We start from the raw sequence: 72089 nt of genomic DNA on the forward strand, positions 1-72089 counted from the left end.
AGACTGAAAGATATTTCCAGAACTAACATTGTGCCTATCAAAACTGAATCTAGGAAAACAAACAGTGTGTATTTCAGTAACATTTTAGCAATAATGAGTGCAGTTTTAAAAAGGAATAAGCCTTGGGGCATAGTGGAGTATATTTGTTTTAGTGAACAAAGCAAAGCTTTAAATAGTAACAAATAGCAGAAAAATGAAAGGCAACAAAGCTCGTGCCAAAGCTCTGGTGGTAATGTTTCCACTCGTACCAACTCTGGGATGTTATCACTAACAGATGGGCCTTTCCAAGGTTTTTAGTACAGACTGTAAAATGATACCATGTGCCTGTTACTTTCCTTACTGAAAATGACAATAAGCCTTTCTCTCTTTTCTGTTGCCTGATCATTCTTTGTCTTTTCACTTGTAAGGTCTTCTCTAGATGAATAGCACTTCCAGTGCAAACAGACCCACTGCTGCTTCATTATTTGAGCACAAGGAGGGCTATCAACCTCATTAGCACTGCTGTATGCAGTGTATGTGGTCCCAGGGTAGGATTTGATCACAGCTCAGTAGCTGTTATTTTCTGCTCCACCCTCTTGACAGGGAGACTGTGGACCCCTCTGTTACTGGGTCACAAACCAGTTCCTGTGGTCCCCCAGCTTCTGGCTTCTCAGTCGAGTGTGTAAGTCACGCTAAGAGCTGGAAGGGGGCATGTGGGACCCCACTCAGTCCAGCAGCTCATGCTAGAGAGCCCTGAGCCGCTAGGCTGTCCCTAGGCGAGGCTCTTTCTGCAAGGGGCAGGGGGAGAAGGAGAATTATTAACTATTTAGGACCTGACTGTGAGCTAGGTCAGTCCTATTATGATTCTCGACTGCGATTAAAAGTTGGGTGGAAAAGGTGGTATGGCAGCTGACTAATTACTGTAATAATGCAGCCATTACTGCATGTATTTTCTGTTTCGCTAGTCACCAAGATTTTTAACGTATCTATCTAGAATATATACCCAGCAAGTTTTTTTTATACAAGTGTAATCTATCGCAGATCTCCTGGGGGGGGGGGGTGGAAACAGTGTCAAGATTATGCATTTAAAATGAATCATGTCGCATGCAGTATTGTAGTCTATTTCTACAGTGGATGTGAGGGAAAGGTAGTATTTTTTTATATAATTATATTTCAGGGTGCCGATCGACCTATTTCTAAATTTATAGAAGATTTTTTAAATATACAGATTGAATTATTAGCCCCAAGAGTTAGTGAAACAGCAGATGTTTGCTTTGCTTCAGGAGAGTCTGACTAGACTTGACATTGAAGCATGTTCTTCTTTGATGTCTTTCTTGGGCTGTATTCTACTGGATTGTTTCTGGCGTTTTGTTTTGGTTTTTTGCTTTCCGTACACTGGAACATACAGGATTTTCTTTCATCAGGTGATGAACACTATACATGAAAAGTAATCTGATGTTAAATGCGGTATGTTTGTTGTTTGTCTAGCTTTTTCCCTGTCCCACTCTGTCTGTGTCTCTCTTGGTTAGACAATTAGGAGAGTTTTGTTTGAACTAAATTTTCCTCTTTTGGGTCACTGAAATAGCATGATTTAATTACTACAATAGCCTCCTTAAGGAGGTGGGCTAGATGGAACTAACTGTTTCTTTGCATCACGGACTACTTCAGAGAGTAATGTGTGTCCATGGCTAATGAAAGCACCTGCTGAACAGAGGTTGTGATTTGGATGATGTCTAGAGACAATACCTATCTGATGGAAGGCACTTCTGAAATACTTTGTGGTATTGTTAATCTCCCTAAGCTGTTTGAACTTTTGCTTTCAAAGATATTTTTAATAACTTAGTTATTTTAAACTATTTTATGTGTGTTTCTGCAAGTTTTCTTCTGTAAAGAGAATAGCTAGCAACAGGACAGTATTTGTGTGCTTTGTCCTTCAATAGTATGAATCTTATGGTAATTCAGGAACAGCAAATACCTGCCTTGAAAAGACATCTCCAATAGTTGTACATGGTGTATCTGTAGTCTATAAATAATTATTTCCTTTTCTGAGCCAGATGAGACACTGGGATAGATTAAAGCTGACAATTTGAAGTATAACAGAGAAAGCCATGAAAGCAATACTTGGAAAAGACTATTGCTTTGTTTATCCAGGTGGACGTGAGTGAGTGTAATTTAATAATTTAATAATAGCTACAGAGCAAAGGTTTCAGCATGGATTCTTTTTTAATTCTGTGAAAGTCACTCAATGTTGTTTGCAACTCTGATTTGCATTGCTCAGTCCTGTGCTTGCTGTGTCCACGTGACTCTCATCAGGCTTTCTGTTGTTCCTATTCTTCTGTCCACAAAACCTTAATTGACTACCATTATAGAATGAGATGTATGCTTCCAGTTTTGCTGCTCAGAATCTCTCTACAGTGTTCTTTCACTGCTGAATCCACTCTGAAGCAGCTGTTAAGGCTTTATTTTTCTTCCAGACCTGTAACAAAAATAATTGCATAATGTTGATTTTTTACTGCAGTTTTCAATTTTTTTCTGAATTTCTGCCTTTCTTCTTTTGTGAGATGTGGAAAAACTTGGATTTTGCTGTAAGCTTATTGCTTTGAGAGTTGCAAGAGTTGAATTGTGATACTGAGAGGCTGCTTTGAACCTGTGCAATTTTAAAGGTTTGAGGACAACTCGGGATGGTACTTTTTTAAAAAAATAGGTCTTCCTGTTGTACATATTATCACAAGTTTACATTAGCTTTAATTGATGTAGAATGCTAAGGCTCTTAGTAACACATGATAAGTAGAGATAAGTGCTGTTTATGGGTTTAGGATGTAGTAGCTATAAATAATATTTGATACTCATGTATTCTTAATTCTTTAAAATGCACCTGGCGAGGTCATTAGCAAAAGTACTCTTGGCCTACTTTTGCTGCTGTTGACTTGATAGCGAAGAATTAGGCCAATACTTAGCACTTGCGCTAAAATGCTAATGTACCTACACCTTAACTTCATTTAGACTCCACACCAAAAACATGACGATAGAAATACTCTTCTGATTATATGGCTTCTTTTTGTGTTAAAGTCCATGAGACCTCTGTTTTTTTCAGTTACTTGACAATTCCAGGACATCACAAACATTGTGCTGTGTGTTCAAGCAGGCAAACGGCATTATATAACTTAAATCTAGTGTGTCCTGGAGATATACTCACAAGGTACTGACGACAGCAACTTTCAGTGCATTTTGCTGCAAATTAGGGCCTGTTTCTTGCCATGAACTCTGCCAGTCTTTGCCAAAATGCCAGATAGTCACCAATGAAAGCCAAGTGATAAAGTGCTCATTTTGAACATGGACCGGTGAAGAGGACAGCCGGTTGTCTGAGTGAACAGTGTACCAAAAAAGTAAAGCACTTGCTGCGTGGTACTTTCAAGGGGGTATCTGAATGATGAGTTTGCAGGAAGTGTGTTTCCATTCCTGTTGTGAATATTTGACCTCTGCTTGTTAATAGACATGTTATCATTAAAGTCTTTTACTAAATACAGCTTGAAACTAAGCAGGAAAGTTATACTTTATACTTACTCCATTAAACCCTGCATGAAGTGAGATAAATCTAAACCTGTTAAAAGTGCTAGTCCTTAATGAAATGCCACACAAATTTATCTTCCGGATGGGAAGCAACTATACGTTCTCCAAAATGCACTATTTCTAATCTCAGTAGTAATTTCAGTCTAAAACCCATGCACTAGGCCCAATTCAAACCTTGCTATCACATTGCTGTGCTGTTCTGGTTTTCTTCGGCTCTTGCATTGTGCTCGCTGGCTTTGTACCTGTCTAATGCTTCCTGGAAATAATTGCCAAGCTGACTCACCAGTGAAAGAGCACCAGCAGAGCTCGCTTTCTCACCTGACTTTTGGAGACTGGGGCTGTTTCATTACCGTTGCTGAGCATAGATTTGCTCTGGGGGTAATTGAGTATTTCTAACTAGGTAAGGTAAATGCCATGAAGAGAGACCTTGTTTCAGGTGAAAAGAGGGCATGTTGGTTGAAATGTTACAGCAAACTGTATTGCCAAAGAGGCACTGTAGATTGGAAAAGGTCTCTGTTCAGAAGTTGGATGCTTCAGACTGCAGCAGTAGGGACAGAGGTTTTCTGCAGCATAGTGTTGTCTTCATTTTAAATATAGCACCTGGTTTTATTTGTGGTTTTGGTTTGGGTTTTTTTTTATTTGTCTGTGGGTTTTGGTTTGGAGTTTTTTTTAAAGGGAAATGAATTCTTAAAATACACAAAGTGTTTTACTAGGGATCTGAAAATGCTGCTTCTCTCTGAATAGGTTTTTAAGCCTCTTCAAGAAGAAATGAATGGCAAACTTCAATAACCAGTGATCCCAGTTCAGGACTGTTCTGACAGCGCAAGCAAGGGGATTGTGAAGTAGTGCCTCCCTGTTTCGGCAACGAAATTTCTCTTCTCTTTGTGGCAACTTCCTTACCTTCCTCAGTTGTGGTTCTTGCACTCTTCCTAATGTGCTAATTCCTTGCCCGAGACAATAAAATCTGAAGTGATACACAATTTATAAAGCTTGTCCACCACCCCAAGTTTTGGAAAGCATCACCCTTTTGTTATGTCCTCTGTTTGTTTTTTTTTTTTAAAAATGCAGTTACCATGACAACTCTTGCCCACACTGGAAATCCGTTATTGGGAGTTTCTGGCATGGCTTTTATTTGCATATGTTGCAAACAGCACTGTTATTAAACAGACTGTTAATTATTCTTCCAGTCGCTGACTGAGACAACTGATGTGACAATAGTTACAACTTTCTGATTGCAGGTAAGAGTGGTCATGCACGGCTCTATGCAGCTGAATTTGCATGGTCACTGCTTTTATGTATTGGTCTTTTATATAGAAAGGTTTGTTGTTGGTTTTTTTTCTGACAACCTGAAGCCATGCTTACTTGTTTAAATTATGAAGGAACTGGGAGAAAGAGGTATTTTTTTGATTACTCACCATCCTTTTTGTGAGACATTTTATTAAATGCTTTCATCTCATTTTGAGGTTGTTTTGGTCCATTTTATATAGCTATTTGTTATACTCTATGTGTGTATTAATCTTTTTTTTTATTAATTTAAATCTTTAAAAAGGTGCTTGATACTGTACTTTGTCCTCTGAATAAATAGTGCCAATTAAAGCATGCGTTTAGGATCCAAAATTCACATTGGTCCTGTTTGAGACTTGAAAATTTATCTTAAAGTGATTGTTGAATTAATTTCTAATAATGTACAGTAATGCAGTCAGCTTGTATTACCAAAGGCTTTATTATAATTCATGCTACAGGATGGCAGTAAGAGACAGCATCTGATAACTTGGCTTTTTGTTTTTCTTTTCCCTTTTAGGAATTTCCATGGGATGCAGATCATGCCACTGGACTGCATTTGGGTAAAGGATGAGTTCCGCATTTCTCTTAGGAGTCTTCCAACACATTTTCTAAATTACCTTTTAATGGTGTTCTAAGTGAGCTTATGTGAAACAAAGGGTATTGGATCATGAGTGAAGAAAAAAGCTTTGGTGTATCCCAGAAAATGTTGTCTCCTTCAAGAAGTACTAGCAGCTGCTCCTCCAAGCAGGGAAGTCGACAGGTAATGCAAACTTTTTTAACCAAACTGAAAGCATTACTAAGATTGGCTGTTACTTTTGCTCTTGAATATCGGTGAATCTCTTAAACTCAGTTTTCCAGTTGTTTGCTTGTTTTATTCATCACTTCTTTGTTTTCCTTATTCTCTCTTCTTTTTTTGTTGGTAGCAGCATCTTGTTTTGAGTCAAATGCAGTAAACACACATTACTGAATAGCAGGCCCTTGTAAAACTGGAATGCTAACAGTGAATTTGAATTTCTGTCGTGTTGTATGTATGACATACATACATATGTATGTGTCTTTATAGTGAAATATTGCTGCTCTAGCAGCTTGGTCTCAGTGGTTTGATCCTGAAATCCCAGATCTTCCCTGTGAGATACCACTTCTGTTTTAGAATATTGTGTAACTGCTCTGCTTATTTCAAGTTCCCAGGGAAAGGTGTGCATGCATGTGTGAAAGAGAACGCATTTTTCTGAAACTTGACTGTCCTGGTTTCGGCTGGGATAGAGTTAATTTTCTTCTTGGTAGCTGTGTACAGTGCTGTGTTTTGGATTTAGTGTGAAAATAATGTTGATAACACACTGATGTTTTAGTTGTTGCTAAGTAGCGCTTATCTTAAGCCAAGGACTTTTCAGTTTCCCATGCTCTGCCAGCAAGCAGGTGTGCAAGAAGCTGGGAGGGAGCAGAGCCAGGACAGCTGACCTGAACTAGCCAAAGGGATAGTCCATACCATGGAATGTCATGCTCGGTATATAAACTGGGGGGGGAGTTGGCCGGGAGGGGTGGATCGCTGCTCAGGCATCAGTCAGCAGGTGGTGAGCAATTGCATTGTGCATCACTGGTTTTTTTTGTCCCCCTCCCTTCTTTTTTTTGTTATTCCTTTTCATTACTACTACTACTATCATTATTATTATTATTATAATATTTCATTATTGTTATTGTTAGTGTTATATTTTACTTTAGTTATTAAACCGTTGTTATCTCAACCCATGAGTTTTACCTTTCCCAATCCTCCTCCCCATCCCACTGGGAGCGGCGGGGGAGTGAGGGAGCGGTTGTGTGGTGCTTAGCTGCTGGGTGGGGTTAAACCACAAGATTGACATAGGGCCTCTTTGACAATGAAAATGTGCCTGTGAATGCCTGTGTGTGCTGGTTGTTGCTGTAGAACTGTAGTTATGAAAATGAATATTTGTGTAACGTGATGCATCTGGGTGCCTAATGCAAGGGATGCTTTGTTTTCTGCAGACATGATGCTATTCTTTAAACCTTACAGTTTTAAAAGACATGTCTACGAGTGTTTGCACCTGACAAGTGAGACTGCTGAAGACAGCTTTTGTTTGTGGGCAAGAAACATTGACCTGCAGCCACACTGAGAATTAAGCTTAAACACGCTCAATCCATGCTTGCAAAATCATGAGCAATATGCTCAACATAAACTTTTATTTGTACAAATGCTGGCTTAGTGGAGCTCTTGAAGCTGCTTCAGGTTGAAATTTTAATTGGAATTGAGCATCCTAATCCCCCAAAAGCTTTGGAGACCTCAGCTGTGTTTTGAAATAGCACCTGCTTTTCTGGGACTTCTGGCCCTGTACATACAATTGGTGAGGCAGACAAATCTCTGAACAATTTATGCCTTTTAAAGTGCTGTGCTTGTAAGAAATGCTGTGCATTTCTAGTATACCAAGCAAAGAAATCCTTGCTTTCAGGATGCCTTTTTTGGTTTTCTGCAACATTATTTTTTATATTCTTGGTATGAGATTACCTTTAAAAAGTGTAATTTAAAACATTTGGTATTGTCCATTTCAACAGTTCATCTCTATCAAGTGTTAGCATGTAGTATTTAAATAATAAGATTTACATGAGCATGACTAAATCCATTGTTGTGTTACACAGCCAGTATAAACAACCATACTTATGCAGAAGCAATTTCTGCAAGAACCTCGCTTACTGCCATTTAACGTGATCAAATCTGTTGGCTAGCTCAGGCTTTTGATACTATTATTAGTGGGTCCCATTTCTTACCCATTTTGTTCTCACCTGCTCTCTTTGGAGAAAAGGAATAATTCAGTAAGGTTTAATGTGATCTTGTCAATCCCCAATTTTTTAGTCTTTGATCCTTGTACAAAAATGCAAGGTGTACCTGACCAAGGTGAGAGATGCAACTTGGTGTTTTGTTTGTATTCCTGGTACATCTGTGCTCATTCGTTATAGTCAAGCAGATAGTAAATTGCCTCATACACCTATCAGGTCAAGCTAAATGGAGGTATAAAGTAGGTTGTTTCCCAATGTATATTGAAGGGTGATATTTCTTCGTGATAATATGGGGCATTGTGATTAGTATCTCCACTTTGATCAGTGTTTCAGTATTAATCTTTTCATGGTCAGTCATTGCAACACCAAATAAGTAACAGTATACTTTCGCATCTGGGGAACCTACATGGGTTGACTGATTGTCCATGTTTTCATGGGGTGGTAATGATGGAGGCAAGCCCACAGAAGTTGGGGAGTTTGTGCGACTTGTTATATGCTGGGAAATGATCACTAAGCAGGGCTACAAGCTCTGCTTGCTTGCTTTTTCTATATAGTCTGAAAACTTACAAACATGTTTTTCAGAAATTACATGTGCTTTTTAAGGTTCCCCTGGTCTTTCTGATATTTTTATTTTTAAATAGGGACTTCTAATATTTGTAAGGAATACTTCAATACTTTCTCTATTTCCTTCTTTACCAAGTGCAATAACTTTCTGCCTTATCCTATAACGTTGCTTGCATCTGCTGAAGTGAGCTAGAGGTCTTCCTTCAAAGTAGTGAAATTTAGAAAGAAAAAAAAGCAATTACTTCTAAATTACAGTTTCTTTCAGCATTGTCAGTGTTTATGTACATGGCTGAGTATTGCTGTTCCTTCCTTAATTCCCTGATGTTTTTGGTGTTTTTCACATGGCTGTGTTTTCACACTGAAGTCGTCTTGCAGTTTACAGAACAAACTGTTTTGCTGGGGAAAACAAAGATTTAAATATCCTGTGCAGTACGCACTCTGGATATTTACGTGAAAATAACTTGTGGGTCATTTTCCCTTACGTTTTTTTAATTTATTTATTAATTATAGTTTGTGATGGTAGCATGTTTCGGTGAATGTTTTGTTAGATATACTCTTCTGTGCTGCATGTGGAAAGACGGACCTTCAGGTCCTTTAGTGGTGTAAACCGTATAGTATAGCATGTATTATAAAATCTAAATTGTTGGTCTGGGCAGTGAGGATGTTGAGATCTTTCTTGTGTCCTGTCCCTTTGCTCCCCCCTTCCCACAGAGGATTTCTTGTCACACCTGATCAGGTAGTTTTGTTTATATCATTAATTGCTTCTTTTCTCACTCGGCCTCTTGTAATGGTAAATTGGAGCTTCGCAGTCCGTCCTTACTAATATCCACCTACTCAGGGCTGACAAGACTGGGGATGAGCGATGCCACCGTCTGAGAGTTATTTAATTTGCCCTTTTTATCTGCATATTAGTTTAAATGACAGCACTTTAGGTGTTCTATTAAGAAAACAGCAACAATCTAAAGTTGTACAAATCTGTTAAAAATCCCCTAATCTAAAAAGTACCACAGGTTTTTGTTTGGTTTTTTTTTTTTTTTTGCAAAGCCCTGGTAGAAGAGTACAATGTAATGCCATTACTGATACTTTTTTATTAATAGTATCATGAAAGTTTAAATAATTTTGCCATATGCTGTGCAGATTGGGGAGTGAAGTGCTATGATTTTGATATTCTTTCCTTCGTCTTCCAGCTCTGTGGAGGGCTTCTTATTCCTCCTTCAAACAGTTGTGCCTCTCTTGGGGACCTTCAGAGCTAGGCTCGTTGCTTGCAGGTTAACAACAGATCTGCCTGACAGGTGCTTTTCTCTGTGCTGCTGATCTGACACAGCAGTTCTTGTAATCTGATTAAGTAGAAAGAAATTCTGAAACGCACAGGGGAAGGGACCCGGACAGTTCATTTGTTTTTTTCCCCCAAAACAGTGGCATCTGAGTTTTGAGTCTCTCTAATTTCCTAGGCACAGACTCTGTTGCACGTACACACTAGCACCAAATAATAAGAAGCTACCTAAGATTGGGATATGGAACCCCGTAGTACAAGGCTGCTATGCCTGCTAAAATTTAGTTACTGCTCCATGCAGAGCAACATGTTTCAGTTGTGTAAAGCATAAGTAGAGTCCTGTGATGCAGAAGATGGGCCACTGTGCCAAAAAAGAGTTGACTTAAGCAGGGCTGCAGGACTTGGAGAGTCCTACTCCTTCCTTTGCTAAACTTGGTGCCCTTTTTCTGCCAGATGCAACACATTTGCAGTGTGAACTGAAGATGCTAGCAGTTAATCCCGTTCCACTAAGTTCACCTTCACCTTGAAGCCCCATAGCAGGTTGGGGGCTACTGCCACATCCCACCTCTCTGCTTTTCTCTGCTTTTCTCTGCTTTTCTCTGCTTTTCTCTGCTTTTCTCTGCTTTTCTCTGCTTTTCTCTGCTTTTCTCTGCTTTTCTCTGCTTTTCTCTGCTTTTCTCCTTCAGTCATGGAAAGGGATCTCTTCCACAAAGCCACAACTCAAACTGTGTTTTGTGAGGAAGGAAAACTGGTGTTGATCTTCTTTAAATTTAAATTGACCTATGATCAAAAGAGGATATATTGTGGTAGTTGTTTTTAAGTCTAATATGTTAACTAACTTTTAAAATAAATTCAGTAGGGAAAAGCTTTATGTCAGAAGAGCTGCTTAAAAAAACTCATGTTCTATAAAAGAAAATGAAATCATTTCTGCCAATTTTATGAACCGTAACAAATGCTGTAGTTGCAGCTGATGCCAACCCTTATCCTCCACAAAGCGGGTTTCTATTTTTGGCACTTTAAAATATTCGGTACAACTGACTGCATTTTACACTGGAAGAAAGTCTGGCACTGTCATTTGTTTCGTTCAGGGAGCTGCAAGTGCAAGCATTGGTCTGAGAGCCGTTCAAACTAATTACTTCATTCTTTCTCCTGAAATAATTCGCCTTGAGGAGCTGTATGGCACAGAATATTGCAGAAAATGAGGAGGCTTTTATTTTATTACATAAAGAAAATGACTACAGTTACCTAATGACGGACTTAGAAGACCAAAGTTTATGGGTTTTTTTCTCAGCCGCAGAGCAGGTATAAGCCAAGTAACAACTACAGGGTGAATTTCCAGTGCTGATCTGAAATGAGCACCTCTGGACCTGAGAAAAGTAAAGAGTATGTTCCTCCCTCAGCCTTGAGTGAAATTTCTGCCTGGGCAGCAAATGCAGTGTTGATCATTTTGTGCAGATATTGGCCCATAATGATACCAAATCTTTTGTAGTGTCATAACCTTAAGACACTACCAATTGTTAATGCCATTCAGCTGGGAGTTTTTGGGGGGGTTTTTGGGGGTGTGGTGGTTGGGTTTTTTTAATTTAGCACTGTGGTTTGGGGTATCTCTTTCAGTTCCCTGTTGTGGGATAAGAATCAGCAAAATGGAGCATAATCTGAATGCTTCCAGTAGCTTTCAGGAAATCCTGTATCTCCAATTTGCTCCTGTGCTGTTTCAGACAGATGAGAACAGTTGATAACCGACCAGCCTGATTCATTTGCCTTCATTTTAGAGAGTAAGCAGTTTTCTTTCGCTTCTGCAGCTGCTCCCAGCAATAGCCAACTGACGCTTTTTCCTCATCAAATGAGGTGTCAGATCTCTTGCAGAACAAAATACCAATCAAGATGCCGTAGGGTCTAGGTCAAGAGCGAACGGATCCAAAACCAGTCACAGCAGCAGTGTTTTGAAAAATGTAGGAGTTTGGCGGTTCAGGTGGGAAAGGTTGAACTCTTCTGGACAGAGGTATGTAGAAGAGGACCAGATGCTGTTACTGCAGCGTTGCACCTTGCATGTATCCAGCAGTTCCCCAAACTGTTAGTTCTCTGAGCTATTCCTTGCCTTTCCTTGGGTACCTTAGTTGATTAAATAGTCTTGTGCTTTTAAAAGGATCCATTTCTAATTCAACTAAGCTACCTTTACGTGAAGTTTGCAATTGAAGTGTGGGGTTTCCAGGGCAGAAATGTGAGTAGGAGACTTGCCTTCACCACCTGAGATTTGGCAGGCCATCGGGCCTGCTTGATGAGAAGAAGTGCTCCCACTTCAGCTTTTCTTCCCATTTTCACACTTTTAAATTGTGAAGGCGCATTCTTGGCCACCTCACTGACCTGAAGAACAGTGAGAAATGTGGCTCTCCTGCAGGAACATGGGAGACACCTTGTGTCTGGACTGCAGGAGAGGCCCAGACAAGATTGGAGTTGTAATGCAGGCCAGGATGTGCTCTGTATTTAAAAGTTTGACAAAAACTATTGACACTGTGTATATTCCAGGTGGGTATAATTGGCTGAGCTATTTCTCAACTGCTTCCTTTCTCTTCACCTCCTATGCCCAATGTAGCATGGGTCTGCCTCGCTTCAGGGGTCCCTTTCTTTCTAAGCTTATCCTTATAGAAAGATGAATCTGGATTCCTGTGTTTTTCTTGATTGTGCTCAAATTTCTTCTTTTCTCCTGCAAGCAGACTACTCTATCAACCATATACTGTATTTAAGCTTAACCAAAGTCCGTAAGAACTTGATCCAAAGTACAAGAAAGTTGTTTCATTAGGTATAACACTAGAATATTGAAAAGGATCTACTGTTCACTAGTCTTGACTGCTATCAGATTAATTCTCAGTGGAAGAGTTATGTGTTTGGGTACTGCAGTTTAATATGTTTTGGTGAAGGCAAGGGAAATAGCTTGCTTGGTAATCAGACAAAACAGCTTTTAAGCTTTTCTGGTTAATTTCAAGAAGAAAGAAACAAAAACATAAACACAACATTTTTCTTAATCTTGCAGATGCTCCTGTTAGTTCATAATTAGAATTATCTCTCACTAGTTCCATCAGGTTTCTCACTTTTTAAGATGTTTACCTTTATCCAAGTCCCCACTTTGAAATTGGCTAATGTCAAGATTATTTTTTATATTGGCTCATTTAGTAGATTATATTTTCTGAGGAGATGAGATTTTATCCACAAGTGGATGTTTAAGCAGCAGTAAGTTCAGCTGTTACTTAGTTAATGTAAATTGTAACATTACACTATATCTGATATTTAAAGAGGCTGCTCTCTGTCATCGTAACAGTCCCAATCCTTGTGATTATATAAAGGTTAATAAATAATTTTTAACAGGAAAAAGAAATCCAAGACCACTACAGAAAGCATTTAGTGGCCTAACATTTACATTTATGGCAAAAGAGGTGATGGAACATAATTTCTCTTTGGCTTTCAAGGTTGTAGACTGGAATGTTTTGTCAAAAGAAAAAAGGCGGGGGGGGGAGTTCTTAATTGTGGAGGCTTAGAGCTGCCTTTGTACTTGAATAGCTGTCAAACTACAGCTAGCAAGCTCTAGCTAACTGTCTGTGCTTGGGCACAGGCTGGCTCTCTGCTTCATTCTCTGCCAGCTTCACCCTGTGGAAGACCAGTGCTGTTGGTCTCTAGCAGCAGAGCATGCACTGCTGCACCTGGTGTTAGGCTGATGTGCTGGAGACAGCCCAGGAGGCCTTCAGCCCGCTAACTCATGATATCCATGAGTAACTTCTCCATTCCCTGATCTGATATCATAGTAATTTACCCTATGTAAATAGTAAGCAGGAAAGGGTTCATGATTATTGAGAATTTTAAGTGAGTCCCAAAGTAGTAAAAATAAAAAATAAAGAATATGGAGTGTAACTTCTGGTTTCCAATAGGAAAAATATGATTTCATGATCGTTGGTTAGAAATAATGGTATCTAAGTAGCTGTCAAAATCTCTCTCAAACTAGGGGGAATAAGAAGCTATCTGTTACAAAACTGACAAGGATAAACCCCAGACATGTAGGGGCACAAAATGTGTGCCATGATAACAATTTCGGTTAGGACAACTGCAGTTTTGACTTACCTTCAGGTAGCAGAACATCATTGGGTGGTCTGTAGGATGTTGAATGACGGGAGCTGCTCAGCCCCACGTTTCTACTGCTTGCAGCCAGTTGTGTGGTGAGTGCTGGCAGAGTGAACTGAAGCCAGGGAAGCAGAGCAGCTTTCCAGTTTGTTCCATAAAGGGCAGTGCAAGAAAAATAATAACGAAATAGTGGAGTGCCGCCAGTGACGTGGTGGAATAGGAGATCACATTCCTTAAGCTGTTTAATGAATGTCTTTTCGAAGATGGTTTGCTGTTATGCCTTGTTACTCAAGTAATGAGCATATTACCCGATGTAATTTTTTTTCTAGGTTTCTAGGGGTGAATTTTGAGGATTCTGGAGATGGATAAATGAGCACAACTAGCACTCTTGCTGATTTTTGTTTCATTTTTGTTTTAAAGTTGTTTTTGAGTCAGTCAAGTTCTTTGTGGGAATACTTCCCTACGTATCTTACAGGGAGGACCACAAGTACTTACCTACCTGGTATAGTTCTGTTTTCCCTGAGGTGTTTCATACTAGTCCTTTTTTGTCATTAAATTCTATACATTAAAGTATTCTTTGTCTTTTTCAAATATATGGGGATGGTACTGGCACATGCCATTTCCTGTCAGCTGTTCATAATTCTAGATCTGTCAAATCCTATAGTAGCTGGCAATAAATAATTCATGAGATCTCTGATCAGAAATCTTGTAACTTATGTTACATTGTCATTAGCAGTCATTCCATAAATAAGAACTATAAGAATACTATGAGATTTATTCTCTTCTCTGTTATATTGCTGCAGGGTCTTTCATTTAAGAGTTCCTGATGGCAAAAAAGAGAGATCCTCTTTTAATTAGAGGTGTATCTGATGAAGGGTGGTTTTTATTTTTCTTGTACTGTCCCTTTATGTCATGTTCCTCATAGTACTTGAGTTACTTCCCTGGCTTTTTCATTTGTTTTTGTTTTATTTTATTATTTTTACTTTAGGGAGGGTGCAATTCACACCAAACACAGAACCTTGAGTTACTGAATATGGGCAAAAAAGTTTTTTTGAAAAGGTCTTCATTTTCAGTGTCTTTTATTTCTGCTTCATAACCTACAAAACATATCCTTTTAGCATAGGCTGTTTCTGCCTGTGATGGCAGAAGGTTTTTTACACTAAATTGTGACTAGGCTGTGGCTATACCCTGTGTGTATGTATGTACAGAAAAATACATACATAAAATTTTGGTAAGCACATACATTCAATGAGGGATGATGTCATAAAAATAGTGTTTTGTTTTTAGTGTTTCTATCAAAATAAAAAAGAATCTTGTCTCTTGGAAGATACGTATCAAAGTGTAAAGACAGATCTAAGGTTAGATTTCAACATCAGTTGGTTTTTTTTTACTTATAGCCTTCTTCCTCTTGAATGTCTCTTAACAATTCTGTTCTTTGGAAGAAATAAGATCTACATTTTTATTTTCTGTTTAAGCAGGACAGCTGGGAAATTGTAGAAGGACTCCGGGGAGCAATGAATTGTACCCAGGAGCCACAGAAGCAGGAGGGCTACTTGCTGAAAAAGAGGAAATGGCCTTTGAAGGGCTGGCACAAGGTAGGAAAGGAATGTGTATCTGAAAGCCTGATGCCATGTGAGTGGGACTTGCTTGGTGTGGTTTTGTGGCAAAAAGGTTACTTAAGAGCAGAGAAAGTGTTCTCCAAAGAAATATGGCGGTGGGGGGGTTTTGGGGGGTGTTTTGTTTGTTTGTTTGTTTGTTTTGTTTTTAATTCTCTGCATTTCTGGTTACAGAGATACTTCTTTTTGGACAGAGGGATTTTGAAGTATTCTAAATGCCAAGCTGATGTAAGTGATCTGAAACTCTTTAAGGCCGTTATAAGGTAGCAACAGTATTTCATCCAAAATAACAATAATTCCATATTGTTGGCAATGGGAAATAGAGTTTCAGCAGTTCTAAACAGTAGGTTGAAGGGAGGAAGATGATGGTTTCAGCAGGTAATATCTATCTTTTTGCTTTATTCTGGAGTGATTGTATTCTTTTTACTTTTTTGCAGATAGAGAGAGGGAAGCTTCATGGCTGTATTGATGTTGGACTTTCTGTCATGTCTGTAAAGAAATCAACAAAATGTATAGATTTGGATACAGAAGAGCAGATATACCATCTGAAGGTAGGTCTTCAAGATTGTTATAATCTTGCTCCCAAAATAACAACATTAGCTGTGTATGGTGGAGACTTTTTTTTTTAAATAGTAGGAGGTCTGTTAGTTACACTAATAACTTACTTTTTAGTCTCAGCAGACTAGTTTATATTTTATAACTTGAGAGGCCTTATTGTACTGTTCCAGAGTCAGTAACCCTGACTGTTCTGGATAGAAACTTCAGAGATGCCTCATGTTTAGCAGCACTCTTTTCACCCAGCACTTTTTTTAGCAAAGGGTATGCACTTGTTGCACAAGTGCTTTTATTTTCAGTAGTTGTATCTTGCTCTTTGTCCTATCTATAGGAAGTATTTTCCACAGTCAAATGTGTAGATTTATCTATCCTTGTGGAATAAATTGTTTTAAAATACATCACCAAAATTGAATTTCTGTTTGTGGTTAGTTAAACCTTGACTAAACCTTAAAAATGGCTATTAAGAAATTACAAATTAAATGTTTTTTTAATTTATATTGGGGTTTTTTTCCATCTAGAAGTTGCTAAGTATTGTGTTCTGCATTGGAAGTCATAACTACTAATTGAAGTTTCTCTTTTTCTTGACTTTATCCTGTGATTAATTTTCTGTCATGCTTAAGCTCATGCAGTATGCATTTTAGTAGGAGCATCATTAGAAAAACTTTCCTGATATTTTGCCAATAAAGGTCAGCCAGGCTAGCTGTCTAATGAGCACAAAATACCTTAGTTTCTTTGTTAGTGATTTTGAATGTGAATTTTACAAAACCTGAAATTTTGTGTAGGTGAAATCTCAGGAGCTGTTTGATGAATGGGTAGGAAAACTTCGTCACCACAGAATGTACCGTCAGAACGAAATCTCCATGTTTCCTCATGATGTCAATAGTCTTTTCTTCCCTGTGTCTACTACTGTGGACTCTGTCCCTGGTTTCTGTGATTCTACTCCGGGTAGAAAGGTAATAGTTATAATTTATAAATAATGAGCTTTCATCAGGAATTAAATTAGTCTGATTTGTGTTTATTAAGTAAAGAGCATAATGGAAGTTTGTGGTGGGGTTTAAGTTATGATCTAAAATGTCAAGAGGAAAATTATATTATTTATTGATTTACCGCCAAGCAGTTTTCTCTATGATGCTGTTAAATTTTATAATATTGTCTCATTGTTTTAATGCAGTAAATTATATTTTCATGATGACTTTTAAAACTGCATATTGAGTTAGAATCCTCATAATTTTTGAGACATACATCAGTATTTGTCTGATATGTGCAGGTGAATGTTAGTCTGGGTCACAGAAGAGCACTCAGCTAGATTTTTTTTTTCCCTTTAGCATTTTTTCATTTATCCTTTAGCTAATAAAACCTCTCCCCTTTTACATTAATGAATCTGACTGTGCTTACCTGAGGATTATATAGGAATTATCCAAGAGCCATCACCTGTGGGCACTATTTATATTTTTAACTGAGGTAGAAGCATTATTCAAACCAATCCAAGGACCGTGCTGTAGGTGGGTATGGGGTCTGGATGGGTCCAGTCGGCAGTGTACTTCCCTTTAGGTAGAGTCTGTGACTGTTGGTTTCACAAATGACCTGACAAATGCTCAGTCCAACACCATAACTGACCTCTTTGATGCAGTCTCACGGAGGAGTGATTGTGTTCTGTGCCTTCAGCAATCTGCACTTGACTGGCTGATGTTCACCCAAAGAAGCTCTTCTGCTCCAGTTTAGAACCAGTGATCTCTTTTGAGAATAATGTCTTTTCTAGCAAAACTGTGTTACTTACTATAACTGAAACAGCTCTCTGTTTCTGTCAACTCCAGAGTGTCTCCTAAGCAGCAATCACCTCTTTGTTATCCTCTTATCTAAGCTTTTCTTTTCCCTGGCTATATTGCTGTATGATCTGAATGGGCTTGTTCCCCAACACCTGCAGTTCATCACTTTGGTAGGACTATCCTGTAACTGAGTATGAGTTTTACCAAACACAAACATGTGCCTGAACAGCTTTTTGCTAGTGGTTGAGAGGGAGGGGATCTGTGCGAGCGGGCAGCTGAAAGAACAGTAACTCACCCTGCAGTAACGGGGCTGTTCTGCAAAGAGCTGTCTGCATGCTTTCCATGGTGCCAGCACCTCTGTGGCTCTTGACAGCCTGCTTTTCTGAGGCCGTGTCTGCAAGGAAATGGCAAACCTCCTGTGGCTGTTCAGTTCTTTTCTCCCAAAAGACAGCAGGGATAGAAGGGGAGAAGAATATTGAGGGCAAAAGTGGAACATTGCAAAGCCCATGATATAGCTATGCCTGTGCTCTCAAAAAAAGAAAAAAAAAAAAAAAGAATCCATGTGACCAGCATATCTAAAATGTATGCTCACTGTCAGGAAACTAACCATTTCTTCTTTGGCATGAAAGACTTTAATTCACTTCTAATTTATTAATCCAGATTTGCACTGCAAAGAAGCCCTACTTATTTTCATGTGAAAAATAGAAGGGGATAGTTCTTAAGCTGCAGTTAATCACCTTAGCTCTGCTGAAGCTAAATGGAAGTTTGCCAATTTACACCAGCCCTAGCTTGATGTTAGTTGATATCAATCCAGCTGTTAGGTTATTTTGAGAAAAATATATGGAGTGAACTTTGCATTGCATTTGATTTGCTTTTAGAAACACCTGATCAGTTTTCACATCTGTTTTTTTGTTGTTGTTGGGAGGTAGGTGTATGTATCTACATATGTTTATGTTGAATGCTTGGATTCTAAAGCTTAGCCATGCTGATTAAAAGCAAAACTGTGCTAACTGGAGCTACACAAACTCTCTCTTGCCTGTTTCTTGGCAATGCCTACTTCCTTCTTCCCTCCTGCTCATGCCCCTCATGTATATGAGTTCTGGAAAAGTTGGTTATATGAGATAGATTTCTGAAGAGATAAATGTGGGATTTGTTCACAAAATGCCAGTACAATTGCTTATCTTTAAATTCAGTTTACTTGTGCTTTTAAAGATGCTGGGATTATTATTTGGGTATACATATATAGATGACTAAAGCTCATACAGGAGCTTTATGTAGGAATAAAACAGCTAAACTACATAGATTAATTTAAAAATAAGTGTGCTTATTGATGCTTAGTACTGTTGCATACTGACTATATAAATTGATACTGAATGACATCACGTGGATAGTGCATTTTATTCTATTCTGCAACTCAAGTTGGAGCTTATATTGTAAATTTAAAAAGACCAACTAAGAAAACAGCAACTGACTGAGATGTAGATGATGTTTCCTATGAATAGATTTAAAACTAGTACTACCTAAGTTCTGATATAAGGTGAGCAGGAGATAACAAAGTTTGTAAAGTGTATGCTTCAGAGAAGAGCCAAACAACTTAGCTTTTCTCATAACCAGTAAAGTGGTCATGTAATGGCACTTAAGATGAAACATTTTAAAACATTTTAAATAAGATGTTGACAAAGCATGTAATTTGTGCAATTTCCTGACACAGATATTATTAAAGATGAAAGGTTTAGTAAGGTTTAAAAATAATTAGGCATTTGAATGGCTATTATTTGTAGTTACATTAGAGGAGAAAACAGCATTATAGGCCACAGTCAACTGGTAATAGTATTGGGTAGAAATTTCTTCCCATTGGAAACTACTTAATTGTACTGCTCAATTAGCTCTTACAAAGAATTTCCAGCATCCCCTGAAGCATCTGATAGTGGGCACTGCTGAAAATGAGATAAGTTTGAAAATGGTTACTGAGACGTTGTAAAAGGGTAGTATTTACACAGATGAGGTGTATGGTCACACATGTATTAAGGCCTGTCACGCCAAATCCATGCTAAAGTCATACAACCTTGAGTAAAATTTTTAAATAACATTTAGTAGATCTTGCTTTCTTCACTGAAAAATAGCTTTAACGAATATGTGCATGTTACATTTCAGTTACTTTTGGGGCTTCTTTGGGGAACATGGAGAAGGAATAGAATGTCTGACTTTGGTCCTGTTCAGATATGGTGCTTTAATTGTATTAAGTTGACTTAATTTATGCAGAACTTTGCCTTTTCTCAAAATTCAGTTTTCAGCAAATTTTTATGGTTCTTGTAGTATTTCTGCTGCTTGTAGACAGCAGTTATGTTAGATATCCTGACATTATGCTCAATGACTGTACACCTAGTCTAGTTCATACACTTTTTTTCCTCCATGTTACTGATGACTTCAGTCCTTGTCCCTGATCATGGACCTCAACTGTTGGTTGTCAAAATCTGTGCATACAACATTAAAATATTGTTTGTTAATAATTCACTTGTTCTTCTTTGGAACAGACAGGCAGCTTGACCAAACAGAATTCATTGTCAGCTGGAGGTAACTTGTCATTTTCCTTTTCGAGTAATGAGTCCAGGATTTCATCTTGGCTACAGTCTTCTGAAGACATGGAAAAGTGCTCAAGAGGTAATGATATTTGAAGGAAGTTGAAAGTAGCCTAATATTTCAGCTTGTTTTTCTTGACAACAAGAGTACTACGTTGTAAGTAGTCATTACAGTTAGAGTTGTCCCTGAAAGTGGAGGGAGGAAAGGGGTGGTTGTTGATTAACTGGCTACTCACTTGTTTTCAAAAGGACTAGTGATTTTGGATATTGGGGTATCAATTGTAGGCACCTTTTCAAGGAACCTGTATATTTCAGTACATTTTCTTGTATATACGAACATCACCTTCAGTAGTAAGATTTGAACTTTCTTAAGCTGGGTATTCAGAAAAGGGAAGCATCCAAAATCTAGTCATTTAAAAAGCACTAAATCTTTAGTGTTTTTTGAACAAGTAAGTGAATCTTACTTCAAATTCACCTTCTGCTTTCATTCTTTCCTAAGAGCATGAAGATCTTTCTCATGTTGGTAGTGTCTGTGTGATACTTATTTGGTAAAGTTCTACCTACCAGTGAGCTTCACCTCTAATATAGAGGACCCTCATCTCTAGCTCTGAATGTACAATTCAGTCTTTCTGCCTATGACATTGTTACCCTCACCATGAGGAGCTCTAACTAGTCCCAAACTGCAGTAATTATCACATTATTCTCATTTTTCTGCAACCAACTAGGATAAAATATCATGATCATTATACACAGCATATAGATGCATTTCAATATTTTGAATTTAAACTTGAAGACAGAAGGATACAAGCTTTTTATCCAGTCGTCTAATAATGTGCTTTTAGTCAATGAATAACTTAAGCTAGCTACAATCAAAATAAGACTAACCTACAAAGAAAAAAACTTTCAGTGTGTATGTTACTTTAGGGCAACTGAAAATATTCTCTTGTTCAAAACAGACCTCTCCAACTGTCACACATATTTACTGGAAATGAACCAGCTGTTACAGAGCATGGATGTTCTTCACAGGACGTATTCAGCACCTGCTATAAATGCCATGCAGGTTTGTTGTTTAAAAAACAAAACCAAAAAAAGTTTTCCCTTGCAATTCCAAAAAACAACCCCAAATCCTAAAGGAACAAGGTATTTCTTCTTAGCTCGGCTAGTTTTATGGCAATCTGTATTATTTTTGTCCTGTGTGTTGTTAAAAGGTTGGACCTTTTGAAAGCCCAAAGAAGGAAAAGAGAACACACAGGAGGTGGCGATCCAGAGTTGTTGGGAAAGAGGCTAAAGGAACGTTACAGGTAACTTCAGTTCTTTCAGTGCCCATCTTTCTCCAAATCTTAGTTATTGATCACTTCTTGGTGTGACCAGTTTAGGAAATATGAATCCTTTCTGAGTAGTGTCCTGTGCTAGCTCATTTTAAGTGGTAATATATCAGACAAAACACAAATATGTTGTCATTGGTATCTGCAATAGGATCTGTGCTGTTACCTTCAGGAGACTGGCCATGTGTTTTACCCATGTTTTCAATCTGCCTCCAGTTTGGGGGGTTGTGGTGTTGGGTTTTTTTATCAGTACAGATTTTTGCAAATTCTCCAGATAGTTAGTACATATTTGCATCCAGAGGCCATGTGATTAGATACTTATAAGTGGGGAAAAATAGTATAGCATATGCTACAGCTCTCAATGGGCTTGTTTCCTGGACTTTTGCCAACTCTCCAAGTATGATATCTTGGGCAAAGTTATATCTATGGTTTCATTTGCCAGGTGTCATCCATTCCAAGCCTATTGGTAATTGGCAGTAGTTTTTCCATTTTTGGTGTCTCCAACATGTAACCCAGGTGGGTACAGTAAAGCAAAGTTTTCTTTACAGTTTGTAAAAACATCACAAATGGCTGTACTCCTTACAGGTGCCTTCAGTATTTTCTGCCCCTATGAGACTGCATGCTTCCAATCCGAACTTATCTACAATAGATTTTGTAGAGGAGAAAAATTACTCCGATGGCTCTGAAACATCATCAGAATTTACTAAAATGCAAGAGGACCTATTTCACATTGCACATAAAGGTAAATGAAATTGTGTTTTGTATGTGGTTTTATATCTGAGACTTCTGAGAATGCTTCCTGTTTAATGTTTAGAAAAAGCAGGAAACGCCCTCCCTTCCTTTAATTCCCTTGAGGAATTGCAAATGTTGAGATCTTGAGTCATTTGAAAAAAGTGGCTTAATCATCACATTTTTAAATTTTTTATTTAATAAAGGACAGCCCTTTGTTTTATGTGCTAAAAACCTAGATTGTATTTTTTTGCCTAAAGGTAAAAATCATAAAATCAGTTGCTATAAACACAACAGCAGATTATACTCTTTTGTGTTTGCACATGTATGTGTGTATATGAGCACATGTATGTTTGTATATTCGGTGTGTTTCACTGTATCTCAGAGTCAACATTTGTTGGTGATGCAAGGGTTGCTATGGTAGTAACCTATTTTTAGTGAATACAGAAGAGTAAAATCATGTAAAGCAGCCAGAGGGGCAGCTTGACTAGAAATGTTTCTTCTCTCAAAATAATTTTTCACTAGCAGTGCTTTGCTCCATCACCCTCGCACCAGAAACATTTTTACTGTTTGAGTGATCTTGGTGAGGAAGGCACTTAAGCATTTATATCTGAAAGACTTTTGGAAGTATTGGCACAAGATAATAGTTGATGTTATCAATAAGCATTCTTTGCTTGTTTTTCCCGTCTGGTGCTGATGTATCTCGATTCCGTTACGTAAGGAATGTATCTAAGTAGTAAACTTTATAAAGTCAGTTAAAGTCAAAACTGATGTATGTTTTCCAAAAAGAGAAAAGAAGTGGGGGTAGGGCACAGTTGGAAAAGCTGCTATTAAGCAGAGCAAAGAAATCACCTACTCAAGATCATCTTACCTGAAATGTCCATGTCGGAAATTTTGGTTAGATTGACCCATGCATTTGAGGTGATAATTGACTTAGTACTATTTAATACAGTATTGTTTTATTAAGAGTACAAAGAATTTTTTTCCAAAGTTGCTTTATACCACACCCCTTCCAAAAGAGGGTAGTGAAGAAAACTTTTACTTTAGCTTTTGATACAAATTAAATAAAATGTAACATTAGTACTTTAGTATGTAATAATTCCTGAAAATTTAAGTTAGTATACAACTTACTAAATGACATTTAAGGTCACTGAAGATTCTGGTCATGTCATCCACATATGAAAGTCTAACAAAATAGATCATAGTGGATCCATCTTCCTCCCAGCCCCCTGTGATACTGTTAAAGATTTCTTCAAATAGGTTAAAGTATGAGAATTAGATTTGGTAAGGTTTGCAGTGTTGAAATATACCTTAAGAATATTTTCTTAGAAGAGTAAATTAGGTTACATCAAATACTCAGTGAAGTGATGATGATCCAGGTTAACTCGGAGTGGATGATTAGAAGAGAGTGGTATCAGAGATTTCTTGTTCTTTGCCCTTTTCATGCATCCATGCTCAGATTTTATATCTCCATTTCCCTGTAAATTGATACATTTTTGCATTGGCAGTTCTCATGACTGTATTACAAGGCTTGATTAGGCTCTTAGAAGTCCTCTCATTCTCCAGTTAGATGAACGTTGAAATCCTACATAAACAAATATTACTCGAATAAATTTTTATTCCTTTTGGTTAAAGAAAACAATAAATGTCTTAAAAGTAAAAAAATAAGGAAAGTGCATTTCCCCTTTAAAAATCCAGTAGTTTTAAAATTGCGTGATCTGTTGTCTGATTTAAATGTTTCAGGCTGGTGATACTGGCTCAGGAAGGAGTAGAAGTAGCAGCATAACGCGCACAACATTCAGGATCACTTTGAGTCACTAAATCATCTAACAAGCTGAAATTTCTTTATGCCAAAAAAAGATAACAAAACTCAACACCACAGTTGACTTGCTTGTAGGGAAACTAGTAACCCTATAGCTGTGGCACAGTATGTGTTATAGCTGCTTTTTTGATTATTTTTTTTCTATTTCGTTTTTTTTCTGCCCTCTCTTCTTCTCCCCCACTGGAATACTTAAAGGAATGTGGAATAGAGTCATGACCATCTGAAGATTCAAGCTAATTGGGGAACAAAAGCAAGTGAAGAGCAGATGTGGTTAGTTAGCTTTGTTGCCATCTGTCACAAATAATCAGAGTAATTTTGACTGTGGCTAATATAGTCAACACGGTAGTATTCATCATAAACATTTCTCCTACTAAAAAATCTACCCTATAACCTTGATTAATATTACTTGTTTTTAGTAACCCACCCTGGATCTCTCAACCTAAATTCTTGTTTCTGTCACCATAAATGATGTTTCATTGAAGTTTTACATAACTGATATGTGTACAATTGGTAGCTGTTTTTAACTGTCACTTTTTACGAAATGGTTCTAGTTTACTTCACCTTGAGGTCAGCTTTCAGCACCATATCTACAGAGAGAGAAAAGCTGAAGCAGATGCTGGAGCACGATGCATCCTCATCTCCATCTGCACAAATAGTTGGCTTGAAGAATGCATTAACATCCGTAAGTGACATGCTGAAGTTCAGCAAGCTTCATTGTCATCAGATACTTTTAAATTTTATAGTAGTTAATTTCTGTTTATTTAGTGTCTGTTCTGTGCTAGAATTTGCAGTATTGACTCATAGTAAGTTATTATACTTGATGTTTTTCAAAGACTCTTTCCTAAGTGTTAAAGGTATTGTGAAATCACTGAAGTTTGATAGATTGGTTTAGGTATATAGTATAATCTGTATCATTTGATGTTAAGAATCAGAGGGCTGCTCTGTGACGATAAGTCTACTTTCTCTGGAAGCATACACTGTTTAATTACTCAGTTCTGGTAGGTTGCGGGTTTCCTTTTCCTTTTCTTTTCCTAAACAGCACTCAAGTATTCACTGTATGACTTGGCATAAAATAAAGGTGAGAGTCGCTGAAAGCACTCAGCTGTCCCTTCTAGAGCTTCACTGCGCTGCACCAAGACACTGCAAAGCAAATTCAAGTACAACTGTTTTATATTGATTTCCAACCTTAATTATCTGTTAGTCATCTAAAAGCAGCAATGGAGCTGTTAGGCCAGAGTTCTAAATGACAAAAGATTGTGCTCTTTAAAAAAGTGGGGGTTTTTGGTTGCTGTGCTTTTTGTAATTGGTTGAGACCAGAACTTTCGGGTTGGTCGTGTTTGAATGTGTCAACCAAACAGTGATCTGATTTCAGAGCAATGAGGGCCATCATTACCATGGTCTTAAAATTTCAGTGTTTGTTGCAAATTCCTAATCAGAGGCAGGGGACGCTCTCTGGCATTGATAAATGTGATATAGATCATCTTAGAATTCTTTCAGTATGAAAACTTCCCTTTGCTTTACAAAAGCTGCATATGGTTATAGTTTTTTAAGCATATAACATGCCTCTTTGCCTAGACCTTTAGAGGCCGTGATGTCTTCATAGTGTTTAGAGAAAGCTGAAACCTGTTGCATAATAACTATACTCACTCACTTGCACTTCTTTGTTTTTGACTTTCAGATGTTCCACTTCTGATATTTGAATAGGTGACTTTTATTTTTCCAGTGTTATTTGCCTACCATTTTAATAAAAAAATCCGTTTTAAGATTTCTGAACTCGATGAACACTCAGCTTAGCAGGAAATTTTTTTTCTGAGCAATGAAATTCTGTTATCCATCTTCATCCTCTAAATGTCTTTTAAAAGTCATGCTTTTAGGTCTTATCTGATACTTAATAAGCCTTTTGTAGCCCATCCAGAAGTCATCTGTGAACCTTGGCAGTTTCAGCAGAGGTTAACACCTGTGAGAGCTATTCTTAGCCTGCAGATCTGTAAAGCCATGATGCCAACAGAAATTTTCTCACCCTGTACAGCAGAGATCCTGTAGGAGAAAGGAATAAGCTTCCTTTGAAGACGTATGGAAGCACAGATATGATAAACTTGACATATTTCTAAGACTTCCTTGCAAGAGAGTCCTGTGTTGATGACTTTGACTTAGTGTTTGTTGTTCTTCATTTCAGTTTGTTTTCTGTACATGAGGAACAAAAAATCAGCCTCACAGGTTGAAAGCTATCAAACATAAGTCTGTTTTGCTCTCATCAGCCTGGCAGGGGAAGAAAAGTGAACAGATTTAAAGTGGATAAAACACCACAAAATTAGCATCTCTGCCTCTGCTTCTCCCTCATTAAGATAGTATCTTTGACCTACACACAGTCTAAGAACAGCAAATACAGAATGGGGAAAAGCACAATATTTTTATTTTTGGGAGAGGAAGAAGACAACAGAAGGAAGAAAACACTTTGTAGCAAACAATGAAAATTGGAAGATGCTATTACAGGAAAGCTGTGTAAATTCTTTTTTGCACTTATTTGATGTTGTGGGTATAACACAATGCCGTCCACTTGAACACTTGATACAGAAGTGATATATGCCTGTATGGCAAATTCAGACCACACATATGTAAAGCCAGAAATTACTTTCTCCCCTCCATCATCACTTTGAGCTTACTGTCTTTCCTGCCCTCAAGACTATTTCCAACAAAAATTACTGTCGAAATCAGATGCGTTTTGGGACAAAGCGGATGTGTAAACAGCAAGGTTCTCCACATCCTAGTATTGATTCAGATCACTAAAATGGGCAGTAAGTCTTCAGTATTGTTCCAAAATTAGTAACCCAGTCTTTTTTTATCAGAGATATTTTCATTGCAGGCAGGGTTGCATTCTCTTCCTACAAGTCTACTCTGACATCTGTCCAGCAGATGCACCCAGCATGAGTAAATAACATGTAACAAACATGAGTTTGCAGTAGAGGCTTTTTATTCTGATCATTCCCATTATAAGCTGATAGGACGCAAATTGTACCTGTACCGGTCTGAATTTAACTCTTATTTCTCTGTCAGTGGAAGGCAAAGGGAGCTGTCAGTATACCAGGCTGATGGGAAAATCAAATGGTTTTGGATGTGGCAAGAGCAAGAATTAATGTTGAGAGAGGCTAGGTTGGAGATAGGGGTGAAGGAAGGGAGCTTGAAAAGAAAAAAGATGCACAAAATTAATTTATAACTTACTAAATCAGCTTGCAAAACCTGGTAACTTGAAATCTGCCATCTTTGGCTTTTTTTCTCCATTTATGTGTCTTTTCCCTCACACTGAACAAAAATAGTTTTAATTTGAGCGATAATGAACAAGGTTTGAAGCATTTATAATAAATGATTTGCTGAACCAGTAAAAAATCATGTGGTGGTGGTGTTTTATACTGCACTTTAAATACTCTTCGCCCCTTTTTACACAATAAAGCCACATTCAAGTTAGTTGAGAGAACTTTATATCCCCAATATTTTTGTTAAATATTCCAGGCAATAGCGCAAAACACAGATCTTAAAGACCGGTTACGCAGAATACATGCCGAATCTATGATCCTTGATTCAGCATCTAATGCAAAATCAAGTCCAGATTTGGTGAAGGTGGGTATGGATTTCCTCTTTCAGTGATGTCTGTTCCTCAAGCCCCTACATCTAGACAGTGCTGCATAGCTGCATCTTGTCCTGTTCTTCATGTCTTCCCTATGGTGTATTGTGTTAGTAAAATGAGTCCGCTTTCATGGCTATGAGTCATTTCTGATGATGCATTGTGTAATATTTGATTTCAGAGACTTTCCTTGTGAGCAGTTTTCCTGAGCATACTTCCATTGCTTTTTGCTACTGGTTCCTGGTGTTCTCCCCCGCCTCCTGCCCGCTTCCCATTCAGCATGAACAGAGCTGCCGCCTTGTAACCCTCATGCTACTGTTTCTCTCCCCCTTATTCCCTTGTTAACTTTCAAGTTCTGTAGTTCTTTCTGTTGCCTGTCTAAATATTGTTAGCCCAGAACGCTGGCTACCAGTGTGGCTTGTGTAAGGTTTAGAACAAATATCAGACATTTCCATGAAAGGATCAAAGAAATGAGATGTACAAGAGCCCTTTCAGCCATTTAGTTTTCTTTGTGTGAAGGCAGGCAGTCTCCTACATATCCGATTAGCCAGTTTGAGACGTACTGATGTTCAGACAGTTTTTTGGCTTGCTGCAGAATGTATGTGAATATGGTGTATTTATAGGTCATATGATCTAGGTGTTAATGGTGCTAGTGAGGGAAGCAAGAACTGTGTTATTTCTGATGGATTTTCCTAAATGTTAACACATACAGAAACTTCTGCTGTGCTTGTAGTATAAATCTTTCATTAGAACTTGAGTGGATGTAACACTGGGGGTTTTATACAACTTATTATTTCCTTTCTTTTTTAAAGACAGTTTAGTCATTCCGTCTGTTCACTTCTGGTTTAGTTCTGTTTTAGTAGAGCTATGTTTTGGTCATATTTAGCTGTTTGGGGTTTTTTTTTTCTTTTCTTTAAGGTAGTTGATCATTCTAATGCCTTTTGCTTTTAATCCCATGAGAATTTGAACAGCACTTAAACTGCTATCCAGACAAGCATTAATGCATTGTTTTTTTAATTTCAGGAGTTCTTTCTTTTCTTATTTAGTGGAGGTCCTTGCAATGACAATGGATTATTTCTGAAACTTGTTCTATGCACTATATACACACACACACATGCATCAAAAATAGCTTTCAAAAGGTCCTTTAGAGGTTTCATTCACAAATTCCCTCTGGCATGGTTTGGGATGGAACTTAAGGGTGAAATCACTTACACTGGAGAAGTTTTATTTTAGATTTGTCTGAGGACTATGATACAGCAGTGTTGCTGTGAGGAAGGCAGGGCCACTGCACAAAACTTTGCTCTAAATGATACATCAGGTGCTATGATGGACCTGTGAAAACTGGAGCAGTATAAACTAGTATCTCAAGCCTTTGCATAAGGTAGAAGTTTGGTTTGTCTATTGGGCAGTTTATGTTGCAGTTTATCATGCCAGAGTGGGAACATGAAAGAAGACAACCTGAAACTCTCATGTGATAGATATTTATGAGCCTTTCCCGCTCGCTTTTTTTCTCAGATTCAAAATAATGTTGGAAACAATCCCAGTAGCAATGCTCACATGTTTAAGATCCTTTTTTTACTTGTAGGCTAGTGTAACTGCTTCCCACAGAAGAGACAATGTTGAGGTTTCCTCTTTTCTTGCTGCTGTATCAGAAGTTTTTTGGTTTGTTGTTTTTTTTTTTTTAAAGTCTTTTGTATGATAACAATTTGGTTCGTTACCATGTCACCATTATCAGTGCATACTGTATAACGTTCCATACTACAGTAAAATCTACCAGCAGAAAAGCTTTGAAAGATGATTTGTCAGTTTGATTATAGACTTGTCAGATTGTTCATTATGTTGTTCTGAAAGTAAAGCACTACAATTCCTGCAAAATTCTGATAGGACAGTCATGGTTACAAGTTAGTAAAGCATCTCATGCAGAAAAGCTTGAGAGCAGCTAATACACTCCTTTGGGCCAGCGAGCCCTTTTCCTTAGCATTGGTGGAGTTATCAGGGAAAACAGTAGTGCACAATGTTCTACAGCTTTTTTACTGCATCCACAGAATGAACCAAGTCTCACTGGTCACCCTACCTTTGCTAGGCCACGTTTTGGAACTCTGCTTACGCCAACGATCTGTAGAGCTTCTGTGGGAGGAGTTACCAAGATCTCCGAGGCAGTCAAACGTGCCTGCAGCAGCAAAAGCAATGTCGTTTATGTGGCTTTGATATGTTGGTTTTGGTTAACACGGAGCTCTCTCAGGTGTGGATATGAAGGAAAGCTTCCCAAAGCACAGCATAGAAAATTATCTAGTGAAGAAAGAGAGCTAGGAAAGCATTGCTATTATATAGAAAGCAACTTTGCCCCTCTGAATTTTGTATGCCACTGCACCACAGGCTTTGCGTTAAGCAAGGCTCGGGAGGAAAAGACTAATTCATTTGCTAAGATCAGAAGGGAATGTGAATCTAGGATGTAATATAAAGAGATGGGAGTTTTGTTCTTTTGGGGGCTTTTTGATGATACACTTGTGTATATCTGGCTAAATCACTCAAATATCAAAGCATCTTTACTTTTTTTTTTTGAGGAAAAAGTATGTGCAGCATCATAACATTTACTGAATATGCATTGCTTTTTTTTCCTTCTTTTTTTCTTCTTCTCTTTGGTCTGTTTTACTTTGGTTTTAAATCCCTCTTTGAAATACATGCTGCCTTTCACTAAATTGGAGAGGAGCATGTGCAATCTTCTCCCGGTGTTTTACAACCCTTTAAGTTATGTGACTGGAATTGCATGCATGAATGCTATTTGCGCTACTTCTCCTCTCAAAACTTTTTATTTCTTTTAAACAGGAAAATTCAAGAGAAGAAAGCAGAGGTCTGGTTCACCAGGTCTCCAATGAAAGCAGACTGTCTGTAGCTGACTCTCTCACAGAATTTTTTGATGCACAAGAAGTCCTACTGTCTGCTAGCTCTTCAGAAAATGAGGTCTGAGTGTTCGGATTGACATCATTCTGATGTAGTTTCTTATCTGCTACTTAACTTGCAGTCTTTCTGAGGGCTAACAGCACATCAGATGACTGCCAGAAAATGAAAATTTTCAAAACATTTAGAAATTAATATGCTGCGTGTATTTATTTGTTGTCATTGTCTCTTCACAGTAAAATGTAACAATTATTATGGAGAAGTCTTATATGCACATTGAGGCAAATGGCAATTAGGTAGCTAGTATGCAGCTACTGCATATATTGTACTCTCTGCCTTGAGTCGTTATACAGGTGCTTAAGAAATTGTATCATAGAAATATATATTCATACGTGCCTTTGTGGTATGTGTAGGTGCCTTGGGGCTGATGTCATGCATATTGAAACTTAATAGCTCATTTTGTCGCCTCTCTCAGACTCCATAAAAACCTTGGCTTTTGATATGAGGAAAGCCTTCTTAGCTGTGGGGCCAAGAAGATGAAGCATGTCTCCACTAAAAGAATAGTTGAATTTTCAATGATGGTGATCTCTCCCAAACTCAATTGTGTCTTCTTAGGACTTCTGAGTACTTTCCTATACTGAAACACAGCTTAAACAGTTCAAATCTATTAAAATTATAATTGCAGCAGAAAGTAACAATTTCATGCGCATATGGGGTTATTTTAATGAGTGATGTATCTTGCTTATTTCCCTACCCCACACTCAGGTATCGGATGATGACTCATATGTAAGTGATATCAGTGATAATGTCTCAGAAGATAACCTAAGCAATGAGATGGAGAATGAAAGACAAACTTTAGGTAAGTTCAGTGTTTTATTATACCATGTTTTGAGAATTTTCTTTGTTTCTTTTTGTTTGGGATATTTTTTTTCTTCTCTTGCTAGAAATAATTTGATATTACAGGTTTTGAGATGTAAACAGCCTGTGTTTTTTCTCTTACAGCCTCAGATTGGTTTTGAACAGCACATTCTGGCTAATCTGATTAACAGGGCCCAGGCACCGTTGATTAAGCAGGATGGTGGTTCTGTATCAGCAGAGAAACACCTATTTTCTTGGCTTCCTTGTTGCAACTCCCACTCCTTTTCAGTTCCTTTCATGGCCACAGGATTTTTCAAAGTAGCAAGGCCTAGCTGCTTTCTTTTTTTTCAAAAAGTAATTTTCTTCTTGTCACTCTGTTTTTTCAGTCTGCAATTTAACAACCGCATTCAGAGTTCTGTTGTTTTTAGCAGAACTCAGTGTTTAAAGGAACATGAGAATAATTACACACTGGCAGGCCTGGTGTATGACCATAAGGATTTCTTTTTTGCATCTTTTAATCATGATAGTCTTGTTTAGTACATATGCTTATTTAACTGTCTTGCTAATTAGAGACAGAATCAAAAAAAGAGGGAGAAGAATTGGTCATAACAAACTAATTGGCTTTGTGCCTTCAACTCCTTTCAGCTAACCACAATGTTCTTCCCACTCTATCAATATATTTTGATCTTCAAAAATGCTGAACAGTGGTTTCTTGCTAGCAGCTGTTTCCTGATCATCTCCAAGGACCAGTGGATCCCTATGAACTTGGGTAGTTTGATATGCCTGGAGATCTGTTGTATTCTGTAACTGTTTAAAAATGAAGATTATTTTTGAAAGACAGGAAAGAATATAGATTGATTTATCTCATGATCTGGACCTTAGAAAACTGTACTAGTGTGGCTGTTCCTCTTCTTGTAAAAAAGACTATCACTGAAGCTCTTCCGTATTAGCAGCACCTCCACATGCTTCTGGTACCTGCTATTTCTGTGCTTTGGGCAGCCTGCCACTCCCATTAATAGCAAACTGGATGTCTTTTTTCCTACACGGCTTTAGCTGAACCGTAAATTGTGGGATTATGATAAAATCCTCTGGCCACTGTAATTAGAAGGTCAGACCAGATGACAATAATGGTCCAGTCTGGCCTTAAAAGTCATTGAGTCTAGCTGGAGGTCAGATGTCTTAATCTCCTTCGGTATTATTGCTGGCCATTTGTCACAGCTCTTGCAAACCAGAACTGCATGGGCTTTTCTTTTCATGGGGGGTGGGCAAACTTCACTGTATAGAAAATTTGGTATCTGAATATCTTAGTTGTTTCTCTACTCTGTTTTGTCACCAGTTTACCCTAATTAATGGGCTGGTCCAGAATATGTAGTTCAGTCAATTAGTATTCTGCTTTTAATCAGAAGCTGTCAAAGGACATAGCCAAATCCCATTTCAGAGAGCTCTTTTGAACAAGGATAATTTTTTAGCATTTACCTCCTTCCTCTCCAGATATCCCCTCATTCCTGAGGTATCTAAGGGAACATCCTTCTTTTTGGCCTCTTCTGATATTAAATAAATTCTTCCAAAAGGGAAGTATAGGAGCCAACCTCTTAACTCTTTAACAGTATAATTGTTTCACGTGTATTTTTTGATTCATAGTGCCCATGCCATTTTTATGCAAAAAGGAAGAGGTAGGCAGTAGACTGCAAATAGTTCACCTATCCTTGTTACAGTAACTTGGTCATATGAGATATTAGGACTTCTAGTTTGTGAATGGCAGGAAAGGTGGAAACTTCTTCCTTAAAACTTTGAGGCTGCTGATTACACTTGAAAATCTCCATCTGAGGTATGGGCTAGCATACATGGCAGTGATGGAGAAGTTAGCCCCTGTGGTTATCTGTACTTTGTCACTGTTGGAAGCACTGCTGATGTTGTGCTTATGTCAGTGGACCAGCGGAGGAAATACTGGTTGAAATCGTGCATTTAAGGGCAGTGATTCTTTGGGCACGTGCAGCACAGGAAAGATGTGCTGCCCAGTGCTGTTTTAATTTCTCCAAGACAAAGCTGTGTGAGGAAAGCCAGATGAGGACAGGGGTTGACAGACTGGGGCTATACCTGAATATCTCCGAATGGTAACTGATTCTAGGGCAGGAGCTTCCTAGGTGCTTCTAAGGATGTGTAAAGATAAAATACATTCTTGTAGTGGCAACTATATTCCTCTCTGAAACGAGATTGATGTACAGCTAAGCAATGTAATCACTTCAGACTAGTGCCTGTTGCAGAAGCTTGTAGCTCTATTTTGATCCTGCCACAAATCATTTCATGGCACACTTAGAACTATTTATCCTGTTCCGATTGCTTTGACATAGCAACACAGACCTCAGATACTCATGTCAAGGACTCTTGAGATGAGTCCTTTTTTTTAATCTTCAGCAAACCCATAGCCCCACAGTTACTTCAGCTTTTCCACCTTTAAAACAGGCCATTTCTCCACCAATGTATGGGCATATCTAAAAGCTAACATCACTAAAATTTTTTAAATGCTAAGCACTATGGGGATCACTGTGGAAAAGCCTGTGTGTAAATCTGTGGTGCAGTAAATTTCTCTGACAGGAGTATTCAAAAAAGTAGGAAAAGATAGGTAGGAGTTGTTATTATGCTTGGATCTGTAAGTTATGCCTTGCCTTCTGAGAAGTGTCAACTTAATTGAAGCTCTGTCAAGGAGGGAGGTTTTATGTCCCTTAAACAGATAGGAATCTATCTCTGTTACAAATAAAATAGTTATAATATTTACTCTTTCAAATTCAGTGGAAAGCCTGAGCCTTTCTTATAGCCTTTAAGGGGAAGAAATGTCATTTTTATGCATCTTTTGTAGCTGGCATTTACCTCAGTTAACATACAGAAATTAAAATCTTGTTCTTAACTTTATCATTTTTATAACAGGCTATCTTCAAACCACAAGCGAAATACTTGAATGAATTGTGAGGGTGGAAGGAAGTTTTGACAGAAAAAAGATGGTTGCATTTTAATGTATGTTTGCAAAGGGGATGAAACTAAGTAAACAGTGAATTGTCTTGTTCTGCCACTTCCTTCCTTTTCAGATTGTATTTCTGAAAGTGGAATTGGATGCAATTCTAAACGGAGAACATGTTTACCAGCTCCGTGTCCTAATACAAGTAACATCAGCCTATGGAATATCCTGAGAAATAACATAGGAAAGGATCTCTCCAAAGTGGCCATGCCTGTTGAATTAAATGAGCCACTTAACACCCTTCAGCGTCTCTGCGAGGAGCTGGAGTACAGTGAACTACTAGATAAAGCAGCGCATACGCCTAACCCATTTGAACGGATGGTAAATATCTTATTCCAAATACTTAGTAGCATTCAATATAATTAGAACAGAGTAAATATAAAAACAATCTGCCAAAGAAATGAAGATGTTCTGTTCCATTTTTCTTTTTCTCCCAGCTGAGAGAGGCACACTCGCCAAATGTGTGTCTGTACATACTTACATACCCACTATTTTTGACTCTTCTGCATAATTTCTGTTGCTTTTGTCAGGAAGTCTCTCTCCTCAAGTACCTTGCAGTCCTGCAAGGTTAAACAAAGAAGTAGTTTAGTTCTGTTTTGCAGCTCTTACTCTGTAAGATTAAAATTTTACAGCAAAAAGGGAGGGAGGGTTGAACTAATATACTTCCCTCTTGAGTACGAAAGACACAATATATCTTTTTTTAAGGGTGTCTAATCTGGTAACACATTTGTGCATAGAGGATGCTGGATCTTCCAGCCCTACGCTACTGTGGTATCTTTATAAATGAGCTCCATTTGTTTTATTAACTGGCTTTGTGAATTTTTGGGGTTGATCCGAAATGTTCAGGATCTCAAAACCGGGCAATATGAATGTATGTTGGGTACAATAATGGTGTCATCTTCTGCCAGTGCAGAACCCTGAATTCAGCATTTGGCAAAAGAACAAGAGAAAAATGCATTTCAGTTGTTCTGTTTCCAGGTGCACAACAGCTACTTAATATGTAAGCCCGTAAATAAAGGATTAAAAGCTCTCTAAATTCCCTTAAATGGAAGCCATAGATTGTCCCTTAAACTGAATTAAGCCTTTTCAACTCAATATATCTTATCTTAAAATGAGGTTATTGATGAGTGTAAATAGTCTTGTTATAAATACTGTTTGAAAAGCTTCTTGCTCCATTCTGACACTCTGCAAGGGTTACAATTCAGTGTCTGTTCTCATGACAGAGGGTGTGGCTATTAACTGGAGTTTTTGGTGCATAGCTTTTTTTGTTCTCTTGAGAATATATGTTAAAAGGAAAAGGAAGTGAGCAGTAGTTGTTCATATGGGAGTGAAAAGAAGCCTTTTCCCTCCTTCCCACACCCAAGCATCTGGAAATTACCTCAGAATGGAGTATTCTTTGCCTTTGATAAATTCCTGAGGCAAAATTAATGCTAGCTGTTGCATAGTAATTGCAATAGTTCATAAAAGAGCCATTCTGAAGTGGATTCAGTTTCTGAAATTGTGAAAGGAGAGCATATACACTTTCACAAGATGAGGAAAAGGGAATGAAAAGGGAGAAAAATGGTACTAAAGAGACCTGAATCGAACAACCCCAAATTCTAATTCCTCAAGTTTAGGAGGAATTATGCTTGAGTTGACTGCAAAAATTTGGAAGTGTTACCTGTGTCTTAGTCATAATCGAGAACAGTTTCATGATTAGGTAATAGCACACAGTAGGTAAAAGGCAATTCAATTCAAACTGCATTAGAAATAGCAAACTTGGTGAAAACTCATCCAATACTTCCTGTGCCATGTTTAGGAAAAGGGTAGTTGGTAGATCCATAGAATCACAGACCATAACTATAAAAGCCAGTTATAAAACAAAATCTAACAGTGATTTTTAAGGTTACTGCTTTGAACTGTGTTGCAGAATGCTAAGCTGTTTCAGTTTTCAGAAATGCTGTTTTCAGTTGATGAAATTTGCAGTGTTTGACCCTAATAATTCCATCCCTGAACCATTGAATGACTCTCTGAAAACTGAATAATTCTCTAACGTGTGAGCTAGTGCTTAACTTGCAGGATGCATGCATGTTTGTAGTCTGCAAATGATGGAAAAATACAGAATCCGATGTCAGGATAAGACCTTATTTTTTTTTCCTTCTGTTAAATGAGAATGTATAGCAAAAATTGTGCATGGTTGTGGTAAATTAATTAATCAAAATTCCACATATGCTATTCCCAGGTGTATATAGCTGCATTTGCAGTCTCTGCATATGCATCCAGTTACTACCGAGCTGGAAGTAAGCCATTTAATCCTGTGCTTGGAGAAACCTATGAATGTATTCGTGAAGATAAGGGTTTCCAGTTCTTTGCAGAACAGGTATTGTATGCTGCAACCCTTAGATTTGCTACTTGATACACTGCTTAATTCTAAATGCATGGCTGGAATCCTCTGGAATTAATAGCAAAATACAAAATTGCTTTACATAACCTGAGCCCAGCAAAACTCAAGGGACGTTGCAGAATTACAAATGAAGGAAATTGTTTTTTGAGGAAAGCCTGCTAACTCTGGGATGGAACATGACAACCAACAGCTGACACTCGAGAAGCAAAGGCTGGCAGGCTGCCTACTCCAGTAACTAGATAACTTGGTTAAGTAGAGTGCAATTCCCCATGCTGAAATCTGATCAGGACTGCAACAAGCATTCACATTCTTGTCATTTTCTTTTGTGTGTGATCATTAAAAATACTGTATCTTCAGCTGTTTAATGTCTTCTTTTATAACAAATATATCCCTTGTGTGAGTCAATTAACCACTAGTATTTTCTGTGGCACCATGAATATTTCTGCTTCCTGTCCAAATACTTTGTGGGCTAAGCCTTTCAAATCTGGTGCCACAGCTTAGTAGGGGAAGGATGTATACAACACATCGAGGTCTGAGTGTTTATGAAAATAATTCCCCAATAGGAGAATAATTATTAAGTATGGGTGAAAAATATTAAATTTAAACCAGCCAAGTTACCAAAATAGCTAAGCTTGAGACATATGTTAAAAAGAGATAAAACTTAAATAATCTGGTGCCTAGCAGAGTAAGAATGATTGAAAGCTGTCTTGTTCTGTCTAGACATAAAAAAAAAAAATTACAAAAAGTGCAGTGGGCAAGGGTGTACAACCTAGAAATTTGATCAGAGAAAGCCTTCTAAGAGGCTTCCTTTAGGAAACGAAAAGTGGTTTTGACCACCTCTGAAGAGACAACATTTTGTACATTATGTTTTAGAACTGACAAAAAGGAGTGCTATGTGATCTTTCCTTAGTCTCGGGAAATGTCACAGGCAAGAGTAAAAATAAGGAAAAGAAAAAAGCAAAACAGTCAAAGCAAGAATCAAATTTAAAGTTCAAGTAATGTATCTGGTTCTTCATTGTGTTACTTCAGTTCTAAAATGATGTGTACAGAGCACTGCAGTTACCAGTGTAACATCAAATTGGAGTAACAAAGTGGTGAATAAAGATTGGTACTGAGCTTAATGTTAGATTCAATTAAAGGAAGACATTTTCCCTTGAATAGTGGATAAATCAGTACAAAGGCTACTTTTTCTAAAGAGGCATTTTAATACATGAGGGGGCTTGGGCTGTTAACAATTGTTGTTCTAATATGTGCAATAAGTGACGTGAGTTTACAGCGGTAAAGTTACTGTAATATTATGGGGTGGAGGAATATTACGAAGGGAGGGCAGTATAGGAGGAAAGAAATTTCATGCAGCTTGCAAGCATTAAATATTTCTCTTTGCATCAGGAGCTGTTGCTTATTGCTTGTGCAAGCATTTTGATGCTTACTCTAGATAACTTGTTAGTGCAGATATTATGTAATCCATGGAATAGATAGGCAAAATGTATAAAATAACAGAGGTTCTATTCTACTACTAGAGTGAGTTTAGAATAACTCCACTTAGCACCATGACCTCACTCTGGAATTATAACAGTTTAAGTGAGAGCTAAGTTTAACCCATGAATTATACTGACATCTGGGGTTAATCTGGGTGCAGTATGTGAGAGAAAGAGTGTTGCTCTTGGTGGATTAGGGCATAGCTGAGAGTAATTAGTACTGTTCTCTTTTTTTTTTTTTTAAAACCAAGTAGAGGATGTTCAGTAAATAACTGGATGCCTGCAGAAAAAATGCTCCATAACAGGTTTGCAAAATCAGTAACAAAGAAGAAAGTAAAAGTGCATTTGAGCCATGTAGATGGTTAAGAATTTAAATTCATAGTGGGAAATAGCAATTTGACTTGAAAATAAAGTTGTCTTTGTCAAAAGAACAGTAGGCATTACACATCAAAGAGTTGGTCCTGGTCAGTCGTTAGTCGTGTTCACCGAGAAGGGAGAATTTACAGCCAAGGAGGAGTGGCTGCTTTCACTTTGTGCAGTTACTTTATTATTTACTATTTCCTTTTAATAGTCTGCATTGGGTATTTGTTTATTTACTTACAGCCCGTGCATTGCTATTTTGATGGTTGCCCTAATTCACGTATGTGCTATTACCCAAAGCTGATAAAATGCAGCGCGTGTGGTTAGCGTTTTGCACTAGAAACACCTGGGGTGTCACTACTGCAGTAGCAGAGGTTGCTAGATGGAATTTCATGGCTTGATTTCTCCACTCGTGGCCCCCTCAGAGATGCTGATCACTGTCTCCTCCCTCATAGTCAGGGTTTTGTGGGTATTTACTGTACAGAAGAATTTGGCCCTTTGGTTTTTTTATTTTTGTCTGTGCGCTCAAAGTGCAGCTTCTGTTAATATATGAAGAGGTCCTAAGGGTAAATGTAATTATCACCTTAGAGACAATGTACAAAATGTACAGTTAGATTTTCACTCGATGAACAAAATTCACAGGCCTTTTAAAATAAGTGCTTCCCATTTCTTTCCAGGCTTCTTAAGTCTCAGTACCTTATTAATCTCACTGACTCCCCCTTCAGGACACAACTGCAAAAGGAAAGTAAACGTTCAAATTGTAAATGTCATATATGAATGAAAAATGAAGGGAAAAAAAAAAAAGAACCCGAACCAAAATGACTGTTCAAGTGTTAATATGTCCATCTTTTTTTTCCCCCTTTCATGTCTTGGTATTAGGTCAGTCACCATCCACCTATTTCGGCATGCCATGCTGAATCTGTGAATTTCGCTTTTTGGCAAGGTAACTCTTCAGTCTATCATTTACTTTTACGGTGTTCATAATATTTTCATTGTATGTCTAACATGAAATATTCAGAAATTGGGAAAAGGTGAAATTCCCTGCTTAAATGGTATTAGAATGGCTTTAAGAAATGCTAGCCTATACTTACTTGCATGCTTCTTACTTGGATGCTCTGTCATTATAAAAATGTTCAAGTTTTTTCTTATAACATTAATTGATTATTCTTTTCATGTACAAATATCTGCATTTCTTTAAAATCAGGTTTGTTCTGGGAGGGGGTCTTTAGTAAAGAAGAGTTGTGCCTCAAGCTATTTATAAAACAAACAAGCTAGAACACAGCTTGAAAAACTACAAGTTAAATCATGAGCCTTGGCAGATCTTGTAAACCTCTTCTGGAAATAATTTCCAAAAATGAGCATAACAGCAAGGATAAATATATTTACCTTGTCTTTCTCTGCTGGCATTATTACAGTATGTAAGATTTCGTGCTATTTGACTGGTAATATTGTGTTTCAGAAGAAGTGTGTTGGAGCTTTGTTTGCTGTGTAATGCTGGTGAAGATGTCAGCCAGTCACAGTACCTGTGTCGTTAGATATTTTTGGAGTGTGCACAGAAAATAACTATGCATTTTAACTCAGTTAAAATCCTTCACCCAGAGGTTTGTCAATTTACAATGTAGCCATATTAGAACCTTTAATTCTGTTATGATTGACTGCTGACTTGATTATAGTTGTTACGGATGGAGCCATACTGAGCAGAAATTGGAACTCTGTCATTAGTCTGGGTTTCATTATTCAATATAATTCTTTGCTTTGTAAACAAATACAGGGACAAGAGTTCTTTTGTTCTTAGCCAAAAAGCAGAGATGACCAAAAACTTATTCAGTAACTGAAAACTGTATAAATAAGACTAGATGGCAGCCTGTCCTAATAAAGACTGATGAGACTGATTTGTTTAACACATCTTGATAACAGTTATCACTCAAATATTTTAACACTTGCATTTAGAGAACAAAGCTTTTCTGTAAAGATGAGAGCTGAGAATTTGATCAATGAGAAAGAGTCTAAGATTTGGTCTTGATGAGCACAGGAGACTCAATCAAGGTACTGCAGGGTTTTGGGGGTTTGGTTTGTTTTTAAATGTGGCTAGCTGAGTTTATGGGAGATCTAGACAATGATTTTTTCCAATGCAAAGGCAGTTTGTAAATACTGTGGCCTCTTGTTATGGGGCTATATTAACTTATGTGGAAAGAGTAACATCAAGTTAATCATAAAGGTCGCTTGTCAATGAGGTAAGTTCTTTCTGTGTGCAAAGATCCTTTCACTTGCCATATTGTCTCCTCATCCGAAAAGGAGACAGTCCTCAGCAACATTGCCAGAGTAGTGCTGTAATCCCACCAGACACTGACTTTAGTTCATCTGTTTCAACATCAAGAAATCTCTTGATCATCTGTAGTGAGCCAGAAGACTGGGTTCTGACAGAGACAGTTATTTTGGAAATCGTTTTCCCTGACTTATGAAGCTGACTCTGCTTTTGCAAAGGAGTGTGGACACATGAACAATGGAAATGTAGAATAGAAAGTTCCAGCTATTACAGCATCTGTGCCTGAAGTAGTCTGAGCATAGCTTTGAAATAACACTTCACTTCTCTTTGCTGTCCTAAAATTTTTGCATGATCAAGTTGCGCACTGGTTCCCAAGATGTTTCCCACATACCGATCTCTGTGGGACAGCTTTGCCATTTATGAGAACATAGAACATAACACAGTCTGATAATACATTTTAACTGTTAAACTCAGCAGGGTGTGCCTTTGCCCTTTCTCTTCCATCCCACTGCAGAAGAGAGAAAGCTAGTACAGAATTTGGCTCTACATCATCATACTCAAGGTAGTTTTGGATCTCTTATTGTGCAGTATAGGAATCACAACAGAATTGCTGTCACTAAAGATGCTGACCCAGCATCAAAATTCAAAACCAAAAAAACCAAAAGGTCCTTCTCTCAAGTGATAAGAAAAGGATCATTTTTTCCATGAGGAATTCTGCCCTATGTCCCATTCCAGCCTTTGCAATGGTAGGCAGCTTGGTGTGGCTCAGTCCTATCACTTGCACATATACATTCGGGAGATATGTAATCTCCTAACTACAGTTTGAGCATCTATCTCACAGCCAGCATAACAGCTTCCTCCCACAATTGCACAGGAAACAGTATTTTTGTTTTCCTTGTGTTAGTACTAGCATGTTTTTGAGGCTAAAGATGAATTTTTCCCTCTTTTTCAGATTGGGCAGGGAATGGACTTTCTAGTGTCTAATACAGCAAGGATACTATTCTCCTGAGCTCTGAAGTTACTATGAAAGTTACTGCCTGATTGCCCCTTCTGCCATGCTTCTCTGTCTATGTTTCTTTCTCTTCCAGGTGTTTTTGCTCAATAAATTTGGCTAAACTTGCATTGAGATTTCTCCTCTTTTTGTGGAGAAATGACGTGAGACTTGGACACGTCTTTCTGTGATTCAGACAAGATCTTAAAAGGCCAGTTAAACTTACAGAGGAAGTTGGACTAAATCCCTCTGTAATTTTGTGCCCTTTGAAACATTCTCTTGTTTCTTCACTGTGGATGTTCTTAGTTGCTATACTTTTGTATTTGAAATTCTGCTTTTTTTTTTTTTAAATGTCTGCATTCATTCACTAGCAACTGAATCGCAGAGGAATATATGCTGTCTATAGCTTATTCAAATTCCTCTCTTTTGAAAAAGTTTTTGAGAGAGGACTTTTAAACCTCTGTTACTTTGCTATTTAAATAACCAGTAATGTAAAAAAAAAAAAAAACCAACCCAAAACCATGTTCAAAGGTCCACAGCATTCTTTGAACACTTTTATTATGTTACACTTTGTTATTTTGCATTTCTTGAAAATAAAGTAGAACCCAGAAATAGATTGATTTGGCCATGCCTATGACTAAACCTGTCTTTTTTTTTTCCTCTTCCTCTTTCAGATGTAAGATGGAAAAACAAATTCTGGGGAAAGTCCATGGAAATTGTTCCAGTTGGTACAACACATGTAACTCTTCCAGCGTAAGTGCTGCCGTCATGCATTGCTGTTCACACACAAGCACAGACATGCTTGCACACACTGGAGCCACATTTATCCAGATGAGAACAAGCCGTGCTGTGCCGTATTAGACCTTTGGAAGAATTGGTGATTATGATTTAGTTTAAAAAGAAAGTGAGGAGCGGGAAACAAAAGGAAAAAACCCCACCAAACCAAAACCAGAAGCGTAAAACAGAAGGACTAACTCTTCCAATGGTTCTAAAAAACAAAAGATGAAATAAAAAATTACGCTCCTGTGTATCTTGAAAAAAGCAAAGTTGGTATTTTCATACTTCAGTTGAATTTCAAGCTTCATGCATTTTAAACTCACAGGGAAAAACTGCATGGTAGAGGAAGCTATGAATTCTTTTGCTTGAATATAGGTTTGGGGGAGGGGGTGGTGTTGTTGTTGTTCCTGTCTTTTGTACCTGTATTTGTATGAACCCTAACACCATGGGGTCCTGGTCTGTAGGTGAGGCAGATAGCCATCATCACAGCATAAATAATTATTGTAAGTGATAAATAGAACCAGTTGCATATCTGGTGTTTATTATGCAAGGAAGTAAGCAGCCACTGTAGTTAAGTGTTGAGTATAGTTTAATGTTTTTTTTTTTAAATAAAAATCTGCAGTGTTCCTATGCTGGCTTGTCAGGGTGCCCATTATAGATCAACAAGTAAGATCCCATAAAATTTGGCCTATATCCATCTTGTTTGCAGAACCAGAGGTCTAAAGGTTAAGTAGTGTTCCAATTAAATCTGTTTTCCAAAGAGAGTCTACAAAGTTAATTATTCTGCCATCTGAAAAAAAGAAAAAAGAAAAATAGCTCAAGAATTTAGCACTCATCAGACTAAGCGACTAAGCATGCCTTTTTCTTTTAAGTGGGTAAAATTGCAATATAGTAAGATAGCATCCAAAAGATAAAACACATCATGTTCATAGCGGGTAGCCTAAGCTGTGGAGTGAAAGGTCTTTAGGATGTGAATGAGGGTTCAGAGGCAAGGTAGCGAATAGATTAGGGCCCATGGTGGGCTGATGAACTGGAAAATAATCTGATTCATATGTGGCCTCCACGTGCTGGTTTGTATCCCTGCGTATCTGATATAGAACTGGGTACAAAAAAAGGTACTGAGGCTATAGGCAAAAATGAAGCATTAGTATTAAGGTTATTTGGGGGGCAAATACAGTATTTTTAACATGCGTGATTGTCGTGGTTTAACCCCAGCCAGCAACTAAGCACCATGCAGCCACTGCGCCCTCCCCTGTCCCAGTGGGGTGGTGAGGAGGGAAAAAAAAGTAAAAGTTGTGGGTTGAGATAAGAACAGTTTAATAACTAAAGTAAAATAAAATACACTACTAACTAATAATAATAATATAATAATAATAATTGTAATGAAAAGGAATATAACAAAAAAAAGAAATAACACCAAGAAAAGATAAGTGATGCACAATGCAATTGCTCACCACCCACTGACCAATGCCAGAGCCGCGATCCGCGCCTCCTGACCAACCTCCCCCTGTTTATATACTGGGCATGACGTTCTATAGTATGGACTATCCCTTTGGCTGGTTCAGGTCAGCTGCCCCGGCTATGCTCCCTCCCAGCTTCTTGTGCACCTGCTTGCTGGCAGAGCATGGGAAACTGAAAAATCCTTGGCTTAAGATAAGCGCTACTTAGCAACAACTAAAACATCAGTGTGTTATCAACATTATTCTCACACTAAATCCAAAACACAGCACTATACCAGCTACTAAGAAGAAAATTAACTCTATCCCAGCTGAAACCAGGACAATGATAGAGCATGTGACCTGCAGGTAGGGGCAGGAGAACAAGTTACTGTGGGGTAAATTGGCCACATATCTGCCAGTCTGTAAAAACTGTCCTTGTGCATACTCTTACAATGCAGCAAGTAAAAAAAAGTGATTAAGGGGAGGTAAGGAAAGATTCTAATATCCTCATGGGATGTGTGCGAGGCAGTTGCTGTGGGGAAACTGGTGCTTTGTAAGTTTACCCTTTACCTTACCAGTAGCGACTTGGCTATCAATGCCCAGAACAAATTGTAGAATGTATGTCTTCATGAAACTTTCCTTTTCTTGAGGTTTTAAAAAGTTGTTTTATAAGAACAGCTAGTTCTTTAATAAAAGGTAAAATGTTGTATTACCTATTGGTATTTGTTCATCTCTCCCTGTCTGCTGTCTTCCAGCGTGCAACTGCATCTTGAACTACCTGGTGAGAACTTTTGCTCTTGCCTGAAGCACACACATAGGCTCAGCCTTGAGAGCTTGAGCCAAGCTCATTCCACTCCATAAGTCTTCTGATGACTCTGGTGGCCCACGTCCTTGTGTTTTCAGTTGTCACTGTGTTACAAGCTGTGAAATGGGCATTTCAGCCAGCAGAAGATATTAGAATGATTACTTTTGGATACTTAAAACTGGTAAAGAGGGACAAGTAAATTGAGAGAAAACTGAATTCAAGACCGAAGTTTATAGCAGAAGTGACAAGGGTTTTCTGGGAGACAGGATTGTTGTCATAGGGTTTGTTTTTGAGAAGGTGTGGGACAAGAAGATGAGGCATTCCAGAAAAAAAAATTGTTTTGTGGGTTTTGTCTAATCAAGTTCTCTGCAATTTTTTTTCACAAGTTTATGAGCTCGTTTGAACATGGCATGAGATTTTTCTTGTGTGTATTTTTCTTAGTTTTAAAGACCATTTTGCATGGAACAAGGTGACATCTTGCATCCATAACATCTTAAGTGGGCAAAGATGGATTGAACACTATGGAGAGATCATCATCAAAAATCTTAACGATGACACTTGCCACTGCAAACTGACTTTCATAAAGGTAACCACAGCAGTAACCACAGCAATGTTGGCAGTGCCTTTTCTAACAGACACAGCAGTGGGTGGACACTCTCTGCTGAAGCTCAGTGCAACTGCTTGCAAGCTGTATTTTCCTATAGTTCTGCTGTAATTGCCTGTGATTCTTTGAGAAACTTTAACTCTGAAGGAACTGCTGCTCAGTAGGTAGAGCCAGACAAGAAAGAGAAGTAACAGCTTTCTCAGGTGATTCCACTGGAGGTGTGGGAAAGTATGAGGAAAGGAAAGGAAGAGATATGATGAAAAAACTACTCTGTGTTTGATGAGAGAGGTAGGCACAAGGTGTCTATTGACAGTGGTTTACCACATGCCTCCTACTAACCCATTGGCATGTGCTGTGGTTGCGTTCATTCAGTAACTGTAGAACCAGTGCTTATGTGGGGTGCTTCACCCGATGCTCTTTTCTAGTCCTTTGCAGGTACCTGGAGGAGTTTAAGTGAGAGGTTGTGGTGTTACTCAAAGCTTTTGCTTCAGTACAAGGCATCAAGATATGACTTCCTCAGGAAATGCCCTTATAACTGAAATTAAAATTAGTTTTTGGCAATAAACGACTTCTTCCTAGTAAAGGAAAATCAATGAAAACCTAAAACGATGCCAGAATTTCTAACCTGAGAAATAGTTTTGCAAAGCATGCTAGGAGACTTACCTTAACCTGCATTTTCTGTATCTGATTGCTGGGGAAAGGCTGTGCTTTACATAGAAACAGACCATACAGATACAAGCTAAGTACTTCAGCACACCTATGCAGCATGGCATGCTCAGCAGCAGAAGGGAAGTTTCCTTTTCTTATTTGTTTTCCTGAATACTTTGTGCTTTCTAAGAAGCATTAGGGTGATTTTTTTTTTTCCAAATATTTATTTGAAAGTACTGTAATGTATTTGCAGAGTTGCAGTGGATGTTTAGAGTTCAAATTTTAAAGATTGAGAGCCTGCAAATCTTATACCTTTGATATTGTAAATTGTCTAGAGTGGAGATTACTGTATCAGTTCCTTCTCTGCCTCTTCTGTAAATTTGGGGAAGATGTAGATAACTAAGTCAGGAGTCAGTGTTACCTGTCATTGGGCAAAATTCAAGGTCAGCTATGCTTCACCTAGTACTGCCCCTAAAAAAGGCAAACAAAATAAATACAATTCTCAACGTTAGTATTTTAATAAGCCAATTAATAGTACTAACAGCAGTTGTTTGCATATGATATTGTAATGCACATCTAAATGAGTAGTTTTCATTTCAGAAAACTACTCTACAGCATGGTGCTACTGACATGGCAAAATCACTCACACTTGATCTCTTATGCACCTTTTTTCCCCTTGTTCCTTTTAATTCTAGGCAAAGTATTGGAATCCAAATGCACATGAGATTGAAGGCAGTGTCATGGATAAAGCCGGGAAAGTTGTGCATCGACTCTTTGGGAAGTGGCATGAAAGTTTATACTGTGGGACGACTTCATCTTCAAACTGCATATGGAGAGCAAGTTAGTGATCAGAATGGCTAACGTACAGAACTTAAGATCTGCTTGAGAATAAGCTTACTATTTTTATCTCTTTATTAGGCCCCAACTTCTTGTTATTTCTATGTGGAATATTAGATTTTTGTCAAGCATTTAACATTTACACCAGAAGAATACATCATTTAACTTAAATAATATGGAGAACTTAATCCCATGGCTTCCTGCATTTTCTCCATTCTCCCTCATTTTCATGTTTGGACATGAAGTGGGTATTGAGGACTCTAAAAGGAAGGAAAAAAAAAAGGAACAACCCCCCCCCCCCTTTTGTGTAGACAAGTGTTGTGTATTTCATGTATTAAACATTGGAGGATAGCCCACAAAGCTCAATTCTGTAATGACAGCCATATCTGAACTTCTCCCAGACTTGTGGGGTATTGTCTACTGTAGTTTGAAAAAGCACTATGATAATAGCATGGCCTTCATCACAGTTGTGCTCTGATTCAGCTGAGAGAACAGAAATCTGATTTGTTGCAGTGCAATTATCAAGGGGGATGTTATCTTTTGTCACATTATTAAAAACCTCTTATTCCCCCAGAACTGAGGCCGTGGTTCAGAGATGAACAAATGACTGAGGGGAGCTTGGAATTTTTCTTCTAAAGATAACAGCATTTAACTGGAATTCTGAATGTACTCTTTTCTTTTGTAGATCCGATGCCTAAAGATTATGAACAGTGGTATGGATTTACTCAGTTTGCACTGGAGTTAAATGAACTGGACCTGCAAACTAGGTCATTACTTCCATCCACTGATACACGTTTTAGGCCGGACCAAAGGTAAGAAGTTTTAACTCTTAAATATCTTCCTCAAATGGTTCTTAATCTTCTGTATGCTCACTTTACCCTAAGCTCAGACTATTTTGTGTAGATAACTGCAGTGTGTTTCTATTTCTACATTAATGTGCATCGGAAACAGACATTTTAATCACTTATCAAGAGATGGTCTGGTCATTATGGAGCAGTCTTTCCTAAAATTGCCTCTTGGATGCTTCTAGATAACTGCCTTTCCAAAGATGTTAAAACTTCAGTACTTCAGGTACTGGATGTTGAGCGTACTGTGTTTGAATAGCCAAAACCTGAGACACTTGAAATTTCTTTCTGTGGTGGAATTTCTATTGTTGCTAACTTCCAAGGAAAAGAATCTAATATAACAATGACTGAGCTTGTTATGGGAGTTACTTTTCCTTAAGTGCTTTTTGATAGTGCAGTTGTCTGCAGATGTAGCTGTTTACCTTTCAAACACTGTGAACTGCCTGCTGTAAAGATTAGATTCTGGAGCTCTAGAGGACCTGGCAAAGACAGGGGACAGGAGCACCAATTGTGTTTCTTATCACTGCTGGTGCTACAGGTTTCTAGAAGAAGGGAATATTGAAGGAGCTGAAATGCAAAAGCAGAGGATCGAGCAGCTACAGAGAGAACGACGCAAGGTGCTGGAAGAAAACAATCTAGAGCATCAGCCTAGATTTTTCAGGTACTATATAATAATTAGCATATACTATCATTTATTGAAATTCTTATTATAGATCTGGTTCTAAACTGCCATAGAGCGGGCTCCAGTTTTTTCCAGGTTTCTTCTATATTCTTGATTTTTGTACTTTGGCAATGTAGAACACTCCAGACTTAGTTAAAACTCAGAATTATATATTGCTTTTTCATTAGTGCATCCCTGAATTTCTTTTTAATTTTTTGCCTTGATGGCGATTGGTATTTAGTCTACATTTGAATTTGCCTGAGTGAATGTAGCATCTTTGATTCTTTCAAGCAAGGTGAAGTAGCTGGATTTAGCTTAATTACCTCTGCTGAACTTCTGCTGAATTCAGTGGGATTGCCTTGTGCAGAAGTGTGCAGAGCTGGAGCCTTTCATTTCCAGGGCTATTTTGGAACGTTTCCCCTATTTCGTGGGAGAGAATTATCATTCAGAGGGCACTTTATATCTTCCTGTTGTAAATCAATTAACAGGAGACTTCAGCCATTGAAAGACAGAAATGAATGCTAGTGAGGACATGGCCTTTTTCCCTCCAGCTTCTCTGTTCTCCTGCAGTGGAAGACTTGGAGCCAAGGTGAACGTTGTATGGGCCTATGTATCAGTTAACAGATCTGGTATCCTAATTTTTTTCTGGATAGATAGGTACTGTACTTCTGAGGAACACAGAAACATTTAAAATAGGTGCAAACAGGTGCAAAAAGGGAATGGTTAGACCACTACATGTCTGACAAGCTGGTGAGTTAACTCATCACATGTCAATCACACCTACTAAGAGAACCAAATGTTGGTTCCAGCAGGATAGAGACAAGGTCTAATACTTCGTAATTGTATATTCACAATGGGAATTGTGAATAAGGATAAGGATTTGAATCCTCAGGATGAGCATTTGAAAATTGAGATTTATGCTGTAGATTTAAATAACAGAATAAAGAATTTAATTACTATATAGCAGAAGTGTTACCCAGTGTTAGAGTAGATATGAATTATGCATTTGGCTTACATAAGAATTATGCATCTGGCTTTTCAATAGTGATTTCTCTTTTCAACAAATCACAAGCCTTGATTTACTTAAAAGAATAATTAGCTGTTTTGCCAAAAATGTTGCACACTAGATTAAAAGCAGACTGATTCCTTCAGGGTACGGTACCTAGTGCAATGAGTCTCACCTCATGACTGGGAGCTATAGTCTCTCTTTATGCAATAACCATAGTGAGCCATCTTTGGAGAGGTAAAAGGAAAGTTTCCACTTTCCACTTTCCACTCAAGGCTGCCTTTGAGACCATGAAATAAACCTGGACTGTACTTTTAAGTGCTAAGCGCTGGCATGTGACAGTGAAATAACAGTGTTGATCTCAGCTGAACACTCGGCTACTGAGGTGCATCTCCAAGGCCCCGTGCAGACATACCCGTTCAACTCTCCAAGCTATGTTGCCTTGTTTGAAGGCTGTACTGAGTTGCACTGCACCTGGTTCATGGGCTGGATTGGGTATCTATGCATAGTGTTACATTGCATTACACAGCATATGTATGGAAAATATAAGCTTTACATTTAAGACATTTGTTTCATCTTTGATAGGAAATCCAGTGATGACTCCTGGGTGAGCAATGGAACCTACATGGACCTTAGAAAAGAACCTGGTTTTTCCAAACTGGACAATCCTGTCCTCTGGTGAAAGAGGAGCTAAGTGAAGATATTCTGTGTTGTATTCTTGGATCTGATTTAAAAGAAGTTTATATAAAATATATCTATATATATACACCTATATACACACACACATATAATATATGTGTGGGGCGTGTATATATGTGCAAGTGTGCATATCTCCAGAATTGTGCTTAATTTAGAATCTGATAATTCCTTTGTTTCCTTTACTCTGACTATTGCAGTGATTGTTTGAATGTATAAATACCCTAACTTCTTTTTATAAAATATTTAATAAATAGTACTGAATGTTAACAGTGAGAGGGAAAAGAGGAGCTTTTACACTACTTTTCCAATGTGTAATAATGTCAGTTCTGAGTTAACTTATGCCTTATTGAATTGCATTGGAGACAGTAGCATCAGCATCTCCTAGCTGTGCTGAGAAATCAGAGTGCAAGCCTTAGTAACTCAAACTGTAAGTAGGCTTCCACAGTTCAATGAGTGGTTCAGCTGTCTCTGGGCTGGTATAAATTGCTAAAACAGATTATCAGCTGGTGCTGGAATCTGAGTATGATCTTTTGCTGCCTGTAGAAAAGATTTAAATAAGCTTTTGTTTCTATTAGCTTTCTTCTTAGCATTATGGAAGAGGTAGTTCTGAGCTTACATCAGTGGTTCTGCTGCCTTATACATAAACTGTACCCAGCTAAATGTAGTGCTAGAAATTCAGGAATCGCCAAAATTTTCCACTGGGAAAAATTTCCACTTCAGATTTATAGCCCCCAACAGGGCAAGAGGAGGAGATCCTTTGTATATACTGCTTGAGCACTGACTAGATGAAGAAGCTCTCTCTTTTTCCAGTAAGTAAAATCTATACAGAGCACAAAATCCTGTGCTTCCATAGCTTCATTTGTTTTTTGATTAACCTAAAAATTGCAACAGTAAGACTTTTTAAAAAGTAAGCAAACTGATTGTTTTAAGCTAGAAATTTTTCTTAGTATTTTGATATTTTCTACCTCTTAAGAAATAAACAGCATATTTAAGATCTTATATTTAAAAAATGACCATCTGCCTTATGGAGAAGTGTATGGAGTCTTTGATCTTCCTCTGTTTGTTTGTTATGTTCAGATAAATATTCAAGTGTCTTGCACTAAATCAATTGCATCCCTTTCCTGTAATTTTATACATATGGCTAGATTTGTGAAACTACTAAACCATAGGTCAGAAATTTAGCAGGAAGCAAATGTAGCAGAAGTCGCACTTGTGAATGAAGATTATAGAGATGGGCAGTATTTTTGTTTTTTCCATCAAATCACAATGCCACAGTCATTAATAGAATAATTTGCATTCCTACCTATCTGCAACTCAAGCCTGACCCATGATTCTTCAAGTCTGTTCTATATGTCTGTGACTCTCTGGCAACAACGCAGTTTCCAAGTTATAGATCTACATCCTGTCACCACCACCACCCCCTTTTCTTTTTCTTACATGCCACTTTAATGACACAAAACAAACCCAAATGTTCTTGGCATGTTGAACTGGCTTATGACTGGAACAACTGGACATGGCACGGATAAGGGAGACTCCTAGGGGGACTAGTAGCTTAGAAAAACTTGCACTTTACTGTGTGCTGCATTGTTCTAAAGAAAACCCATTAAAAATGGATGCATGTATTATATGTAACATGAAGGAAATACTATGAATGCTTCCATTTTGAACCAAATCTGTAATGTCAGATTAGATGTATATTTGAATTTTGCTTTCTGTTACCTTGAAGCCCCATTGTCGTAGAGGCAGATGAATGCTTTTTCACCATTTTTCACTTTGCCCAGGAACTCTGCCTCACTATCATTTCTGTAATTTATTACCAAAGAAGTTATCATAATTCTTTCTATTTAATACGTCTTTTAAAGACTTGACTACCACGCCAGCAGCTTACAACAAGGCAAGGTTCACATCAATATGAAGACAAAATCTGGGCTTTGATTCCAAAGGAAATCTTAACCTTTGCGGGCTGTTTGGCTTTTCAAGGAAAGTGAGGATCTCTTCATGGCTTGTTCCCTTCCTGTGTTTTATTCTTGTATTAACTGTCAAAACTTGGCACAGAAATGAGTTGATATTTGTAATTATCCTTGCTGTTGGTAATTACCATTTATATTAAAAATAACATTCATTTAACAACAAAAGAGGGTAGGGGAAATTAAAAAAAAAAGCTTCTAAGAAAGGGAGCAAAATTTGTGGAGGATGCATTAAACTTGCTCATTGTCGCATTTGGCAGCTACTGTGATTACTGTCTGATCTGATTGCTGGGTTTGTATTTTCTATGTGTGGAGGGGATTTCCCCATACTTTGTCATATGACCTAATAGTTGATAGCATCTGAAATTAAAGGATTAGAGGCCAAAAGGCAAAGTTAAAGAATTGTAATCAGCAGGTGTTAAACAAAACTAATCTCATATTGGGTGTTTGAGTCATGATTTTTGAGAAATCAGACTGGCAGTGTTGCCTTGTATCTTACAATCTAAAATGTCTAAAATACATTTGATTAATGACAAGAAGCATTGGGCTGAGTCGTGCCTTATATAAAATTTTCTTCAGCAAAATTCCCATATCAAGAAGGTAAACTTCAGAATTTTACTATCATCTCCAGAAAAGTAATGCCTGAGAATAATCCAGGGCATTTCTTAAATACATAAAGCAAAATCATTGCACAAGTAATAGCTCCTTTTGCAAATCTCTGATACACATCTGCAAACACGATGTAACCAGTTGTGAATGATCCTTAGACCCCATGTTTCCAACTGCAGTATAGTTGTCCCTGCTTACTTTTGTACGAAACAATTGGGTTTAGTTGTTAAACTTCTGTCAACTGTGTATTAAGAAGTGGAAGAAAACTGTCTTGATGTTACTTCTGTATTTCTGCATAAAAATATATTCATCATTCACAAACCTTAATATACTCTATACAGTTATTCTTGGTAAAATATGAAATTTTGGTAATTTTCTTCCCCAAAACTTCAGATGTGTTAATGGGTGCAAAACTTACATTAGCTTTCTGCAGCATAACTAAGACAACTGTTGTTTTTAATAACTGACATTGAGGCACTTCCTTCCCCCATTTCTACCCTGAATGGTAAAAAGAACGTATCAGGCAACTTACTTCTTCCTTTCATACACAGCAGTGATCCCCAAGCTGTTTAGCTCAATGGATCAGTCTTAAAATTTCCTGATGACCATTGCTTGCTGTTACAGCTCTCTTATTTGATGACTTTATAAATATTACTTAATATGATTTTGGAGGGCAGTTTGAGAAGCACTCATCTAGTACTGCCTTTCTTTGTGTATCCCTTCACAAAGTAAAAAACTCACTGTGAACTTAGGTCAAGAAGATGGAGCAGCTCAGGCCTTTGGGTGTTAAAACACTGGCTCAGTTTTCAAATTACACAGCAAAGAAAGAAAAAAATTCCAGGGAAATAGTGTTCATAGAAACAGAAACCCCCAGCTCTACTTCCAGATTTCAGACTTGACAGTTTCTGATTTTGGTGCAGTGTAAGTTTGGGATTGTGAAACAGCGTAACTTGTTTAGGAGACTACTCTTGATAGCATAAAGTGCCCTTTAGACTGAGTGGAACTGGAGTGCACCATTAATCATTGCATTCCTTTCTTAATCTCTGCTCTCTGAGATGTGCTTTATGTGTTAGTTTGCCAGCACTGATCTATTTCTTTTAGATGCTTTTTGAAATACAGATCCAGCAAACTACTTAGGTTCTTTATACAGAGCTTGGAAAATTAGATGCATGGAAGGAAGAGCAAAAACAGCCAAAATTTTGAGAAGGAAACATCCTAGAGATCTGTTCTTCCACCACCAAGTTTTTGAAGGACCTGAAGCAGGATTGCTGGTTTCTTTTAAAACCTGGCCCCTGAAGGAGGTGGTGGTTGCAAACATGGTCACCTTATTATTTGGCAGTGTCGTGGTTTGACCCCAGTCAGCAACTCAGCACCACGCAGCTGCTTCCCCTCCCCCCTCCCAGTGGTGTGAGGAGGAGGAAAGGGAAAAAAAAAGTAAAATTCATGGGTTGAGATAAGAACAGTTTAATAACTAAAGTAAAATATAATACTAACAATAGTAATAATGAAATATAATAATAATAATAGTAATGAAAAGGAATATAACAAAAAAAGGAAGGCGGGGGGGAGAAAAAAAAAACAGTGATGCACAATGCAATTGCTCACCATCCGCTGACCGATGCCCAGTTAGTTCCCGAGCTGCAATCCGCCCTTCCCGGCCAACTCCTCCCTGTTTATATACTGGGCATGATGTTCCACGGTATGGAATACCCCTTTGGCTAGTTCAGGTCAGCTGCCCCGGCTATGCTCCCTCCCAGCTTCTTGCACACCTGCTTGCTGGCAGAGCATGGGAAACTGAAAAGTCCTTGGCTTAAGATAAGCGCTACTTAGCAACAACTAAAACATCAGAGTGTTATCAACATTATTCTCACACTAAATCCAAAACACAGCACTGTACCAGCTACTAAGAAGAGAGTTAACTCTGTCCCAGCCGAAACCAGGACAGGCAGTTTAGTGTTGAAGCCAGATCACTGTACAGAAACAAACACAAATTCATGGGGCCAGAATGTACAACCAGGGACAGCTTTGGGGTTGCACAAAGGTCCACTGCTGGTCTCATAAAAAAACCTAAAAAACCAACCTAACAAAAACCTCACCCTTTCCCATGCCCCTCACTTTCCCTCAGCTATTTACAGTCCTGTATAGGTTTTCTATGTGGCCCCTCATATCTAAAAGTTCTTCTTCAGTGTCCCATTTTCTCTTTCTTAAAAAAATTTCTGAAGAATAGGAAAACAGTCCCTTCTAACAGGCTTTTAAATGACAAACCATGCCTAAAAGCTGTAGTTAAAAACTTTCCCCATAAACGTTGTGGCCTACTTCTGTATCTTTTCCTTGACTGTGAACAGGACTTTCTTCCCACTTGCACTCTGGAGTCAGACCACAGCTTGGTAAGGGTAGCATGCTACGGAAATGTGCAGCTACATCTGCTTAGCATACTCCTAATTAATGTCCTCACATCTGCTTTTGTGTAAATCTCTTCTGTCATCTCTCTAGATGACTAGCTTTGCAGAGCAGGAAGTTTTCAGCATATCTTATTTTGTTCAATACAGCTTTTTTTTGTGTACAACTCATACAGAGGGGGCAAGCTGAAGAGGAGTGCAAAACCTGGCCCACAGTGCATATATAATAGAGAGAAGGATGAAATCCAGCTTCTCCACATAACTGAATACATCTTGCAAGGGCTAGAGTCAGATGGTGCTATTCAAAGGAGTAAAGTTAAAATGGGAGGGTTTTTTTGGTTGAGTATGTTTTCATTCATGGATTATGCCTACTATAAATAAAATTCACAGTATTCACTAGCTCATCCTTTCTATTTTCTAGCTACTGGTGGGTGCAACTTACTCCAGCAGCTGTGGGTTCATAAGAAGCTGCACATGTTATCTGGCTGATCTGTTGAAACATAGTAAATGCTCACCAAATGTATTATTGTACTGCTCAGTTCTTAGACACTGTTCTTGCTGCAGCTTTTGAAAGCAATAAGAGGAATTTTCCACAAAATAGTTGCCATATGTTAAAAAATTATTTTAAGCGGTTCGTTTTTTATATAAATTGTGGATTTGGTGTTTTTGTTGTATAAAACAAAACTGTATTAAAGCTTATGAGAATGTTTGGGAGGTTAATCCACAAGAGGTGATGAGCTCCGTCAGCTCCACACCTGTGAGATGGTTGGTATCGCTGAGAATCAGGCAGTCTTGTATTTATGTTAAAAGTATTTTACTAGTTCCAGTATTGGAAAAACATACCACATGTATGCGGTATTACATACATAAAGCTGCTAAATGCTGAATTTGTTGTTTGTTTTTTGTTTTGGTAGGGCATTAGTGATTTCAGAATGAAGAAAGGTATCTTATGTGTTAGAATTATCACTGACTTTCAGATTTTTGAGAAAACTTTCTGTAGTCAGGATCTTTCCTGTTTTCTGCTTCACTTACTCAAAAAATTTGTAATAATGTTGGAGCACCTTGATGCGCAATTTGATTTATTATTTTTGTCTCTGTAACCAATTTAGTTGAATGTTAATAAATCACACTTGCAAAAAGTCATAGAGCACCCTGACTTTTTCCCAGGGGTTGTAAGCATCTTTCTTCAAAGGTTGTTAGTGACAGCTGAAATAAGCCTAGCTGCTGTAGTGATCTGTGCTTTTTACACTTGCCAAAATGGCAAGTATGAAAGAGCTTCCATCTGCTGGAAGCCTTATTTATCACTCTTACAATCTGTCTGGTAGTTGTGCAATGTTGCAGTTGTTTACCAGTTACCTGCACACACTGTACGGCACTGTCGCATGGCTATTATGCCAGACACTGGGGCAGGGAAAGGGGTAAGCTGATGGAATTCATTTATAGCTGGAAGTTGATTCTTAAAAGCAGTTTTTAGTAGACAGATGTGCAGCACAAATGTTATGCTTTAGCATGAATGTGGAGACCACATGTTCTCCGTAACACAACTTTTAAAAACAAGGAAACATAGTATTTACTGGATAAAATAAATAACTGGAAGGAAACTGTATCAATGTGGTGTTTTCTCCCTCAGAAATGGTGATTCAGGACGGCTCTGCCAGATCTCAACTATGTCTCACAGTCTCACCGTATATGTGTAAGCTGCAATACGGATGGATTAGAATCTTGAAAAATGTGGGAGTACAGTGAGTGTAATTCCTGACCAACCTGTAATTCCTGACTGCAGTTCTGCAGCACTTCCCCAGTGTGTACAAAGATTTGGTGGGAGGGAGCATGGAGGTTCCACGAAGACTGGGAAAATTGGATCAATAAATCTGTTACCATGCAAAATATCCTCAGCTGTTGTACATGGCAGAATAAGGATAGAGGCCGAAAGAAAAACAGCTTTTATAGTGAGCAAGAATCAGCTCCTGTTTTTTGAAATCCAGCCATTTTGGTTCTGTATTAGGTTAAGAACTTTGGAACTTGCTCATCATGTCAGCGGGAATCACTTCATTGCTGATTAATTTCATAGATACCTAATATGCTTTAATTGGTACCTGAAATAACCAGCATTTAGTTCAGGTTGCTGGGAAAATAGCAGTTTACAGAAGCAGTAATATTTTTGTCATAATTATAAAAGGGAGAGGAAGATGGCAAGGGATGCTCATTATTGGTGCCCTAATCGTGAACTCCTAGGGCAGTAGGAACTTCTCTTACAGAGAAATGGATACGGAGTGAATTTCTCATGATTGCCCCTCAAGCTAATAACATGCCAAGTACCCGCAGTGTGGTCAGTGCTACCCAGACAAAACAGGCTGTTCTCCCCTACAGAAGTGTAAGGTAAACTTGGCTCGTATAGACCTTGCATCCAATTTGTGGTTAAGCTCAGCTGTCTGTTCATTTACAGTAATCTCTATTTTAAAGTCATTTTGCTTACTGCAAAATGATTCAAACCACCATAGCGTGAGGAAAAACACTGACAGCTGAGCAAAGCTTGCTCTGCATAGTAACTGACACATCTTGGCTTCTTTTTCTTTTTTTTTTTTAATGCCTGTGTTACATTCCTTTCATCTTGCAAACATGGCTCTCCATGCTCAATTTGTTGATTTTTAACTTGGACCCCCTCTAGTGCAGCGGATGGATAAGAATTTGTAGGGTTACTCTGAGTTTTTAAATGGGGCTAAAAGCTGGCCAGATACCAAATTCTGCTGTATACTTATGAATTTGTATCTTTGCTTATTCTGTACCAAGGGAAATAATTGAAATTGCTATGTGTAAACCCTCATTTGAGGTAAATCAACATTGCTCTACTGAGCTGCGTATAACTGAGGCTTAAGTTAACTGAGAATTTGACTCTGTGGGTTCATTGATGTAAGTTTTTACAGGCTCTTGGAACAGTAATAAATTCCTGGAAGACAAGATGTTGTGTACAAACATCAGCTGATGTTTCTGTGTGTAATTTCACAGACTTCAGGAATTATTGGCTTTCTCTACGTGTTAGGGTACTATTTCTCTTTGAGGATTTTTTGAGCTGATGTTTCACTTGCTATTTTACTAAGACCAGCTGTTAGAATTTGAAAATATGATTTTTTGCTTAGTTAACATTGTTTTGCATTAAAATTTCTTTAATAAAAAATTGCTTTCCTAAATTACAAATTTCTTACTTTTTAACTTGTGTTGGAAAAAAAAAAAAGAAGCCATGATAAAGGCTGCAGTAAATCTAGTTTGAATTACTGCAGTACATGCCTTGAAAAATCCTTTCCTTCTTAGGTTTTATGAGGATATGTCTGCAATGCCTAGATTGCTGCCTAGAGCAAAGAAGATTATGTAGATTTATCAATAGATGAGAATGTGTCTAATAGCTGAGAGAGATTTACTGTTTTGTTTACTCTTAGGTTTGTTATCATTTCAGCCATTGACAGACTGCAGATGGAGTGAAGTCAAGCGATCATCCTGCTTGTATTCATTGTTTTGTTACTTGCACTTCAGTCAGTAAAACAAATCTCGTGAAAGCAACTAGAGCTACATAATAGCTATATAGGTTTTTTGGATGGGAAGATCCATTTTCTTATGAAATTCAAAAACAGTGCACCAAATTCTTAAGTCCTTCATTGGAAAAAACTTCTAGTGAGGACTTTGCCTGAGAAAGAGCATTGCAAGTAGGTCAGGTAAGAGCAAGCTTGACTTTTTCTGAGTTCTCTAGTTACCAGAGGATGGTGAGCCTAGCCCATCCTTAACTGTCCCCTTTCGTTTTGGAGAGAGAGTAAAACTTCAGTCAAAGTTGATGGAGGGTAGAGAACTCAAGGATAATATATTCTCACCTTCGGTGAATATCAGAAACTGGAAAAGAGATCTGGATGCGCCATGTTGCAAGAAGGGCCATAGTAGGAGCTCCACTGTATTTTATCTAGCTGCAAAGCTTCCTAAAGCTGATGCTCATGTGAATGCTTTGGTCTTCATACCAACAGGAATTGTTTGTTTGAAATGATGCGGAAAAGGAATGAGAGGAAAGAGTATATATTGTTGAAATAAGATTCTCAGTATTGAAGTCTGCAGTCACAAGATCCTAGCCAAAAGAATGGCTGCAGTTCATGCTTTGCCAGTACCGGTTGCCCATTGTTTCCTTTCATACTGACACTTCTTCTCAGGACACAGCTGGTCTTCCTTCTCTCTTAGAAACTGCATTGGTCACACAGCGGTGTATTGGTATTGGTGAGGCCGAACAGTAACTGCGGAAGAACCAAATGAGCCCCGGCTCAAGCTGACTGTGACCAGTTCTGTAGGAGGAAGTGCATTCCCGTCTCCCAGTTGCAAAGAGGGTAGTACTGGCAATAGGAAAGCCATCCACCCAAGGTTACTTGCATCACCCGTTACAGATGCTACTCACCCAAATCAATACATCATTCAGACAAACAAGGGCAGTACAAGCAGCAAGGACACCAGTTTCAATTCTATGACAGAGCAAATAAAATACATTTTTAATTGTCAGAGAACAGGCCAGCACTTTGTTTCATACGTGAGGTTTCTCCAGCATAGTGAAGACCTGGTCTGTATGTGTAACTGCAACATAACAACAGTGTCAATAACCTGGAGTTGCGTGACTAGCCCTCGCCACCACCTGTACGAATTCGCAGGACACCACTGCTGTCCCCCTCTGTTCAGAAGGACAGCTGCAGCCTTCTACACCTAGCAATCTATTTTGACCCGCAACACCCCCTTTATGGCACCTTGCTGTCTTTTTAGGCAATGCTGCTGCATAATATAAAAGGAACTCCCATGCAATTAGCAGCCCAGCCCACACAGTTTTCAGCTGCTTGCCAGCCCTTGCTCCTTGTTTCAAAAAGAACTGTGTTCTTTTCATCCTGCTTCCCTTTAGTGGGGAAAACCCAGGTATGTTCTTATCCCAGTGTCTGTAAGACATTGAAAAGAAAACCCTTCGCGTGCTGAAACTAGGAGGCAGCAATGGTAAGCTGAAAAATGAGATGGCTTTAAGAAGAAACATGGGGCCTTAGTCTTGGTACCCAACGGGGCTGAACTATCAGCCCTGTGTGAAATGGGGTGGGTTTTTTCCTTTTGTCCTCCCTTGCGGTGTGCATTTCCACAGCAGAAGGTGCAGACAGCCCCTGGCAGCTCCTGCTGCAGAGACCCTGGGAAGCTGTAGGAGCCCTGACTCACCTTGTAGTAGCAATGCAGCTTCACAGCTCCTCAGGACCCTCTGGAGCCACAGGCTTCTTTGCCGGTTGTGGTCTTCCCCTCAGTGCATCTGCTACTTGTGTGGGTCATGGCCTGCTTCAAAGATCTCTAAACAAAATTCTCGATTTCTATCTTTGTGGGTACTTAAAAATGCATTTACTTTGTTCTCCTGGAGAAACCCCTTTCAGATTGCCTTGGAACAGGAATTCCAGTTGTTCAGTTCTGAAAGAGAAATTGAGCTGACAGTTAACAGGTAATGAGAGTGGGGGTTAAGGAGTTGCAAAATAACTGGGAAATAAAACAAAGGAGGCACAAAAGCCAAAAGGTAGAGACAAAATTTGTTTTAAATTATAATAAAGCTGTTGCTACAAATGTTGTAGTAGATGAAAACATGCGTCTGGTGTTATTCAATGAAATATTAATGTTAGCTTCTGAACATTTTGCAAGGTTTGACTACGGCCGTGCTCCAGTTCTGTGTCAGTGTAATACAGACACCATCCAGCCGGCTGCCTCGTGAGGAACTGCAATCACATACTGCGGATTCGTTGGAAAATTCTGCCCAAATCATTTGCTCCCGCAGTCAGATAGTGGTTTTGAGGGTGCTTGTGCATACACATCCATTCAGAGAATGCAAGAGGAATCGTGTGAACCAGAATAAACCTGGGGAGCTGATCAAAGAAAACTGTTCCTTACAGTCAGCTTTCCTCTCTACAGGCAGCTTCAGTCACAGGCTCTTCCCCCACGGATCATTTAAGTTGTCTTGTTTTGCCAGTTTTGTCCTAAACTTCCTATGTATTCTTTACATGGGCTTTCCTTAGTTCTTCCATTCACTGTAACTTTAAGGTTGTCTATAAATAACAAAATCAGTATGAACTGCACTAATTTTAGGATCACATTTTTTATTGATCTGAAAATGTAACTAGAACAATTATGAGTGGAAGTACAATTTATTAAATCAATGCATATTATGTAATCATTTACAATCAGTTGTACCTTGCTGCCTATAGTACTAGGCACTGTACAACTATACTTTAAGTAGTGCCACATGCTGTACAGTTATATTTTAAAGAACCCTGCCAGCGTGCTTACAGTCTGAAAGGTGTCTGTGTGCAGAGATACAAAGATGAAGGGCCTCATTTTTTGGAGGCTCAGTGACACGTATCCTCTGTTTGCAATGTTTTATTGAAAAAAATATCCTCATATTTGTTATTTTAATACCGTTCGTCATTTGACTTTGTAGGTCCTGTTCCAACTGGCCGAGAACCAAAGATGTAAAAAAAGAAGAAACATTAAGAAGCATAGGGAATAAGCTTCATTTCAGATTTTATTCCTGATTTTTTTTTTTTTGGACTTTTGTAGTTTAATGTGGAATAATACGCTTTTAAAATAACTGTTTATATAGGACCTACATAAATGTTTGGGACTCCTACACAACAGTTTGATAGCCATTCCTTTTGGCTAATTTATGAGGAAGTCCTACTACTGAATAGCTTGAACAATATAGCAGCCAGATGGTTTTTGATAAAACTTTAATGAGACCAGATGGTTCGTAATAAACTATTATGGAAAAAGACTTTTGAGACATGCAAGAAACATCATCTATTCCAAAGTCTTCACTTATCATTATTGTAAAAGAAAGAAAGTTCTGTGGCTGCCATCTAATCTACAGTTTAAAGTTAGAAGCACTTAGTTCATGCAGCTTCATGCAAACTGTCCTCCATATTATTGTTAGAGACATCACTAGCTGACTCCTTAGGTAACCACAGTCTACTAGGCATGATCCTAGCCTACCCTTTTGGACAATTTTCTTAAAATCATGCGAAAATCATCAAATAATCACAAGGTTTTCATAGGTAGATCTTTAGAACGTTACAGCTACCCTAAAACACAGCCACCGTGGGGATAAGAGAGCTTTTACAGTGACAGAGGGGAGCCCTGTGCCACAACACATGTACTACAGAAAGGTAGATATAGTACTATTTCCCCCCATGCCAACATCAACACTTGAGCCACCAAGATCCGAGTTACAGCAAACAGGCTAGACTGAGTTACACTGAACACATCTGCCTCCTTCTGCATCTCAGTGTGGCACTCTCCAGTTGTCCTTCCAAGGGACTAAAAGATCCAGAAGTGAACCCTTTTTTCCTCATATTGGTCCCTAAAGGTAGCAGAGATGAGCCTGACAATAAAAGATAGTCTCTAAATAGTGGACAAACTCATCTCGCAGGCAAAATCTTCAGATGGTTGAAGATGTCACCTTCCCATCGCCACCGTCAAGAGCCGAATGGACAGAAGCTCACATCAACGGGTAGGGAAATGCAGCAGAATGGCTTTCTGGCTGCTTTGAATTCAACGCGGTCCCTCCTGGCTTACAGCACCCTCCCACTGGTCTCCCCTAAGCAGGACACAGTAACTTGCTGTTTGCTAAGTCTGTCACTAGCTGCTGGCACTGATGACAGCCGTACCAGCAGGAGAGCGAGAAAGCTGTTGTTTGCAACAGGAAATGTTTCAGAGGACTGAATGGTATAGGCGAAAACTACAGAGCATCCCACCAAAATGGGAGATGAATTTTAATGTGAAATACAATGTGGTTAGTTGATTTGAAAGAAAGAAAGAAACAAACAAACAAAAAATGCTGCTTAGATCTTTTATTCTTCCAAAAGGAAATGGGGCGAAAAAGAAGTTCATTCTTTTGCTGGTGATTTGGCTTATGTTGCTGGACACCTTTAAAAAGCTTTGCTACCCCAAGTATCCTTCTTTTCTAAATAGAAGCCCAAAAGAGTTTCACGCTTCTTCCCATTTCCTCCACAGAACTGAAGCCAGCAGATCCTTCTCCAGCCAGTGTGAGGGTTTAAAAAAAGCCTAGCATGCAGCGACAGCGAGCTTTGGACAACCTCCTGACACGTCAATATACAGGCTGAATTTCAGGGAGCGCTTTCTAGCTAGGCTGGATGCAGCCTGAAACAACTCATTGATGGCTACAAGGCATTATATACCATTAGTACTGCTGTTAATACTGACCCCGTGAAAGCATTTAGAAAAGTTTTTAAGATAGAGACAGAGACCAAAAAAATAGCCATTTAAGAAATTCCCCTTTGCAGCCAATTTCGGACTTACATCCTAATGTTGAAAAAAATAAGGCCAAATTACACCATCATACAAAAAAAATATCTAGTGCCAAACGCTTATAGGATGCAAAGACTTCTTCTGTACCTGGTAGGAATAACCATTCTGCAATGCTGACATCTTGTGGTAGCCTGCTCAATGATTTCTTATCTTAATATCACACCTGAAGAATTTCACACAGAGGTGTTCAAAGAGCATACAACTATTGTGTTGGGTTTTTTTTTTCCTGTCAGACTACTATCTTTTGTGTTATTACTCACTTATTATGTGCAATACTCATTTTTAAGTTGTGGCTGTGAAGTTCTCGTGTCGATTGTCTCATTTATTTAAATGAGGTAGCCAAATCTTGTCCCATACCAAAAGCAGTTTGTCATGGAGGCAAAAGTTTCTGGTTTTCTCCTTCTGCTCTTTCTGCAAGAGGATCTTCTCATGCAGGAGGAGTGCAGGAAGATCTCCTAATGTAGAAGTGATGAACTTCATGCTTCAGCTCAGGAGATGGAGTGCATGACAGACAGATCCCAATGCAGACCTCACTCACAATCTATATTTCTCTGATATGATGTTCTCCCTGCTGGCATCCCAGTCGATCATGAAGTAACCATGTGCTGTGAGTTTTGACTGTGCAGTACACCTGAAGAGCATTTCCACAAAGACTGAAGGCTCAAGGTGGGTGTTCAATCCTAAATGTCTCCTGTTAGCAGCCAGTTTTGCTAACAGTCTTTGAAGCCTCTAAGTTAATTGCTGCATAGCCCCAGAACTGTTTGCTAACACCCAGACCTATGTTTCTGTCTCTTCTAATTCACGAGAAGCATCTAAAAACTATCCTACGTTGGCTTGTGTCTTTCAAGTGGATAGAAGATTTCTGCTCGAAGTTTTTTCTTGAAAAGCTGGAAATATTCCTGGCGTGAGCACCCTTTATTTGGTGTGCACGCAACCGCTGGTAATGATGTCCTTAAAGTGACTAGCAAGTTTCACTGTTTTTATTTGTGCCCTCCCTCCCCAGTGAATATTTCCATGGTAATGTGGTTCAGTGCAACTTCCTGGCTCGATTTCTCAAAATATGCTTTAGCAGACACTTGCATTTGAAATGAATCACGCATTGCCACTCCCTGGAAAAACACATGATAGCTGATGAAACGTGTGCTATTACTGGCCACTGTGGGAGATTATTACTGGAGCTAGCGATTCTGCAGCTCGGTGTTGATCCTAAAAAGAGATCCCCTGAGGATGTGTGGGTGCTTTTTCTCAGGATGAGGCTCTAAGAATGGTGCTTTATATTTTATTTTTTTATTAGTCCATAAAAAGTAAATTATCACAAATGCAGATACTTACTTAGTTCCATTCAGGCTATTTGTTCAAATTTCTGTAAGCAAGTGCAACCCCAGAAGGGAAATCTATTTATCATTAATTCACTAAGGATGTCAGCTGGGGGAATCAGAAAGGGGTGATGGATTAAAATCTGCCAAAATTAACTGGAAGTTTTGGATAATGTACGTAGTTAAACAGAATGGAAGAAATGGATGCTACTTTAGCTATATGCATTAACTGTTACCTCTCACTCAGGACTGTTCATTTAAGGACATGCAACTTTCAACTTCCCTTTGTTCCAAAGCCCAGGAGTTACTCCATTAAGACCTGGTGATGTGACACTTGCAACTATACTCCGCAGCCTCAAACACTTTCTCATCAAACCATACAGGAAGTACCTGGCCTGTGGCACGGTTCACCTGAAAAAAATTTCATTGATGTTTATTATCTTGAAAAACTACTCCTCGGGTTTCTGCAGACTCATCTGTTTCTCACTGGATCAGTCCTTTGGTATCATAAACAACCGAGTTGTTTTATTCTGGTGCTGCATTGTTTTCAGAGGGCTGAGATATGGTGACAGAGCTCAGTATTTCATACCGCAGTTCATGAACCTGTCCCCTGTGCGCCACTGACCACGTTTCTCATTTTCCGCAGTGCTGCTGTTCAAGGTCCCTGGACTGGGGACCTTGGCTTGGAAGCTCCCATTCGGACCACTGCAACTTCGCAAGGCCAACAGTGCCAACCCTAAAGCTGCAAACCCGCAGCCAAAAACGTGGCAGGGCTGTTGCTTCCAGCAGATTTTGCACACAGGCCACTGACCCTCTGCGTTTCTGACCATGGGTGATGCGAGCCAGATTTGAGAGGATGTCACAAAAATTTCCTTTTGAATTGTCTCATAAAATATCACTGTCAGGCAATTACCAGTAGGGAAAAGAAGCTGCCTGTGTTACTTGATGGGAAGTAACCATGCAAAACCAGCTGTCCCATCACCTGGCTGAGCTGATCCACCATCTCCACCCCTCACAGGGCCGCAACACCATGCAGGGCAGCCCGACGTTGAGACCTCCAGCTGGGCATCTGTGCCAGACAGCTGCCCCCAGCACCACGGCATGCCCACCACGGCCAGCAGCACAGGCTGCCCATCCCTTGTTTGCAGCCACCTCATAGCAGGAGTTTCAACCCCCGGGGAAGATGAGGCAGGCCCGGTGCAGGCAGGCAGGCGGGAGGGATGGCGAGGGAGGTAGAAACTGCCCCGGGGTTTCGCAGCCGGACAACGGCAGCGCCCCGGCCTCTGCCAGGCGCAGCCCGGCCCAGCTGCCATGTGCTGGGGCGGCGGCCCTGCGCGGCAACATGGCGGCGGCGCCTCGACCCGCGACCCGGGGCGCCGCCACCGCGCCCTCCCCGCACGGCCTCAGCACCCGGGCGGGGCTTGAGCTCCTCCCGCCTCGCCCCTCGCCGCGCCATAGCGCCGGTAAGAAACCCCCCTCTGCTGTGGGGGCTTCGCCCGGGCTCCTCGCAGAGCTTCGCCCTCGGCACCTCGCCTCGGGGCGCGGCGCGGCTCGGCACGCCCCGCGGGCGGAGCTCGCCGCATCCTCGGGGCCCGGCGGCGGGGATCGCCGGGAGAGCCGTGAGTACGGGAGCGGGCCCGGGGAGGCGGTGGGGGCCGGCCGCGTCCGCCTCCCCAGCGCTCGCTGAGGGGTCCCGGCCGCCGCCGCTCCTCCCTTCCCGGCGGGCTGAGCCTCCCCCCACCACCACCCCGCGTTCCGACGGCTGGCCGGGGCAGGGGCAGCGGGGCCTCGGCGCGCCGTGTGCCCCCCGCCGCCCCGCCCGACCCTGTCACACGCTCAGGAGGAGCCGCTGCGGCCGCCTCGCTGATTGCCGCAGCTCCGCTTTCCTTCCCTGCCTGCCTGCCTGCCTGTGCGCGCCCTCCGGCTTCGCGAGGGGGAAATCGAGGCTGAACGGCTGCAGTTCACGTGTGGTGGGTTTGAGAGGGGTTTAAGCGTGACATGGCGGGGCCGCCGGAGCGTTTGAGGGGGATCCCTGCGCTCAGACGCCCGCCTGAGCCGCCTCAGCGCAGGTCTTGGTGAGGTGGCCAGTGGTTTGCTCACCAAGGACAAGGGCAGCTTGGGCCCGTTCCCAAAGCGTGCAGCCCCCACTGCAGGCCCTCGCACCTCTGCCTTGCAGGACGGCACCCGCCAGCCCCCAGGTAAGGGTGCCGCATCCCTGTTGGGTGCCTTGAGCCGCTGTGGTTTTGTGGGGCGTCAAGTCTTTGGAGGCACATGCTGTAAAGGCCTCGAGGCACAAAAGAGGGCTACATCCAGGGCTAAAATTTATTGGATGTGTTTTTGGGGACCACGTGCGTTCAAGGACTGAAATTTGTTGTGTGAATATCCCTGCTAGGCTTTGCATGTTAGCTTTTATGACTGTTTTTTAATTTAAATTATGTAGAAAGGAGGTGAAAATAACTGTAAGGTTTTGTAATAAAACACGTGTGCTGCTTGTCATCACTTCCACGCTTTAGTTGCCTTTCGGCATAAACTCCGACTTCATTAGGATTCAAAGGCTGTTACCGCTGCTGCACAGCAGAGTTAACGCCTAACAGCTCTTCTGACACCGCGGCTCCTGCGTGGTCATCTTTGGCCTTCGGGGATTGTATTTCCTTACAGCTTGGATTGGCAAGGGATGTGCTGACATTTGGTGTTCCAATTGTCACCCTCTTCCCAAATTCCCTGTGTACTGTGCCCGGGTAATCTTATGTTAAATGGAAAAAAAAAGCTTTTTTGTATTTTTTGTAAAGGTCAGTGTATGTGTATGCAGAATGTAAGAAATATCGGGCAACTGTTGAGAACTTGCTTTTGTGCTGACAAAGGTAGATAATGATTATTCATAAAATGTTTCTTTGGATCTAATGTCCCACTATATTGAGTTAGGGAGCTGTGATAAAGGAAGGAAGCAGGGTAACATTTGTTTGTTTAAGTAAACAATGAAGTTGCTGTAAATATCTTCACTTGATCTCATCCCCTTCGTTGAATAATCCTCCCATAGCCCAGGTTCAGGCTAATTTTAAATTTCTCGGTAGGCAGGGAAGGTACTCCTCCTTCCTCTTCTGCTGTCACGCCTAGCTATCAACCTGCAAGAGTGAATTCACTCTGACAGGCTTTTCCTACCAGCTTGGATACCTTCCCTTTTAATTCTACCAAACCAAGCACAGCTCTACCAAAATTTCCAGAGGAAGAAGCTCCAAAGGCAGAGTTTTCTTAATGCTGTGTCCGTAACCACTCCATGTCCATTCAGTCAGGACGCCATCGACCCTGGTAGCTGTATTCACTCCCTGGTGTTGGCTAAGGGCATATTCAGTTGCTCTGTGTCTTTGTTTAGTGAACTAGTGAAACAAGATATTTGGGTGCATTTCAGAATTAGCGTTAAAGGCACTATATCCAAAGACACATAAACAGGCATTTGGATAGAATATTCTTGCTTTGCAGGTACAGCTGCACCAGCAAATATGCTCCCTGCAAGGACGTTCCCAGCACAGCGAAGTGTGGGAGACGCCGACGCTGTCATTCTGAGGCTGAAGGCAGTCCCATCTCTCCTGCCTGGTGAGTCTCAGCAGTCCTCATAAGCATTCTGTGGTCTTTCCTGGATGTCCGTTTTGCTAGTCAAAAGCGTGTTGACTGACAGTGAAGACAAACCACCATGAATCGCAAGTTTTATAGAATGTGTGAGATATAGTGAGTGTGTAACAATGCCAAATCATAGGAACTGTTTTTTCCAATTTGCCTTATCATAAACTCCTCAGAAATTGGTGGGCCTTTTTCTTTTCAGAGACTACGCCCATGTGAGTTGGTTGTGTAGGAATGGGATCAGAATGAACGAACAGTCATGTAAAGCACAGAAATGTTTGAAGAAGGTTATGCTGGGGAAGAGCAGCTAATGCAGGCAATGAGAATTTTCTTGATGGTCTCCTCTGTTACAGATCAGTCATCTGGTTGGTTGTGACATACAGTGTCATGCAAAAGAAGTCCCAGGGAAAAAGAAAACTAGTGTTTTGGGCTGTTGGGGGGTTGGTTGGTTCGTTTTGGGGTTTTTTTTTCTGCTGCAGTAGAGCTGCATTGCTTATTCTTTTAAAGCGTTCTCACTGAGATGAAAACCAGGGGAATTAACGAGGAGAAATTTAAGAATGCAAAAAATCAATCTCAGTTCAGAGCTTAGGAAAAGGTCAGAGAACAAGAAAGTCAGTGGAAGTATTCCCAGTGCATGTAGCTGGGGCTGTGCTGCAGGTTTGCTGCAGCCACAATTACAATGAAAGTCCCAGAAGACTCTTCAGTAAAATGTTATGTGACTTTGACATTGTTCAAATCCTTTCCATGCAGGTGGTGTTGGGAAACACCCTTTACTTGTTTACATAGAGAACTAAGAGTAGGCCATAGGGGTTTCATGAGGAGGTAGATACCTCAACATGAATTGGTAAATACTGTGTGAAATATTATCTGAAATGCCATTTGGGAAAAGCTAATGGAAAGGTAAGTTCCCATCTGCAGAAAGGCTTTTTTTTTCTCTGTCCTCCAACTGATACTAAAACATGGAGCCTGTGGTCCAACCAGTAATATCTTTATTCAGTTTTCCATTTTCTCTCAATAATCCTGAGTGCCCACTGCAATATCAATTTTTGTTTTAAGTCTGTTCTAACTTACTCTGGCCTGTATTTGTAAATGACAAATCTAACATCTCTGCGGAGCAAGACAGGTAATTAATCATGAATGTGTGGATACCCAGCTAAGACATCTTATGATCTTAGTTGAACTTTCCAGTCAGTGTCAGCTGGGGGATTCAAAGGAATGTTGCCAACTTTAAAAAACTGATTTAATTCTGGAAATATCATTAGATCAAATAACACGGAGTTGAAAAACTAAAAAACATTAGATATTTTTAAAAAGATCAAAAGTTAGTTTATTAGAATTGTATGTTTAGCACTTGTGAATGGTCATTTTTACTATTTCTCCTGTGAGTTTAGCCAGTTTCCCTTATTGAAAAAGGTCCTTATAAATACAGCTAAATGCATTGCTTGGGATAAAGAAAACCCTACACAATAAGAGATGCCAATATTTTTTAATTTAAGACATTTAAAAGGTAGAATAAGATAATGTATGTAGCTGTTTAGCAGATATGAGTAACAGTTGCAAATAACATATGTTCAATTTAGCTGTAGTTATGCTAATGGAAAATAGAAAATTGAAAAACATTGAAGGTATAAAGATTCAGAAAGAAAAAAATTATTTGGGACTTTCCAGGGTCATAGTTCAGAAACAAAACTTAGGCACAAAGATGCCAGCACAAATATATGTTGCTTTTTATAGAATAATTTTTACTATCCCTATATGTGTTTACTCACTATTAAAAAGATCAAGATAATTTGTGTGAATAATACCAAATTACCTTATATGGAGTAAGATAATTTTATATTAGGTAATAAAAGAAGGATTCTTTGGGGAGACAGAAATCCTCTGCCATTGCACCAGTGCTCTCCTCATCCCAGCCAGTCTCTGTGGGGTGCTCATTAATAGATGCTTTTTCTTAGAATTTCAGGTAAGCTGTGTAAGTTTTTTCCTCCCTAACAGATTAATTACCTGTGAGTGTTCCTTGAAGGAACTTTTCAGCTGTAGATTGGAATATTTATTTTCTCACACATTTATTTTCTTTCTTTGTTATCTGCATGATCATAAATTTCATGCATTATTATTGTAATGTTTAAGCCGTGTATATCGTGTTTGCAGTGCATCGTTCTTTGCTTATTTGCTGTTGCTTATTTAAAATTTTAACTAAAATTTTTTCGTCTGTTACTGTGAAAACATTTTTACTTTGGGATACGTGGTTTGAACTGTCATGATTCCCAGCTCAGAGTGGAGAAGATGGGGTGAAAACACCAGCTGTTCCTGCATTAATACCAATACTATGAAGAACTTCTTCAAGTGACAATGTAAATATTTATACTTTCCAACTGTAGTTGTTGAAAAACAGATGTATTCTTTCAGGCTTTAACTGATTCCCCAAGATGTTTGCAAAAGCAACAAAGAATTTTGTGAGAGAAACTGATGGTGGAGGTGACTTGATCCCTGTCTCCCACTTGAACGCCTCAGACAAGCTGCGGCTTCTGAGCTTAGTTACGAAAAGGAGGAAATTCTGGTGCTGGCAGAAGCCCAAGTATCATTTCTTGACAGTCACCCTGAGTGATGTGCTTACTGAAGGCAAACCGATAAAACCAGGTAAAGCCATACTCGGGCACTACTATTATTGCAGATAAAAAGAATGCAAAGCCTAATCTTTTTTGTTATTATTCTCAATCGTGTTACTAGAGGGCTCCTTTCAGAGGAATGCTCTGAAGTATTCTCCATCTGTGGAAATGAGATGACTGGATCTTTTCTCACTTGACTATTCATTTAACTAAAACCAGTAATAATAAATGTTTGTTTAAAAAAAAAAGTTTTGCCTAGATAGACTACTAAAATTGAGTGCTGAAGATTGTCAAGCCGTACAGTCCAACTGATTAATAACAGTGCTGTCTGCAGCCACAGGAGCTCCCCTAGAATATTTTTGGGGGATTCCAGTATGTAATAGTAGCATGAAACTATACTGTACTCCAGGTCAAAAAGCACTGGATAAACAGTGTCTTGTTGGTGACAGTAGCCCAGGGAATGCTTGCACAGGCAAGGTCAAGCAAGTTTTACCACTGCTTCCTTTCTTCTTGGACAGACTGTTAAGAATGGTTGACCCTTGTACTTCTTTCTTCCTCCAGCTGCAGCAGTCCTAACCAGGTTTTAGGATTAACGATCTGGAATCCAGTATTTCTGGGCATGTCACAATTCCATACAGGAAGATAGCTAAGTCCCTAAGTTTAGATGTTAATTGTAGCTGGCTTGGGAGATCAGCTGATTCTGAGTCAGTTCTTTGGTTTATAGGTGTATAAGATTCAGAGTTGTTTTAAGCAAATTAGATGCTTCCATTGGTTTTCAGTGAGCTTTGGGACAGCCCTGTAACGAGATACGTCAAGATAATGGCAAAATATTAACCCTGTTATACAAGCAGGTCTGCTTTGTAGTTTTTCTTTGTAGCTGAAATAAGTTTCAATCATTCTTTATAAATCTTCCATAGCATCTGAGCTCAGCATTTCAATCACCTTATGTTTTCCTAAAATGGCAAAATATAAAAGATAGCAGAGCAAAGATGATGAAAATATGGAGGAAGCAGAAGTAAGAGTTGCAGAGCCATAAATTTCATTATTTACTTACTCGATACTGTTCCTTA

At 39.1% G+C, this 72089-nt stretch overlaps 2 protein-coding genes across 10 annotated transcripts in view; both read left to right on the forward strand.

Moving 5' to 3' along the window:
• The first annotated feature begins 5500 nt into the window (after positions 1-5500).
• OSBPL3 (oxysterol binding protein like 3) lies at positions 5501-51060 on the forward strand. The gene is made up of 22 exons (XM_050892903.1): positions 5501-5593; positions 15046-15162; positions 15358-15411; positions 15621-15734; positions 16521-16691; positions 20039-20165; positions 21040-21143; positions 21292-21384; positions 21994-22150; positions 24511-24641; positions 27467-27574; positions 30405-30539; positions 31242-31335; positions 34418-34668; positions 36569-36706; positions 39448-39511; positions 42500-42578; positions 45288-45432; positions 46794-46938; positions 47621-47747; positions 48319-48441; positions 50033-51060. The coding sequence occupies exons 1-22, from the start codon at positions 5501-5503 to the stop codon at positions 50127-50129; spliced, it is 2667 nt and encodes an 888-aa protein (XP_050748860.1). The 3' UTR covers positions 50130-51060.
• A 15155-nt stretch (positions 51061-66215) lies between these two features.
• GSDME (gasdermin E) overlaps positions 66216-72089 on the forward strand; it is a 79173-nt gene continuing 73299 nt past the window's right edge. For 4 of the 9 annotated variants that reach the window (XM_050892906.1, XM_050892910.1, XM_050892905.1 and 1 more), the window contains exons 1-3: positions 66504-66765; positions 68273-68386; positions 70820-71050. In XM_050892906.1, coding sequence (XP_050748863.1) covers positions 70840-71050 — 211 coding nt within the window. In that variant the 5' untranslated portion in view covers positions 66504-66765; positions 68273-68386; positions 70820-70839. The other 5 variants (XM_050892912.1, XM_050892913.1, XM_050892911.1 and 2 more) reach the window with 4 other exon arrangements.

The sequence above is a fragment of the Gymnogyps californianus genome, chromosome 2 (genome assembly GCF_018139145.2).
Source record: "Gymnogyps californianus isolate 813 chromosome 2, ASM1813914v2, whole genome shotgun sequence".
NCBI lineage: Eukaryota > Metazoa > Chordata > Aves > Accipitriformes > Cathartidae > Gymnogyps > Gymnogyps californianus.

Coding starts and splice junctions, on each gene's coding strand:
- OSBPL3 (XM_050892903.1), top strand. CDS start 5,501: ATGAGTGAAGAAAAAAGCTTTGGTGTATCCCAGAAAATGTTGTCTCCT. Junction 5,594..15,045: donor CCAAGCAGGGAAGTCGACAG/GTAATGCAAACT, acceptor CTGTTTAAGCAG/GACAGCTGGGAAATTGTAGA. Junction 24,642..27,466: donor TGAAGAATGCATTAACATCC/GTAAGTGACATG, acceptor TAAATATTCCAG/GCAATAGCGCAAAACACAGA.